The 53,435-nt window shown below is 41.1% G+C and overlaps 6 gene segments (V, D, J or C); 3 read left to right on the top strand and 3 right to left on the bottom strand.

The window, feature by feature from the left end:
• Positions 1 to 8,222: 8,222 nt before the first annotated feature.
• LOC118399412 (Ig kappa-b4 chain C region-like) lies at positions 8,223 to 10,422 on the top strand. The segment is given in 2 exon segments: positions 8,223 to 8,271; positions 9,817 to 10,422. A coding segment is annotated over 1 exon segment (252 nt).
• Positions 10,423 to 13,456: 3,034 nt separating this feature from the next.
• On the bottom strand, positions 13,457 to 14,079 carry LOC118399409 (immunoglobulin kappa variable 6D-21-like). The segment is given in 2 exon segments: positions 13,457 to 13,792; positions 13,993 to 14,079. Coding segments are annotated over 2 exon segments (372 nt in total).
• A 10,666-nt stretch (positions 14,080 to 24,745) lies between these two features.
• LOC118399413 (Ig kappa-b4 chain C region-like) lies at positions 24,746 to 43,481 on the top strand. The segment is given in 2 exon segments: positions 24,746 to 24,903; positions 42,892 to 43,481. A coding segment is annotated over 1 exon segment (252 nt).
• Positions 25,176 to 26,898, top strand: LOC127909865 (Ig kappa-b4 chain C region-like). The segment is given in 2 exon segments: positions 25,176 to 25,270; positions 26,294 to 26,898. A coding segment is annotated over 1 exon segment (255 nt).
• LOC118399410 (immunoglobulin kappa variable 1-39-like) lies at positions 36,793 to 38,027 on the bottom strand. The segment is given in 2 exon segments: positions 36,793 to 37,748; positions 37,949 to 38,027. Coding segments are annotated over 2 exon segments (372 nt in total).
• Positions 43,482 to 50,903: 7,422 nt separating the features above from the next.
• LOC118399056 (probable non-functional immunoglobulin kappa variable 6D-41) lies at positions 50,904 to 51,504 on the bottom strand. The segment is given in 2 exon segments: positions 50,904 to 51,240; positions 51,403 to 51,504. Coding segments are annotated over 2 exon segments (372 nt in total).
• Positions 51,505 to 53,435: the final 1,931 nt, after the last annotated feature.

Raw genomic sequence — 53,435 nt, 5'->3', positions numbered from 1 at the left:
GTCCGTAATAAAGAGATGCTCTGCTTTTTTGACACCACATTCCAAAAAGCAAGTCCAGCAGACACTAGTTTTGTCTTATCTTGATTAGTGTCTCGTCATGTGGTCGACTGCTGCAAGGAAAGACCTAGGTGCTGGCCCAGAACAGAGCAGCACGTCTTGATCTTAATTTCAATCAGAGGGATGATATGCAGCTCATTCGGAACGTATTCAGACCTCTTGACTTTTTCCACAATTTGTTACATTACAGCCTTATTCTAAAACTGAGTGAATTGTTTTCCTCATCAATCTACACACAATACCCCATAATGACAAAGCAAAAACCATTTAACTTCTTATGGCTGCAGGGGCAGTATTGAGTAGCTTGGATGAAAAGGTGCCCAGAGTAAACTGCCTGCTCCTCAGTCCCAGTTACTAATATATGCATAGTATTATTATTATTGGATAGAAAACACTCTGAAGTTTCTAAAACTGTTTGAATGATGTCTGAGTATATCAGAACTCATATGGCAGGCAAAAACCTGAGAGAAAAATCCAACCAGGAAGTGGGATATCTGAGCTTTGTAGGTTTTCAACTCATCGCCTATCGAATACACAGTGGGATATGGGTCCGTTTGCACTTCCTACGGCTTCCACTAGATGTCAACAGTCTTTAGAACCTTGTCTGATGCTTCTACTGTGAGGTGGGGCCGAAGCAGAAGGGAATGAGTAAGGTCTGCCATGACTTCAACATGCACTGACCATGCACGTTCATGCGAGAGTGAGCTCTGTTCCATCGTACTTCTGAAGACAATGGAATTCCCCGGTTGGAACATTATTGAAGATTTATGTTAAAAACATCCTAAAGATTGATTGAATACATAGTTTGACATGTTTCTACTAACTGTTATGGAACGTTTTAACATTCCGTCTGCTTTTAGTGAACGCGCTTCATGACTTTGGATTTGTTTACCAAATGCACGAACAAAAATAGCTATTTGGACATAAATTATGGACATTACCGAACAAAACGAACATTTCTTGTGGAAGTGGGAGTCCTGGGAGTGCATTCCGATGAAGATCAGCAAAAGTAAGTGAAGATTTATAATGCTATTTATGACTTTTGTTGATTTCACTATTTGGCGGGTAACTGTATAGCTTGCTTTTGTGGCTGAACGCTGTTCTCAGATTATTGAATATTGTGCTTTTGCCATAAAGCTTATTTGAAATCTAACACAGCGTATGTAAAAACATGTATCTTTCAGCAAAGTTTATGATGAGTTTTTATGTTATTTGATGTGGCTCTCTGCAATTTCTCTGGATATTTTGGAGGCATTTCTGAACATGGCGCCAATGTAAACTGAGGTTTTTGGATATCAATATGAACTTTATCAAACAAAACATATATGTGTTATGTAACATGAACTCCTATGAGTGTCATCTGATGAAGATCATCAAAGGTTAGTGATTAATTTTATCTCTATTTCTGCTTTTTGTGACTCATGTCTTTGTCTGGAAAAATGGCTGTGTTTTTCTGTGATTTTGCGGTGACCTAACATAATCGTTATTGGTGCTTTCGCTGTAAATCCTTTTTTAAATCGGACACTGTTGTGGGATTAACAAGAAGTGTATCTTTAAAATGGTGTGAAATACTTGTATGCTTGAGGAATTTTAATTATGAGATTTCTGTTGTTTGAATTTGGCGCCCTGCACTTTCACTGGCTGTTGTCATATTGATCCCGTTAACGGGATTGCAGTTTAAGAAAATGTTTGCAAGTGTATTAGAAAACAATTGGAAATATCACATTTATGTAAGTATTCAGACTATTTACTCAGTACTTTGTTGAAGCACCTTTGGCAGCAATTACAGTCTAGAGTCTTCTTGGGTAAGATGCTATAAGCATGTCACACCTGTATTTGGGTAGTTTCTCCCATTCCTCTCTGCAGTTCCTCTCAAGCACGGTCAGGTTGGATGGGGAGCGTTGCTGCACAGCTATTTTCAGGTCTCTCCAGGGATGTTCGATCAGGTACAAGTACGGGATCTGGCTAGGCCACTCAAGGAAATTCAGAGACTTGTCCCGAAGCCACTCCTGCGTTGTCTTGGCTGTGTGCTTAGGTTTGTTGTCCTGTTCGAAGGTGAACCTTCTTCCCAGCATGAGGTCCTGAGCACCCTGGAGCAGATTTTCATCAAGGATCTCTCTGTGCTTTGCTCCGTTCATCTTTGCGTCGATCCTGACTAGTCTCCCAGTCCTTGCAACTGAAAATCATCCACACACCATGATGCCGCCACCACCATGCTTCACCGTAGGGATGGTGCCAGGTTTCCTCCAAACGTGACGCTTGGCATTCAAGAGAAACCGTTCAATCTTGGTTTCATCAGACCAGAGAATCTTGTTTCTCATGGTCTGAGAGTCTTTAGGTGCCTTTTGGCATACTCCAAGTGGGCTGTAATGTGCCTTTTACTGTGATGCTTCCGTCACTGAACCATAACGGCCTGATTGGTGGAGTGCTGCAGAGATGGTGGTCCTTCTGGAAGGTTCTCTCACCTCCACAGCGGAACTCTAGAGCTCTGTCAGAGTGACCATTGGGTTCTTGGTCACTTCCCTGACCAAGGCCCTTCTCCCCCCGATAGCTCAGTTTAAATAGCACTAGGAATAGTCATGGTGGCTGAAAACTTTTTCAATTAAAAAATGATGGAGGCCACTGTGTTCTTGGGGACCTTGAATGTTTTGGTACCCTTCCCCAGACCACAACACAATCCTGTCTTGGTACTTCGACCTCAAGGCTTGGTTTTTGCTCTGACATGCACTGTCAACTGTGGGATATTAAATAGACAGGTGTGTGCCTTTCCAAATCATGTCCAATCAATTGAATTTACCACAGATGGACTCCAATCAAGTTGTAGAAACATCTCAAGGATGATCAATGGAAACAGGATGCACCTCAGCTCAATTTCGAGTCTCATAGCAAAGAGTGTGAATACTTATGTAAATAAGGTATTTCTGTTTTTTGTTTTAATAAATGTATACAAATTCTAAAAACCTGTTTTGATTTGTCATGGGGTAGATTGCTGAGAAAAAATTTTTTTAATCAATTTTAGAAGAAGGATGTAATGTAACAAAACATGGAAAAAGTCAAGGGGTCTGAATTCTTTCCGAAGGCACTGTAAATACTATGCATGCCAGTCTCTCTTGGCTAAGAGTTGAGGAGAGACTATCTGCATTACTTCTTCTTTGTATAAGAAACATTAATGTGTTGAAAATTCCAAATGGTTTACTTCATCAACTTACACAGAGCTCTGACACACACACATACCAAGTTGTAAACGTAGTTCTGTCTTTGAGCTGTTCTTGTCTATTAATGTTCTGTATTATGTCATGTTTCATGTGGACCCCAGGAAGAGTACCTTCGGCTTTTGCAACAGCTAATGGGCATCCTATTAAAATACAAACACCTCTGATATGAGGTATGTCTGATATAGATGTAAGTAGATGTAAGGATCGACAGTCCATGAGATCGACATGATGCTGTAGTTTTAAACATAGTTTAACTATAATAATGTTGTTGTTTTTTATGGGGGGGGGGTTATGATTGGATGGTAAAAAGCAAAACAATCTTTGTAGAGGTGCTGACTAACGGAAAGTAAACCGTATGAAAATAAACAAAAAAAAGTTGCACACACTAGATGTGCTCCCAACAATTTAATGGGTATATAGAGAGTGCGACAGTAAAACACCCACTCTACGCATACACAGACTGCCATTACACACCGTGGTCTGAGGAGGGCGACAGAGCTCCACTACTGTCCACCATGAGGAGCTTTGAAGGATATCCAGTAAAATGTTTTATTTAAGAAAACATTATTTAACCTTTATTTAACTAGGCAAGTCAGATTCTTATTTACAACGATGGCCTACCCCAGCCAAACCCGGACGACGCTTTGTGTCAGGGCAACAGCCAAGAGTGTTGGGTTGACCGGCCTCATTATTGCAGAGCACACATCATTCACTTGTGTGTGTGGTGTGACCTGCTTTTCTTATTAATAAGTGAATAAAGATCTAGTTTATGTATAACTCTGACTTGTGTGATAAGTGTGTCTCTCCTCATTTGATAATAAAGAATGAACCACAACAAGATCTTTTTATAAATCATTATGATCAAATGTGGACTTGTGTGACTTTTTCCACATTTTGTTGTGCTACAAGGTGGGATTAAGTAACGGAGACTCAACGCCCGAATTGATTATCCCTTTTATACCGTGGCTATAATTCAACACATTTGTCGCTAGAAATGTGTTCATTTGCAGGCAGAAATGTGTTTAACATCCACTGAAGCAGCTAGCTAGATAGCTACAGTAGTTGCCTTGGTAACCAAGCAAACAAGCCAACAAACCAAACCATCAGTCCTAGTTTGTTATTATGAAAATCGATTTCAACAATGCCAATAATGTTTTTAATTCAACGTTTGCTTTCAAAAGTAGCTCAATAGAAATTGTAAGAATTAACTATAACCATTGAATTCTGCTGTGCTGATACACCGTGCATTATTTAAGCAATAACGCACGAGGGGGTGTGGTATATGGACAATTTACCAAGGATAAGGACTGTTCTTATAACCACGACACAATGCGGAGTACAGCCCTTAGCTGTGGTATATTGGCCATATACCACAAACCCCTGAGGTGCCTTATTGCTATCTCATAAGCCCAGCCAGCGAATTTATAAACTTGATCACCACTATAAAAATTATCTAGACTTTATCTCACATTTACTTCAGACTAACATTTCATTTTCAAATTCGATCTCCAGCTGTCCCATAGTAATGGACGTGTCGGGACGAGACAGACAGGAAGCGTTTCTCAGCCAGTCTAAATCATGGATCAGCTGGCATCATTTTTATAGATATATACAAAGAAATGTAATTTGAAAAAATGTGGCTAGTTTGCAGTCTTTCCAGCTTCAGTGGAGGTACTGAGGTGCCGTTCCCCTCACAGCTCCGTAGGCAAGCACCATGGTCTTGTAGCGGATGTGAGCTTCAACTGGAAGCCAGTGGAGAGAGCGGAGGAGCGGGGTGACGTGAGAGAACTTGGGAAGGTTGAACACCAGACGGGCTGCGGCGTTCTGGATGAGTTGTAGGGGTTTAATGGCACAGGCAGGGAGCCCAGCCAACAGCGAGTTGCAGTAATCCAGACGGGAGATGACAAGTGCCTGGATTAGGACCTGCGCCGCTTCCTGTGTGAGGCAGGGTCGAACTCTGCAGATGTTGTAGAGCATGAACCTACAGGAACGGGCCACCGCCTTGATGTTAGTTGAGAACGACAGGGTGTTGTCCAGGATCACGCCAAGGTTCTTAGCGCTCTGGGAGGAGGACACAATGGAGTTGTCAACCGTGATGGCGAGATCATGGAACGGGCAGTCCTTCCCCGGGAGGAAGAGCAGCTCCGTCTTGCCGAGGTTCAGCTTGAGGTGGTGATCCGTCATCCACACTGATATGTCTGCCAGACATGCAGAGATGCGATTCGCCACCTGGTCATCAGAAGGGGGAAAGGAGAAGATTAATTGTGTGTCGTCTGCATAGCAATGATAGGAGAGACCATGTGAGGTTATGACAGAGCCAAGTGACTTGGTGTATAGCGAGAATAGGAGAGGGCCTAGAACAGAGCCCTGGGGGACACCAGTGGTGAGAGCGAGTGGTGAGGAGACAGATTCTCGCCACGCCACCTGGTAGGAGCGACCTGTCAGGTAGGACGCAATCCAAGCGTGGGCCGCGCCGGAGATGCCCAACTCGGAGAGGGTGGAGAGGAGGATCTGATGGTTCACAGTATCGAAGGCAGCCGATAGGTCTAGAAGGATGAGAGCAGAGGAGAGAGAGTTAGCTTTAGCGGTGCGGAGCACCTCCGTGATACAGAGAAGAGCAGTCTCAGTTGAATGACTAGTCTTGAAACCTGACTGATTTGGATCGAGAAGGTCATTCAGAGAGAGATAGCGGGAGAGCTGGCCAAGGACGGCACGTTCAAGAGTTTTGGAGAGAAAAGAAAGAAGGGATACTGGTCTGTAGTTGTTGACATCGGAGGGATCGAGTGTAGGTTTTTTCAGAAGGGGTGCAACTCTCGCTCTCTTGAAGACGGAAGGGACGTAGCCAGCGGTCAGGGATGAGTTGATGAGCGAGGTGAGGTAAGGGAGAAGGTCTCCGGAAATGGTCTGGAGAAGAGAGGAGGGGATAGGGTCAAGCGGGCAGGTTGTTGGGCGGCCGGCCGTCACAAGACGCGAGATTTCATCTGGAGAGAGAGGGAGAAAGAGGTCAGAGCACAGGGTAGGGCAGTGTGAGCAGAACCAGTGGTGCCGTTTGACTTAGCAAACGAGGATCGGATGTCGTCGACCTTCTTTTCAAAGTGGTTGACGAAGTCATCTGCAGAGAGGGAGGAGGGGGAGGAGGATTCAGGAGGGAGGAGAAGGTGGCAAAGAGCTTCCTAGGGTTAGAGGCAGATGCTTGGAATTTAGAGTGGTAGAAAATGGCTTTAGCAGCAGAGACAGAGGAGGAAAATGTAGAGAGGAGGGAGTGAAAGGATGCCAGGTCCGCAGGGAGGCGAGTTTTCCTCCATTTCCGCTCGGCTGCCCGGAGCCCCCGAACCAAATAGAACAAATGACCATCCCCTTTGGGTAGCAACCTCAGATTTGTGTCGAGACTACATCTCATGAAAGGATGAAATAGTATGAATAAATGTTGGTAACCCATTGTATAAAAGTGATAATGCCCTCAAAGTCTGTGTTTGGAGGATATATTGGCACAGTTTGTCAGCCCTCGACATCACCTAGGGCCTAACAACACCAGTGACAATATATCCTCCAAACACCGGTTTCTCAGCCATTTTCAAGTCTTGCCATAGATTTTCAATCAGATTTAAGTCAAAACTGTAACAACATGTAGGCCACTCAGAAACATTCAGTCAACTTGGCAAGAAACTCCAGTGTATACCAGTGCTCCCGCACATAGCTATCTGCATTGTGTCCCACCCTCCACCCGCCAACCCCTCTTTTACGCTACTGCTACTCTGTTCATCATATATGCATAGTCACTTTAACCATATCTACATGTACATACTACCTCAATCAGCCTGACTGGTGTCTGTATGGAGCCTCGCTACTTTTATAGCCTCACTACTGTATATAGCCTGTCTTTTTACTGTTGTTTTATTTCTTTACCTACCTATTGCTCACCTAATACCTTTTTTGCACTATTGGTTAGAGCCTGTAAGTATTCATTTCCCTGTAAGGTCTACACCTGCTGTATTCAGCGCACGTGACAAAAAAAAAATTGATTTGATATATTTGGACTTGTGTTTTGCTATTTTCCTGCTGAAAGATGAATTTGTCTCCCAGTGTCTGTTGGAAAGCAGACTGAACCAGGTTTTCTTCTAGGATTTTGTTTGTGCTAAGCTCTAATCCGTTTCATTTATCCTGAAACAATATATACCATCCAAAGTGTGGTTAATAACTTCACTATGGTCAAAGGGGGTATGCAATGTCTTCTTTTTATTTTGACCCATTACCAATAGGTGCCCTTCTTTGCGAAACCTCCCTGTTCTTTCTGGTTAAATCTGTGTTTGAAGTTCACTGCTCGACTGAGGGACCATACAGATAATTGTATGTGTCGGGTACAGAGATGAGGTAGTTGTTTAAAAATCCTGTTAAACACTATTATTGCACACTGAGTGAGTCCATGAAAGGTATTATGTGACTTGTTAAGCCCATTTGTACTCCTGAACTTACTTACTCAAGACATTCAGCTTTTCATGTTTTTATTAATTAGTAAACCAATTCTTTATTTTTATTTTATTTATCCAGGCAAGTCAGTTAAGAACAAATTCTTATTTTCAATGACGGCCTAGGAACAACTGCCTGTTCAGGGGCAGAACGACAGATTTGTACCTTGTCGGCTCGGGGGTTTGAACTTGCAACCTTCCGGTTACTAGTCCAACACTCTTAACCACTAGGCTACGCTGCCGCCCCATTCTAAAAACATACTTTGATATTATGGCGTATTGTGTGCTTGCCAGTAACACGAAATCGCAAATCTTATATTTCTTGAAAAAGTAAAGGCTGTGAAAACTTTCTGAAGTCACAGTTTTCATACTGTTGGAAGTTTAATGGGGAACGTGAATGTGTCCAGTCTACTGGAGTTCCAGAGTGTACCAGTAGGGGGCATCAGTTCCATGTCTCTCTTATCATTCCCCAGTCAATCAGACTTTAGCACTGTGGTTGACTTTCGGTGGAGGGACCAAACTAGGTGTTGGCAGTAAGTATTCAGTTCTAGATCCTTTTCAGTTCTAGATCTTGACCTTTGATATCAAATCAAATACATTTGCTTAACAGCACTGTAATGAAACAGCAGGGAGCAGGTCTCGAACCCTCGACCTTCGAGCCCGAGGTCCGGCGCGCTATCTACTGTGCCGCAAAAGCATGCTCGTGCGGCAGAGTCGATTTCCGCGCTCATAAACCCAGGGTCGTTACACTATTACAACTCCCTTAAGTAGAAATGTATATTTATTTTTGGAGAATTTTCGTTGCATTTATTTTCCATATTTGTAAATTTAGTTAAATTAAAATGCCTATTCAAGATGTAATATATCAAACAAGGTGTGTATTCATTTGAAACAGGGATACTGTTCAAATCAGAGTGGTTTAGATGAATGTAGCTTTACAAAGAACAAAAGCAGTGTCTCTATAGCGTCAGAGGTTTTTGTACGGCCGCTGAATGAAATTGTATCACTGTGGTACACTTTTGGTGGAGGCACTAGACTGGATGTTGGAAGTAAGTTTACCTACCTCTAATAAAGAAAGTGTTCTGACCTTGCATATAGATGCACTGATGATCTTGTGAGACAAGAAACTAAGATTAAAAATGTAATAAATAATATGCATGATCATGAGTCACAATTTGTGTGAATAACTGAATATACCTTTTCGTTAGACCTAAAAAATTAAGCTAACATTTTGGATTAAAAGACCCTGTCTCGTAAATCATATCAGTATTCATTTGATTCTAGAATGACTTTTAAATGTATATAATTGTTGTAAGATGGTTATATTCAACATAAATGTACTCCTTCAGCATTCTGCTGCAAAGTATTGCTTTAGTTTTGCAATAAATTTCCTATTTCCTTTTTTGACATCTTACTCGATCTCTGCTATTTTATATGTTTTTTACTTGCTATTTGCTGTCTGTTGAAAAGTCTTGTTGTCTTGCGAAGTCAGGCTGTTCTGCTATTCTGCTATTCATTTTGTGATAGATTGTCCTGTAAATTACATATAACTATAATGAATTAATTTAAATTTAAACTTTTAAATGTTTTAGTGAGTCTTTTAATTAAATGTATCATATTGTTAGATGTTTACAGTCAACTGGAATTTACTTCCTCAGCACAGGCATTTTATCAAAAGATTTTAAATAAATTCATAATTTAAGAATTTTTCATACATTCTGTTGAACGTTCTTCAAAACAATCATATTAATTAATAGTGAAATGCAGTTTGATTCATAGGATTTTATTCCATTATAATAAAGGAAGTATGCTAACATATTTCATATTTTAAATAATAACATTTTGAATATAGTTTTATGTATTTTCAGTCATCTGGTGTAGTTATAATAAGCTTCAGTAGCTAGTCAAAGGGAAGTGAAAGAGTGACAGTGAAACTAACTGTCTGTTTGTTTGATGAACAGATACTGATGGACAAGGCCTTCATTTATAGCTAAGATGTAAAACTGCTGCATCATTATTGTCGTATCAGTCTGGTGATTAATAGTTCCCCTTGCCCTAAATTCCCACCTGTCTCCTAGGTGACGTTCGTCCCACCCTGACAGTCCTGTCCCCCTCCAGTGTGGAGCTGCAGCAGGGGAAGGCCACTCTCATGTGCCTGGCCAACAAGGGCTTCCCCTCAGACTGGAAGCTGAGCTGGAAGGTGGACGGCAGCAGCAGCAACACCTGGGAGGTGACCGGGAGCCCCGGGGTCCTGGAGAAGGATAGCCACTACAGCTGGAGCAGCACCCTGACCCTCCCTGTCGACCAGTGGAAGAAGGTGGGCTCTGTGACCTGTGAGGCCACCCAGGGCTCCCAGTCTCCTCTCTCTGAGACACTGAGGAGAGACCAGTGTTCTGATTAATGAGCTCCCCCCTCTGACTCCACTGCACCTCTCCTTCTTACTCTGCACCTCTCCTTCTTATTGTTCCAGTAATACCAGCACACTGATCTAATGCTGGGCTGGATCCTGTGTGGGAATCCTTCCTCCAGCTGGAGCTTTTAACATAGTGGAACAAAGAACACATGTCTGATTCTGATGTCAAGTAGATCTGCTTGGCTTTCATATCACATGTGTTCTGAACCTTATTACTAGAATGCTGTTGGTTCTGACATGTTGAGATAATAAAGACGTTCAAAATGTTAAATTGTGTGCCTGGATATCATTCTTTACTGAGGTTTACCATTAGACATTTTTCTTTATGATTTGTTTAGTTTTCATAAGGAATGGAGAGCTCCGCCATGAAACACAATGTTACTGATACATTTCAGATAATGAACCTCTCTCAATGAACGCTTAGCTGATTGGGCCAAGTTTGGTACCAGTCAAACGGATATCTACAGTACGACTCAAACTGAATCCATGTGCTCTAAACTCACTGGTCTTCATGATGTTACTAATACTAAAGACATGTTCTAAACTCACTGGTCTTCATGATGTTACTAATACTAAAGACATGTTCTAAACTCACTGGTCTTCATGATGTTACTAATACTAAATACATATTATAAACCCACTGGTCTTTATGATGTTACTAATACTAAAGACATGTTCTAAACTCACTGGTCTTCATGATGTTACTAATACTGAAGCCATGTGCTATAAACACACTGGTCTTCGTGATGTTACTAATACTGAAGCCATGTGTTCTTAACTCACTAGTCTTCGTGATGTTACTAGTACTGAAGCCATGTGCTATAAACACACTGGTCTTCGTGATGTTACTAATACTGAAGCCATGTGTTCTAAACTCACTGGTCTTCGTGATGTTACTAGTACTGAAGCCATGTGCTATAAACACACTGGTCTTCGTGATGTTACTAATACTGAAACCATGTGCTCTAAACTCTGGAACTATCTGGGGACAGGTGAACATCTGGCTACTGTGCTGCTCTATTCTGGGAGTGTTGCAGTAACTCTGCCCATGCAAATATCTCTTTCAGCCACACCACAGAACACAATCTCCCAGCCTCAAACCCTCTGGGACTGGGGCAGGTGTGTGTGTCTGACTATGGCTGAGGAACCAGACTTCACAATAGACTTTGCATGATGTTCAAGTTGGGGATTTCACTCGTTGATGTTTTATGGCTACGTGAACTACATTTATTTGTGAAAGATATATGTTAGATGTATTCCTATCTGACAAACAGAAGTCAAAAGGTTCGTCTGGGGGACACTGTCAGACTTTCTTTACTATAACATTGGAGTCTCACAAGGGGCAATATTAGGCCCCCTTCTGTTTACCATCTGTCACGCCCTGACCGTAGATTGCTTTGTATGTTTCTATTTTTAGTTTGGTCAGGGTGTGATGTGGGTGGGTATTCTATGTTTCGTGTTCTATGTTTTCTACTTCTATGTGTTTGGCCTGGTATGGTTCCCAATCAGAGGCAGCTGACAATCGTTGTCTCTGATCGAGAACCATACTTAGGTAGCCTGTTTTCCCACTTTGAGTTGTGGGTGATTATTTTCTGGTTTGTTGCACCTGTCAGAACTGTTCGTTTGTCGTTTTGTTGTTTTTCTTCCCCTATTCATTCTTCATTATAAATATTATGGATAAGTACCACGCTGCACTTTGGTCCTCCTCTATATAAATGATCTCCCACTTACTTGCCCACAAGTTAACATGCATATGTATGAAGACGATACATTCATGTATGTACACTCCAAAAATGGTTTACAAGTTAACTGAAGCTATGTTATACGTTTCTAAGTGGATGACTGATTATTACCTGCATTTAAATATCGACAAGACTGTTTTTCTGTACTTATCTAAAAAAAAATCCATTGATTCTTCCCAACAAGCTGTTCTTGTTAATGGGGAGAATCTGAACGTTGTGTCTCTCTTCAGGTATCTCGGCGTCATTTTGGAGTCCAACTTTAAGAAGGTTGGTTAACACGGTCAAGTTTGGATTATCCAACACTAGGTTTATAAAACTTTAACTTCTTCTGGAGGCCGCCTAACTATATATATGCTTGCTATGATCTTCTCACATCTGAGATATTGCCTCACAAGCAGGAGCTTCTATTCTGAAATCAATTGAATCACTCTGCAAACAAACACTTAAGATGTTTGATACCAACCCAAACAGTTACCACCATTATCACATCATTCACTAACATGATTATTTCAGTCTGGATAGGTTGAAGCAGTATGTAGATGCAAGCCTTGTCTTTACGATCCTGCATGGTGTTGCCCCTCCACCCCTATGCTGGCATTTCATGCTCAAGGAAGGCAGCTCCAAGATAACAAGGGCAGTGACTACAGGGGATTGCATTTGTCCCTTTTTGACACAGTATATTCGCTCAATCTGCCTTTTCTGTTAGAGATACAATATACTGGAATGCAATGCCCATGGACTTGAGAAGCTGCACTGATTATTGTACTTTCAAATTTAAATTGAAAACATGGCTCAAATCTTTCCAAACCTTTACAAGAGTTATCTGCAGTTCTTTATATGTAAGACGACAGTTGATGATAGTGTTTTTATTACGAATAATTTGTTGTTGTTAGAATTATATATTATTGGATGTAATGTATTTGTACTTTGTATTGTTTAATTAAGTATTTGTATTGTGGCTGTGTGATTGCCCTTACCTGCCCTGGGACTAAAGGTGCAAATTAGCTTTTCGCTAACCTAACATTTACCTGGATGTTGCATTATTGTAAGATTGATGTTGATTTATGTGCATTGTCCCCTATGAAAATTTATTATTATATATATATTATACAAAAAATATATATATTGTATCATAATGATATCAAACTAGTACTTCTTGAATGCAAACGATATGACTGTATTCACTCTGTCAAGGTTGGAGCGGTATAGAAGTTGAGTAGGGCATGAATAGTTGGGTTCGGACAGGGTCAACATTCTTGCTATTGCGTACTGAAATTGGTGCTTCTTACAATTTGAATAGAAATCAAAGCGTTAAAAAAATAATCTAAACCTATTTTTAATTTTGCTTAACATGTCCTTCAAAACAAAGCATTTTCTACAGCTCTGTATCCTTAGTGGTCCTAGTGTTTTTAGAAAGATTTATCATTTTTGCAGAATATATTGAGAGATATGTACAGTATGTGTCATATTTAGAAGAATTGGTGTTTAAAATACTTTACAATATGGGAGACTCTGTAGCTCTGCAGCTAATGAGACAGAGCAGTTCCTCTTTAGCTGAGGGAGGTTTTTGTACGACGCTCTAACACTGTGTGAACGGAAAGCTGCCACCCTGCTGACAGTAGTAATCTCCTGCATCTTCAGCCTGGACTCCACTGATGGTCAGAGTGTAATGAGTATAAGAACTACCAGATCCACTCCCACTGAAACGACCTGGAATCCCAGACTGACGTTTTGTACCATGATAAACCAGGAGTTTAGGAGCTTCTCCAGGTTTCTGCAGGTACCACTGGAGATTATTACCAGTACTTGAACTGGCTGTACAGCTGATAGAGACAGTCTCTCCTGGACTAACAGACTGAGATTTAGGAGACTGAGTCAGAATGATATCTGCTGATGATTCTGAAAAATAAAACAAAAGTGAAGAAAGGATGATTAGTAAGGTTATCACAACAAACAGACATTTATAATCTTCCACATTCTATCATGAAACATATCAGGCAAAATCAGATTTGTTTTTATTAATATCTTCAATATTCACAAATTAAGTTTAATTCTGAAGCCAAACCCATCATGAATCAAAGTTAGTCAGTGTCTCTCACCCTGAACAAGGAGCCCCAGTGTTCCCAGCAGTAGAATCAGTGACATCATCATTGTGCTGAGTGTGAGTGGCTCTGAAAGGAGTGAACAGTCACTGATCAACACTGGGGTTTTAAAAGTATGTGGAGCAATGAGGCAGGACAGCTATGCAAATGTATTTTACGCAAATGCGTGCATTTGCACGCACACACACACAGATAAAATTAGTCACCAGTTTCCAGAAGTATGCTTACTGTATATCAAATCGGAGAATACTAACATCATAGACAAACTACACATTGTAACAAAAAAAAACAAAAAAAAGTTTTTCTCTTCTCTTGATCTCATGTCATAGATTGATAGTAAGTGAAAGGTGTGGGTTTCCTACCTCTGGTCAGATTCCTCCTGATGAGCTAACCCCCCCCCACACACACACACACTCCAAGGGCCCTCACCACACTCCAAGGGCCCTCACCCCCTCCCTGTAGGCAAATTGGAGTGGGTCTAGGGTATCTCTGATGTCTCTCTGGAAAGCAACTCGTGCCCTAATTTCATCCACCTTGTTGTCTAGAGATTGGACATTGAAATATGTTCGGAAGCGGTGAATAGTGTGCTCACCTTCTGAGTCTGACCAGTAGGCCGTTCCGTCTTCCTCTCCTGCCGCGACCGCGTTTTTTGGGTCGGCCGCTGGGATAAGATCGCATGTCCAGGGTGGAGGTCCGAACAAAGGATCCACTTCGGGAAAGTCGTATTCCTGGTCGTAATGATGGTTAAATTGACATTGCTTTTACATCCAATAGTTATTCCCAGATGTATGTAATAACACTTGAGATTTTCTGGGCTAACAATGTAAGAAATCATATATTTAAAAAAAGAATAATAACTGCATAGTTTTCTAAGGGTCTGAAGCGAGGCGACCATCTCTGTCGGCTCCATCTTGGTCCTGAACATAACAGAAAACTTATCCCAATCTTTACTACTTGTTCAGCATCTTCTTCAAAAGAGAAGCATCCTCTACAGCTCAGTATCCTCCGGGTCCCAGTGTGTTTGTGAATGAAGCTCCAGAGAGAAGAGTGTTCCAAACTAGAGTTGCAATCCAGCAGGATTCTACTGGAAGTCTTCCTTACTCATACTGACCCGAGATCAGAGGAGCCCCAGCCATGAATACAACCTTCAATAGGAGATAGAAACACACAGAAAGAGACAAAAACACACGTTACGACTCACAGTTAGGACGTGTGTTAACATTTAGAGATAAAATGGATCTCATAACTGACTTTAGTTGTGAATACAAAAACATAAAAGCCTTACTTGTTTTGTTTTCAAATTCAAATATTGATTCAATGTTTAGGACCTATCAGGGTTGCGGTCAAATTTATTTTTATGTATTAAATTCAACCCTTCTATTAATTTACATTTTATAATAAAATTAAAATAATTCAGGAGTTGTGCAGTATTCAAATTAATTTTCTAAATTATACAATTATTGAATCTATGAAAATAAATGGACCCTTAGACGGATTGAAAATGGTTTCCATTTTTTGCATGAGGGACAGTAGTGGTGCTCTGTCGTCCTCTTTTTACCACAATGCATAATGGCAGTTTGTGTGATGTGCAGAGTGGGTGTTTTACTTTAAGTTAAACTTCTCCCAGATCCTTATAAAATGGATGTCACACACTTTCATTCAATTGTCTGGAGAATAATGTAGTGTGACTTTAAAAAAATCCCAGGCACACTGTGGAACACTTTCAACAGCTTGTAGAGTCCATGGCCTGACTAATTGACACTTCTGAGGGCAAAGGGGGGTGCAAATCAATATTAAGGTGTTCTTAACGTTCTGTATACTCAGTGAATATTATGTTGAGGATTTTGCCTTTTTTGCCTTTTTGCCTTTTTGCCTTTTTCAAGCATGGTCTTGTTGGGATTATGTTGTTTGTCCTTGTACCAAATGTGTTGTTACTGTGAGGATCAACGCTGGAGACGTGAAGCAGGTACAGGGAGAACATTTACTAAACAGCGGACATGAAACAGGGCAGGAACAGCGTCTGGACAGGAGAAAAATAACGACATCAATGCTGACAATGGGAACAAACTGAGGAGCAGACAGATATAGAGGGGGAAATCAACAAGGTAATGGAGTCCAGGTGAGAGCAATATTGAGCAGCTGGTCGTAATGTTGGTGACAGTTTTGTGTAATGAAGGGCAGCCTGGCGCCATCAAGAGGGAGAACGGGAGCAGACGTGACAGTTACATGTTACAAGTTCTACCTTCATTTGTTTCATAACTATTTTGTTTGGCATTCTTGGCAAGCTGTCTCACTTCAGGTTGAGTCTTAGACTGAAACTGACATGGTTGAACCCATGTTGGGCATCAGAGTGGTGCAAGGTTTTGAATTGCATGCTTTTATTGATCTATTTAGGCAGAACTGTTGTTACATACATCTAGAGTGTTTTTCCATGGTGCTCAATGCTAAAATACCTGTCAAGATTTTGACAAAGAATGAGTCAACTTCACAAGTATGAAGAAATAGTCCAACACTTTCTGGGAGGTTGGGGCTCCTCCAAAGCAGAAGTGCATGTACTGTAAGAGAAACAACAAATCAATGTATTCATTAAAACTAAATGTATTTATTTATGCATTCGAAAGCTGACAAATACAATTTAGGATTTGGAGGTCAAGCTTGAAAGGAGACAGATCATCAGAATAACAAATATAGGCTAACCTATGGATACCTAGAAAGTACAGGCTATACAGATACAGAGCCAGCAACCAAAAATGTGGGTTTTGTTGAGAACAAAATAGCTAAATTGGCTGCTGTTTAAACCAAGCCAAAACACCTTAAAAAGTCACCTTTATTTTTGTGAGTACCCTAATTTGTTATGATTAGGGTTAAGGGTTTTGGTTATGAGTAGGGTGATGGTTGGAGTTATGGGCTGAGGTAGAGCCGGAAGGTGGCTAGCTTGCAGGTGACACGGCCCAGCAGTGCAGGAGAGTACAGATCCACACAGGTATCGTGGCCATGTACCAGATGTTGGATGACGCCAGGTTCAGCATGAGGCACATGGTAAAGTTGGGGCGTTGGGGAAGGCGGCGCAGTATGACCACCAGGACAGTTATGTTACCAGGGAAGCCCAGTGCACGGCACAGCCCCAGGACAATGCTCTAAATCTTAGAGGAGGGGTCCAAGCTGGAGATGTTGGAGGAGTTGAGGTTCTCCATGGTCAGTGAAAGAATAAGATAAGAGATGTAAGAGCTATCTGGAAATAGACTTTAGACATCTAATTCTATGTGTAACTTTTTTTGCAGGTGCTGGACATCTCAGAACAGGTTATAACGGTGTGAACACCAGAAAACAGTCTGCTTGCAATCCTCACAAGTTTGTTCTTCTCACCTGATCTCTTGTTATAGAGTGATAATAAGGAAAGTAATAGGGGTTAACTGCCTCTGATCAGCTTCTTTCTCGTGTGTGTGTGTGTGTGTGTGTGTGTGTGTGTGTGTGTGTGTGTGTGTGTGTGTGTGTGTGTGTGTGTGTGTGTGTGTGTGTGTGTGTGTGTGTGTGTGTGTGTGTGTGTGTGTGTGTGTGTGTGTGTGTGTGTGAGAGAGACAGAGAGATATTTTTGGTCATCCAGCATACACGGTGAGACGCCTCCTGAGTGTTCGTCCACGGGGCAGGCGTTTCCAGTACCTGGTGGACTGAGAGGGTTACGGCCCGGAGGAGAGGTGCTGTGTCCCCGCTAGAAACGTCCTGGACCCAGCCCTCATCGTCGACTTCCATCGCCGGCACTCCGGTCAACCAGCTACGCGCCCCTGTAAGACGCCAGGTGGCACCCCTAAAGGGGATGTACTGTCCCACCCTGATCTGTTTCACCTGTTTTTGTGATTGTCTCCACCCCCCTACAAGTGTCGCCCATCTTCCCCATTATCCCCTGTGTATTTATAACTGTGTTTTCTGTCTGTCTGTGCCAGTTCATCTTGTTTGTCAAGTCAACCAGCATTTTCTCTCAGCTCCTGCTTTTCCCCAGTCTCTCTTTTTCTTGCCCTCCTGGTTTTGACCCTTGCCTGTCCTGTCTCTGAGCCCGCCTGCCTGACCCTGCCTGATATCCTGTACCTTTCCCCCACTACTCTGGACTATTGACCCCTGCCTTCCTTGACCTGTCTATTGCCTGCCCCTGTGGGAATATTAAACAATTGTTTATTCGACGTCACATCTGGGTCTTACCTTAATATCTGATAATATTACTTTTCCAGTAGCAACTAGAGGGGAGCAGCAGCACAGACTGAATTTTACTCGTGATTAATCTAAGCATACCTTTTAACCTGTTCAATTGTCATTGTAATGAGTGATGACCATTTTTCAAACACCTTTTTCCTATAATTTAGAGCCATAATCGTTCAGCCTAATTCTATATAAAATATATATATATTTATCGGTATAGGTTATCTAAGCATACCTTTTTACCTGTTCAATTATAATTTTAATTAATGATGACAATTGACTAAGAAATGGTATGACTAAGAAATGGTATGAGTTTAGTGCAACTGCAACACTGGTATACACTGAGCGTACAAAACATTAAGGACACCTGTTAAAACTTCTTATGGCTGGGGGCAGTATTGAGTAGCTTGGATGAATAAGGTGCCCAGAGTAAACTGCCTGCTACTAAGTCCCAGTTGCTAATATATGCATATTATTAGTATATTTGGATAGAAAACACTCTGAATTGAATCATTCTGTTTGAATGATGTCTGTGTGTATAACAGAACTCATATGGCAGGCAAAAACCTGAGAAAATATCCAACCAGGAAGTGGGAAATCTGAGGTTGGTCGTTTTTCAACTCATTCCCTATTGAAGATACAGTGGGATATTGGTCCTGTTGCACTTCCTAAGGCTTCCACTAGATGTCAACAGTCTTTAGAAACGTGTTTGAGGCTTCTACTGTAAAGGAGGGGCTCTTAAGTGCTCTTTGAGTCAGTGGTCTAGCAGAGTGCCACAAGCTCGTGACGCTCGTTCACATGAGAGGTAGCTCGCGATCCATTCCATTTCTGAAGACAAAGGGATTCTCCGGTTGGAACATTATTGAAGATTTATGTTTAAAAACATCCTAAAGATTGATTCTATACGTCGTTTGACATGTTTCTACGGACTGTAACGGAATTTTTTGAAGATGGATTACTGGGCTGTACGCGCTAACAACAAGGAGGAATTTGGACATAAATGATAAACTTTATCGAACAAATCAAACATTTATTGTGGAACTGGGATTCCTGGGAGTGCATTCTGATGAAGATCATCAAAGGTAAATTAATATTTATAATGCTATTTCTGACTTATGTTGACCCCACAATATGCCGGATATCTTTTTGTCTTGTTTGGTCTCTGAGCGCCGTACTCAGATTATTGCATGGTGTGCTTTTTCCGTAACGTTTAAAAAAAATCTGACACAGTGGTTGCATTAAGGAGAAGGCTATCTTTAATTCTGTGAATAACACTTGTATCTTTTATCAATGTTTATTTTGAGGATTTCTGGAAATTCATGTGGCTCTCTGCAAAATCACCGGATGTTTTTGGAACTTCTAAACATAACGCGCCAATGTCTACTGAGATTTTTTTATATAAATATGAACTTCATCGAACAAAACATACATGTATTGTGTAACATGAAGTCCTATGAGTGTCATCTGATGAAGATCATCAAAGGTTAGTGATTAATTGTATCTCTATTTCTGATTTTTGTGACTCTTCTCTTTGGCTGGAAAAATGGCTGTGTTTTTCTGTGACTTGGCTCTGACCTAACATAATCATTTGTGGTGATTTCACTGTACAGCCTATTTGAAATTGGACACTGTGGTGGGATTAACAAGAAGTGCATCTTTAAAATGGTGTGAAATACTTCTATGTTTGAGGAATTTTAATGATGGGATTTCTGTTGTTTTGAATTTGGCGCCCTGCACTTTAGCTGGCTGTTGTCATATCGATCCCGTAAGCGGGATCACAGCCCTAAGAAATTATTAATATGTTACTGTTAGGGATAAGGGGTTTGGTTATGGGTAGGGTGAGGGTTAGAGTTATGGGTTGGCATGCCTGCCACATCCCTTTAGTCAAATCTGCAGAGACCGACTTCAGACAGACACAGCACCACTCCGGCAATGTCCACCACGCTTATGGATCACAGGGATGCAGAGGATGTAGAATGCAACCACAACACTTGTGATCTGCTGCGTCAACTTGGTTCACCAGTCCGTGGAGGCAGCAGTAGGATGTGACCAGCACAGAGAATGGGATCATGAACCCCAGCACGTGTCTTGGCAGCATTCATCACCCATTTCGCGAGTGGTCACAGTGGGGACAGTCAGGCTGCATGCAAGCCCCCACAGGGCCAGGAGCAGTGCAACCTCCGCCTTGCGTCCCAGCCGGTTCCACATCTGCAGGTAGAGCACCTGGAGTGATGGTGGCTAGCTTGCAGAGTCCAGTCGTCCAGGAGAGTAGGTATCGAGAGGTATCATGAAAAATAATGTTACTGATACATTTCAGTTAATGAACCTCTCGGAATGAACGCTTAGCTAATTGGGCCAAATATAATACCAGTCAAAAGGATATCTACAGTGATACTAATACTGAAGCCATGTACTCTAAACTCACTGGTCTTCATGATGTTACTAATACTGAAACCATGTGCTCTAAACTCACTGGTCTTCATCATGTTACTAATACTGAATACATGTACTCTAAACTCACTGGTCTTCATGATGTTACTAATACTGAAGCCAAGTGCTCTAAACTCACTGGTCTTCGTGATGTTACCAATACTGAAGCCAAGTGCTCTAAACTCACTGGTCGTCATAATGTTACTAATACTGAAGCCAAGTGCTCTAAACTCACTGGTCTTCGTGATGTTACCAATACTGAAGCCAAGTGCTCTAAACTCACTGGTCGTCATAATGTTACTAATACTGAAGCCAAGTGCTCTAAACTCACTGGTCTTCATCATGTTACTAATACTGAATACATGTACTCTAAACTCACTGGTCTTCATGATGTTACTAATACTGAAGCCAAGTGCTCTAAACTCACTGGTCTTCGTGATGTTACCAATACTGAAGCCAAGTGCTCTAAACTCACTGGTCTTCGTGATGTTACCAATACTGAAACCATGTGCTCTAAACTCACTGGTCTTCATCATGTTACTAATACTGAATACATGTACTCTAAACTCACTGGTCTTCATGATGTTACTAATACTGAAGCCAAGTGCTCTAAACTCACTGGTCTTCGTGATGTTACCAATACTGAAGCCAAGTGCTCTAAACTCACTGGTCTTCGTGATGTTACCAATACTGAAGCCAAGTGCTCTAAACTCACTGGTCTTCATCATGTTACTAATACTGAATACATGTACTCTAAACTCACTGGTCTTCATGATGTTACTAATACTGAAGCCAAGTGCTCTAAACTCACTGGTCTTCGTGATGTTACCAATACTGAAGCCAAGTGCTCTAAACTCACTGGTCTTCATCATGTTACTAATACTGAATACATGTACTCTAAACTCACTGGTCTTCATGATGTTACTAATACTGAAGCCAAGTGCTCTAAACTCACTGGTCTTCGTGATGTTACCAATACTGAAGCCAAGTGCTCTAAACTCACTGGTCTTCGTGATGTTACCAATACTGAAACCATGTGCTCTAAACTCACTGGTCTTCATCATGTTACTAATACTGAATACATGTACTCTAAACTCACTGGTCTTCATGATGTTACTAATACTGAAGCCAAGTGCTCTAAACTCACTGGTCTTCGTGATGTTACCAATACTGAAGCCAAGTGCTCTAAACTCACTGGTCTTCGTGATGTTACCAATACTGAAGCCAAGTGCTCTAAACTCACTGGTCTTCGTGATGTTACCAATACTGAAGCCAAGTGCTCTAAACTCACTGGTCTTCGTGATGTTACCAATACTGAAGCCAAGTGCTCTAAACTCACTGGTCTTCATGATGTTACTAATACTGAAGCCAAGTGCTCTAAACTCACTGGTCTTCGTGATGTTACCAATACTGAAGCCAAGTGCTCTAAACTCACTGGTCGTCATAATGTTACTAATACTGAAGCCAAGTGCTCTAAACTCACTGGTCTTCATGATGTTACTAATACTGAAACCATGTGATATACTGTATCATAATGATGTCAAAGTAGTATTTCTTGAATGCAAATGATATGACTGTATTCACTCATTCAAGTTTGGAGGCGTATAGAAGTTGAGTAGGGCATGAATAGTTTGGTTCAGACGGGGTCAACACTCATGCTGTTGTGTACTGAAATGAGTTCTTCTTACAATATGAAGAGAAATCGAAGCGTAAATGTAAACCTGTTCTTAACTTTGCTTAACATGTCCTTCAAAAGAAAGCATTTTCTACAGCTCTGTATCCTTATTGGTCCCAGTGTGTTTGCAAAGATTTAACATATTTGGAGAATATATAGAGAGATATGTACAGTATGTGTCATTTTTCAAATAATTGGTTTTTGAAATACTTTAGAATACGGGAGACGCCGTAGCTCTGCAGCTAATTAGACAGAGCAGTTCCTCTTTAGCTGAGGGAGGTTTTTGTACGACACTCTAACACTGTGTTAAAACAGTCTCTACACTAGTAAACAGAGTGCATGAAATCCTCACAAGTTTTTCTCTTCTCTTGATCTCATGTCATAGAGTGATAGTAAGTGAAAGGTGTGGGTTAACTGCCTCTGGTCAGATTCCTCCTGATGAGATGTGTGTGTGTTTTTTTTGTTGCAGATTTACCCCCTTTTCTCCCCAATTGGTAGTTACAGTCTTGTCTCATCACAGCAACTCCCCTATGGACTCAGGAGAGGCGAAGGTCGAGAGCCATGCGTCCTCCGAAACACAATCCTGGAAAGCCGCACTGCTTCTTGACACACTGCTCACTGAACTCGGAAGCCAGCCACAGCAATGTCTTGGAGGAAACACTGTCCAGCTGGCAATCGAGATCAGCTTGCAGGCGCTTTTTCCACCACAAGAAGTCGCTAGAGCTTGATGGGACAAGGAAATCCAGGCCGGCCAAACTCTTAACTAACCCGGAAGACGCTGGCCCAACTGTGCGATGCTTCATGGGTCTCCTGGTCATGGCCAGCTGTGACACAGCCTGGGATCAACCTCAGGTCTGTAATGACGCCTCAATCACTGCGATGCAGTGCCTTAGACCGCTACGCCACGTTTCCACGTCATTTCAATGAAATTATGTTGAACCAATGTTGAACAGACATTGAAATGACATCTGCCCAGTGGGATGATTGCACTTCTAATTTCCTACCTGACACAGATTCTAGCCTAAATCTACCATGACTGCTATCTTATGTTATCTTAATCTGGAAGCTATTGACAATATCTGGTCATTTGCATAAAGAGTGGGAAGCAACTATGAGTTCTCATATGTTCTCATATTCTGACTTGAGCCTACATAACAACTGCATGACCTTTACAAAAACCATGTGATCAAAGGTCATGAAGTTTTGACTGTAGTTGACTGCAAGTTTCTGCAGTTCCTCCTCACCAGTTGCAACTTGCAGCCATCACCTGCGTTGTGGGAGGCTCTATTGTCTGCCAATCATTAGGGTGTTTTTGTTTGACCCACGTGAAAGTGAACAAAGACATGATTGAAACAGATTTGCCACAAATCATGTACACATGTACACATGGAGCAGGTACCACTTACTAGGGAGAATGTTCCAGACAGTGTGACTCTTCCGCAAAATGCCGCTGGCAGATATTTTTATTCATAATGATGTAAAAAATGTGGACTTTTGTGACTTTTCCCACATTTGTTGTGTAACAAGATGGGATTCTAATGGGTTTAATTGTCATGTGTTTTGTCAACGATCTAAGTTCAAAACTGTAACTACTTAAAGGCAAGTCAGAAACATTCAATGTCGTCTTGGTAAGGAACTCCAGTGTATATTTGGTCTTGTGTTTTAAGTCGCTGTCCTGCTGAAAGATGAATTTGTCTCCCAGTTTCTGGTGGAAATCAGACTGAACCAACCTTTCCTCTAAGATTGTGCCTGTGCTTAGCTCCATTCCATTTCATTTATCCCTCCAAAAAACTCCAGAGTCCTTGCCGATGACAAGCATACCCATAATATGGAGCCTCCACTATGCTTGAAAATATGAAGAGTGGTACTCAGTAATGTGTTATATTGGATTTGTCCCAAACATAACACTTTGTATTCAGGACATAAAGTTAATTTCTCTGCCACATTTTTGCAGTTTTACTTTAGTGCCTTATTCCAAACAGGATGAATGTTTTGGAATATTTGTATTTGTATTCTGCACAGGCTTCCTTCTTTTCACTCTGTCATGTAGGTTAGAACTGTATCGAGGAGTAACTACCGTATCATGTTGTTGATCCATGCTCAGTTTTCTCCTGTCACAGCCATCAGACTCTGTAACTATCTTAAAAAGTCCCCATTCAATTCAGGCTGTTAGACAACAAAATGTGGAAAAAGTCAAAGGGTGTGAATAGTTTCTGAAGGAACTTTGTGTCAACACTGTCCACCGCCGTTTTCAGTATGTAGATAGTTCAATGGTCCTTCTGTAGCACAGTTGGTAGAGCATGGCGCTTGTAACGCCAGGGCAGTGGGTTCGATTCCCAGGACCACCCATATGTAGAATGTATGCACACATGACTGTAAGTTGCTTTGGATAAAAGCGTCTGCTAAATGGCATATATTATTATATTATATTAATGGGTAAAGTGAATGTGTCCAGTCTACTGGAGTTCCAGAGTGGACCAGTAGGGGGCATCAGTTCCATGTCTCTGTTACCATTCCCCTCTGTGTCTGTCTGGAGGTTTTTGTCCAGCGAGTCAATCAGACTCTATCACTGTGGTGGACTTTCGGTGGAGGGACCAAACTGAGTGTTGGCAGTAAGTATTCAGTTCTTGATCTTGACCTCTGATATCAAAATCCCAATTCATTTTCTTAACAATATTACAACTCCCTTAAATAGAAAGTAGAAATGTATATTTATATTTTGAGAATTTGTTTTGCATTTATTTTCCTTAGAGTAAATTTAGTTAAATCAAAATGCCTATTCAAGATGTAATATATCAAACAAGGTGTGTATTCATTTGGAACAGAGATACTGTTGAAATAAGAGTGGTTTAGATGAATGTAGCTTTACAAAGAGCAAAAGCAGTGTCTCTATAGTGTCAGAGGTTTTTGTACGGCCGCTGAATGAGATTGCATCACTGTGGTACACTTTTGGTGGAGGCACTAGACTGGAGTTTGGAAGTAAGTTTACCTACCTCTAATAAAGAAAGTGTTCTGACCTTGCATATAGATGCACAGATGATCTTGTGAGAGAAGAAACTAAGATTAAAATGGAAATAAATACTATGCATAGTTATGTTTTTGGTTGAAGCGTTATTCTCTTCATAAGAGTCTCCATTTGGGTGAAAATATATTTTGGTTAAACCTCAAATATTAAGCTATTATTTTTGGTTAACAGACCTAGTCTTGTAAATAATATCACTATTCATTTGATTTAAATGTGTATTTTAAATGTATGTAATTGTTTTAAGATGGTTATATTCAACTTAATTCACTCCTTCAGCATTCAGCTACAAGGTATTGCTTAGATTTGCTATCTATTTGCTATTTACTATTTTGTTATCTTATTTGATCCCATTTGTTGTTTTATTTGCTATCTATTGAAAAGACTTGCTATCTTGTGAAGTCCAGCTTTTCTGCTGTTCATATGAATATAGGTTTATTTTCAATTTGATACAATATCTTGTAAATTACACATAACTTTATTCATTTTCTTTCGATAAATTAAAACTTAAATGTTTTAGTGTGACTTTTAAATTAAATGTATTTCATTGTTAGATGTTTACACTCAACTGGAATTTATTTCCTCAGCACAGGCATATTATCAACCAATTGTAATTTAATTCATAATGTAAGAATTGTTCATACATTCTGTGAAATGTTCTTTAAAATAATAATCATAATAATTAATAATGAAATGCAGTTTGATTCCTATGAGTTTATTCCATTACAGTAAGGGAGGAATATTTCACATTTTAAATAGTACAATTTTGAAGATAGTTGATTGTATTTTCAGTCATCTCATGTAGTTATAATATGCTTCAGTAGCTAATCAAAGGGAAGTGTGATAAACTGACTGTCTGTATGAGGAACAGAAACCTACTGATGGAAAAAAACGTAATTTACAGCTAAGATGTAGAACTGCTGCATCATTATTGTCATATCAGTCTGATGATTGATTGATAGTTCCCACCTGTCTTTTAGGTGATGTTCGTCCCACCCTGACAGTCCTGCCCCCCTCCAGTGTGGCGCTGCAGCAGGGGAAGGCCACTCTCATGTGCCTGGCCAACAAGGGCTTCCCCTCAGACTGGAAGCTGAGCTGGAAGGTGGACGGCAGCAGCAGCAGTGGCACGTGGGAGGTGACCGGGAGCCCCGGGGTCCTGGAGAAGGATGGCCACTACAGCTGGAGCAGCACCCTGACCCTCCCTGTCGACCAGTGGAAGAAGGTGGGCTCTGTGACCTGTGAGGCCACCCAGGGCTCCCAGTCTCCTCTCTCTGAGACACTGAAGAGAGACCAGTGTTCTGATTAATGAGCTCCCCCCTCTGACTCCACTGTTTTTACTCTGCACCTCTCCTTCTTACTGTTCCAGCAATACCAGCACACTGATCTAATGCTGGGCTGGATCCTGTGTGGGAATCCTTCCTCCAGCAGGAGCTTTTATCATAGTGGAACAAAGAACAGAATAGATGTCTGATTCTGATGTCAAATAGATCTGCTTGGCTTTCATATCACATGTGTTCTGAACCTAATTACTGTAATGCTGTTGGTTCTGACATGTTGAGATAATAAAGACGTTCAAAATGTTAAATTGTGTGCCTGGATATCATTCTTTACTGAGGTTTACCATTAGACTTTTTTCTTTATGATTTGTTTAGTTTTCATAAGGAATGGAGAGCTCTGCCATGAAACACAATGTTACTGATACATTTCAGTTAATGAACCTCTCTCAATGAACGCTTAGCTGATTGGTTCAGGTTTGGTACCAGTCAAACGGAAATCTACAATACGACTCAGACTGAATCCATGTGCTCTAAACTCACTGGTCTTCGTGACGTTACTAATACCAAAGACATTATAAACCCACTGGTCTTTATGATGTTACTAATACTGAAACCATGTGCTCTAAACTCACTGGAACTATCTGGGACAGGTTAACATCTGGCTACTGTGCTGCTCTATTCTGGGAGTGTTGCAGTAACCCTGTCCATGGAAATATCACTTTCAGCCTCACCACAGAACAGAATCTCCCAGCCTCAAACCCTCTGGGACTGGGGCAGCTGTGTGTGTCTGACTATGGCTGAGGAACCAGACTTCACGTTAGACTTTGCATGACGTTCAAGTTGGGGACTTCACTCTCAGGTCTTTATATGGCTACGTGATCTACATTTATTTGTGAAAGATATATGTTAGATGTATTCCTATCTGACAAACAGAAGTCAAAAGGTTCGTCTGGGGGACACTGTCAGACTTTCTTTACTATAACATTGGAGTCTCACAAGGGGCAATATTAGGCCCCCTTCTGTTTACCATCTGTCACGCCCTGACCGTAGATTGCTTTGTATGTTTCTATTTTTAGTTTGGTCAGGGTGTGATGTGGGTGGGTATTCTATGTTTCGTGTTCTATGTTTTCTATTTCTATGTGTTTGGCCTGGTATGGTTCCCAATCAGAGGCAGCTGGCAATCGTTGTCTCTGATTGAGAACGGTACTTGGGTAGCCTGTTTTCCCACTTTGAGTTGTGGGTGATTATTTTCTGGTTTGTTGCACCTGTCAGAACTGTTCGTTTGTCGTTTTTGTTCCCGTATTCATTCTTCATTAAAAATATTATGGATAAGTACCACGCTGCACTTTGGTCCTCCTCTCCTTCTCCCGACGACAATCGTTACACCCTCTATATAAATGATCTCCCACTTGCTTGCCCACAAGTTAACATGCATATGTATGAAGACGATACATTCATGTATGTACACTCCAAAAATGGTTTACAAGTTAGCTGAAGCTATGTTATACGTTTCTAAATGGATGAATGATTATTACCTGCATTTAAATATCAACAAGACTGTTTTTCTGTACTTATCAAAAAAAAAATCCATTGATTCTTCCCAACAAGCTGTTCTTGTTAATGGGGAGAATCTGAACGTTGTGTCTCTCTTCAGGTATCTCGGCGTCATTTTGGAGTCCAACTTTAAGATACATGAAGAAGGTTGGTTAACACGGTCAAGTTTGGATTATCCAACACTAGGTTTATAAAACTTTAACTTCTTCTGGAGGCCGCCTAACTATATATGCTTGCTATGATCTTCTCACATCTGAGATATTGCCTCACAAGCAGGAGCTTCTATTCTGAAATCAATTGAATCACTCTGCAAACAAACACTTAAGATGTTTGATACCAACCCAAACAGTTACCACCATTATCACATCATTCACTAACATGATTATTTCAGTCTGGATAGGTTTAAGCAGTATGTAGATGCAAGCCTTGTCTTTAAGATCCTGCATGGTGTTGCCCCTCCACCCCTATGCTGGCATTTCATGCTCATGGAAGGCACCTCCAAGATAACAAGGGCAGTAACTAGAGGGGATTGCATTTCAAATCAAATCAAATCAAATTTATTTATATAGCCCTTCGTACATCAGCTGATATCTCAAAGTGCTGTACAGAAACCCAGCCTAAAACCCCAAACAGCAAGCAATGCAGGTGTAGAAGCACGGTGGCTAGGAAAAACTCCCTAGAAAGGCCAAAACCTAGGAAGAAACCTAGAGAGGAACCAGGCTATGTGGGGTGGCCAGTCCTCTTCTGGCTGTGCCGGGTGGAGATTATAACAGAACATGGCCAAGATGTTCAAATGTTCATAAATGACCAGCATGGTCGAATAATAATAAGGCAGAACAGTTGAAACTGGAACAGCAGCACAGTCAGGTGGACTGGGACAGCAAGGAGTCATCATGTCAGGTAGTCCTGGGGCACGGTCCTAGGGCTCAGGTCCTCCGAGAGAAAAAAAGAGATAAGGAGAGAATTAGAGAACACACACTTAGATTCACAAAGGACACCGAATAGGACAGGAGAAGTACTCCAGATATAACAAACTGACCCTAGCCCCCCGACACATAAACTACTGCAGCATAAATACTGGAGGCTGAGACAGGAGGGGTCAGGAGACACTGTGGCCCCATCCGAGGACACCCAAACAGGAAGGATATAACCCCACCCACTTTGCCAAAGCACAGCCCCCACACCACTAGAGGTATATCTTCAACCACCAACTTACCATCCTGAGACAAGGCTGAGTATAGCCCACAAAGATAGGGTTAGAGGCAGAGAATCCCAGTGGAAAGAGGAGAACCGGCCAGGCAGAGACAGCAAGGGCGGTTCGTTGCTCCAGAGCCTTTCCGTTCACCTTCCCACTCCTGGGCCAGACTACACTCAATCATATGACCCACTGAAGAGATGAGTCTTCAGTAAAGACTTAAAGGTTGAGACCGAGTTTGCGTCTCTGACATGGGTAGGCAGACCGTTCGATAAAAATGGAGCTCTATAGGAGAAAGCCCTGCCTCCAGCTGTTTGCTTAGAAATTCTAGAGACAATTAGGAGGCCTGCGTCTTGTGACCGTAGCGTATGTGTAGGTATGTACGGCAGGACCAAATCAGAGAGATAGGTAGGAGCAAGCCCATGTAATGCTTTGTAGGTTAGCAGTAAAACCTTGAAATCATCCCTTGCTTTGACAGGAAGCCAGTGTAGAGAGGCTAGCACTGGAGTAATATGATCAAATTTTTGGGTTCTAGTCAGGATTCTAGCAGCCGTATTTAGCACTAACTGAAGTTTATTCAGTGCTTTATCAGGGTAGCCGGAAAGTAGAGCATTGCAGTAGTCTAACCTAAAAGTGACAAAAGCATGGATTAATTTTTCTGCATCATTTTTGGACAGAAAGTTTCTGATTTTTGCAATGTTATGTAGATGGAAAAAAGCTGTCCTTGAAATGGTCTTGATATGTTCTTCAAAAGAGAGATCAGGGTCCAGAGTAACGCCGAGGTCCTTCACAGTTTTATTTGAGACGACTGTACAACCATTAAGATTAATTGTCAGATTCAACAGAAGATCTCTTTGTTTCTTGGGACCTAGAACAAGCATCTCTGTTTTGTCCGAGTTTAATAGTAGAAAGTTTGCAGCCATCCACTTCCTTATGTCTGAAACACATGCTTCTAGCGAGGGCAATTGTGGGGCTTCACCATGTTTCATTGAAATGTACAGCTGTGTGTCATCCGCATAGCAGTGAAAGTTAACATTATGTTTTCGAATAACATCCCCAAGAGGTAAAATATATAGTGAAAACAATAGTGGTCCTAAAACGGAACCTTGAGGAACACCGAAATTTACAGTTGATTTGTCAGAGGACAAACCATTCACAGAGACAAACTGATATCTTTCCGACAGATAAGATCTAAACCAGGCCAGAACATGTCCGTGTAGACCAATTTGGGTTTCCAATCTCTCCAAAAGAATGTGGTGATCGATGGTATCAAAAGCAGCACTAAGGTCTAGGAGCACGAGGACAGATGCAAAGCCTCGGTCCGATGCCATTAAAATGTCATTTACCATCTTCACAAGTGCCGTCTCAGTGCTATGATGGGGTCTAAAACCAGACTGAAGCATTTCGTATACATTGTTTGTCTTCAGGAAGGCAGTGAGTTGCTGCGCAACAGCCATCTCTAAAAATTTTGAGAGGAATTGAAGATTCGATATAGGCCGATAGTTTTTTATATTTTCTGGGTCAAGGTTTGGCTTTTTCAAGAGAGGCTTTATTACTGCCACTTTTAGTGAATTTGGTACACATCCGGTGGATAGAGAGCCGTTTATTATGTTCAACATAGGAGGGCCAAGCACAGGAAGCAGCTCTTTCAGTAGTTTAGTTGGAATAGGGTCCAGTATGGAGCTTGAAGGTTTAGAGGCCATGATTATTTTCATCATTGTGTCAAGAGATATAGTACTAAAACACTTGAGCGTCTCTCTTGATCCTAGGTCCTGGCAGGGTTGTGCAGACTCAGGACAACTGAGGTTTGGAGGAATACGCAGGTTTAAAGAGGAGTGTGTAATTTGCTTTCTAATAATCATAATCTTTTCCTCAAAGAAGTTCATGAATTTTTCACTGCTAAAGTGAAAGTCATCCTCTCTTGGGGAATGCTGCTTTTTAGTTAGCTTTGTGACAGTATCAAAAAGGAATTTCGGATTGTTCTTATTTTCCTCAATTAAGTTAGAAAAATAGGATGATCGAGCAGCAGTAAGGGCTCTTCGGTACTGCAGGGTACCGTCTTTCCAAGCTAGTCGGAAGACTTGCAGTTTGGCGTGGCGCCATTTCCGTTTGTCCCTTTTTGACACAGTATATTCGCTCAATCTGCCTTTTCTGGTAGAGATACAATATACTGGAATGCAATGCCCAGGGACTTGAGAAGCTGCACTGATTATTGTACTTTTAAATTTAAATTGAAAACATGGCTCAAATCTTTCCAAACCTTTACAAGAGTTATCTGCAGTTCTTTATATGTATAAGCGTTTTTATAAGTGTTTTTATTACGAATAATCTGTTGTTGTTAGAATTATATATTATTGGATGTAATGTATTTGTACTTTGTATTGTTTCATTAAGTATTTGTATTGTGGCTGTGTGATTGCCCTTACCTGCCCTGGGAGTACAGTTGCAAAATAGCTTTTGGCTAACCCCGGCACATTTACCTGGATGTTGCATTATTGTAAGATTGATGTTGATTTATGTGCATTGTCCCCTATGAAAATATATATATATTATACAAAAAATATATATACTGTATCATAATGATATCAAACTAGTACTTCTTGAATGCAAACGATATGACTGTATTCACTCTGTCAAGGTTGGAGCGGTATAGAAGTTGAGTAGGGCATGAATAGTTGGGTTCGGACAGGGTCAACATTCTTGCTATTGCGTACTGAAATTGGTGCTTCTTACAATTTGAATAGAAATCAAAGCGTTGAAAAAATAATCTAAACCTATTTTTCATTTTGCTTAACATGTCCTTCAAAACAAAGCATTTTCTACAGCTCTGTATCCTTAGAGGTCCTAGTGTGTTTACAAAGACTTAACATTTTTGCAGAATATATTGAGAGATATGTGCAGTATGTGTCATATTTAGAAGAATTGGTGTTTAAAATACTTTAGAATACGGGAGACTCTGTAGCTCTGCAGCTAATGAGACAGAGCAGTTCCTCTTTAGCTGAGGGAGGTTTTTGTACGACGCTCTAACACTGTGTGAACGGCGTGCTGGCACCCTGCTGACAGTAGTAATCTCCTGCATCTTCAGCCTGGACTCCACTGATGGTCAGAGTGTAATGAGTATAAGGACTAACAGATCCACTCCCACTGAAACGACCTGGAATCCCAGACTGACGTTTTGTACCATGATAAACCAGGAGTTTAGGAGCTTCTCCAGGTTTATGCAGGTACCAGCTAAGCACATTGCTGGTACTTGAACTGGCTGTACAGCTGATAGAGACAGTCTCTCCTGGGCGAACAGACTGAGATTTAGGAGATTGAGTCAGAATGATATCTGCTGCTGATTCTGAAAAATAAAACAAAATTAAAGAATGATTGATTAGTACGTAAGGTAATCACAACAAATAGACATTGCTAATCATCCAAACGCCTATCAACTTCAGGCAAGACCAGATGATTTGTTATTATCCTTATCTTCAATATTCACAAATTAAGTTTAAGTCTGAAGCCAAACACATCATGAATCAAAGTTAGTCAAAGTGTCTCTCACCCTGAACAAGGAGTCCCAGTGTTCCCAGCAGTAGAATCAGTGACATCATCATTGTGCTGTGTGTCAGTGGCTCTGAAAGGAGTGAACTGTCACTGATCAACACTGGGGTTTTAAAAGTATGTGGAGCAATGAGGCAGGACAGATATGCAAAGCTTTCCTCTTTTATGCAAATACACACACCGTGCACGTGCACACACACAGATAAATGAAGTCAGCAGTTTCCAAAGGTATGCCTACTATTTATCAAATTTGAGAATACAAAAAACGACAGATTTGAACAACTATGCCTTAAATGAGGTCTAGTTTGACCCGCTGACACAGTGGTTTATGACCCCCAACAGTGGTTGTCAGTCTCAGAAGACGGTAAATAACATTTAAAACGGCAATCACAAAGTATTTTCAACGCCCCTGTTTCAGTAAAAAAGCTGTGGGATGTGGCTGGAGAAATGTAACCACTCTCAAATTCATCGACAGGGTTAGATGTAAGGACCGCCTTCCATGATACCAAAAATATAATACAATTGGATTTTTTAGGTTATGTGGTGTTTGTTGACATTTAATTTCCAACAAGCTTATATCTTCCATTTTGATGGGGTACGACAGTTAAACTAAGCTCATGAGGCATTTATAAGTTACAGTATGTTCTTAAAGAGTCAATGGGAACATTTCATTAGTTTATGAGTACAAAATAGATGTAGCAACTGCTGATTGCCCTTTTAAAAGTAGAATAGCTGCTTCTGTATCCTTCAAACCTTCTAATGGTGGACAGTACTGGTGTTCTGTCGCCCTGCTCTGACCACAGTGTGTAATGGCAGTCTGTATGATGAGTAGAGTGGTGTTTTACTTAAAGGGGAAATTCACTCAAACTATATTTTGGTATTTATTTCATTAGTCCACTGTTGACACAGTCCCAAAATGTTTTGTATGTCAGTAGTCAAATTGTCAAAATCATGGACTTCAAGAAGAAACGTGTCTCCAGCATCATCATCATGATGCTTGGCAGTGTTGGTAACTTCTTGTTGTGGCTTAGACTGAAACTGACATGGTTGAACACATGTTGGGCATCAGACTGGTCCAAGGTCTGAAATGCATTATTTTATTGATCTATTTAGGCACAAATGATGTTGTATAGATCTTGAGTGTGTTTTTTCATTGTGCACACTGCTCAAATGGCTGTCAAGATTTTGACATAGAGTGAGGCAACTTCACAAGGTGAAGTGATGAAATAGAGATGAAGTGATGAAATAGAGATGAAGTGATGAAATAGAGATGAAGTGATGAAATAGAGATGAAGTGATGAAATAGTCCAACACCTTATGGGATGTTGGGGCTCCTCTGAACCAATGCAGAAGTAGATGTACTATAAGAGAAACAACAAATCAATGTATTCATGAAAACAAAATCTATTTATTTATGCATTTGAAAGCTGACAGACGTAATAGAATTTAGGATTTGACCAATGGAGGCCATACTTGAAGGGAGGTAGACCACCAAAGGAACTAATCTCGGCTATCCTATGATTATAGGCTATACAGACCCAGAGACAGCAACCCAAAAAGTGGGGTTTGTTGAGGACAAAATATCAAAATTGGCTGCTCAAACCAAAACACCTTAAGTTGTTTTATTTATTTTGTGAGTACCTTAAAACTTCTTATGGCTGGGGGCAGTATTGAGTAGCTTGGATGAATAAGGTGCCCAGAGGTGCCAAGATTAAACTGCCTGCTACTCAGTCCCAGTTGCTAATATATGCATATTATTAGTATATGTGGATAGAAAACACTCCGAAGTTTCTAAAACTGTTTGAATGATGTCTGTGAGTATAACAGAACTCATATGGCAGGCAAAAGCCTGAGACAATATCCACCAGGAAGTGGGAAATCTGAGGTTGGCCGTTTTTCAACTCATTCCCTATTGAAGATACAGTGGGATATTGGTCATGTTGCACTTCATAAGTCTTCCACTAGATGTCAACCGTCTTTAGAAACTTGTTTGAGGCTTCTACTGTAAAGGAGGGCCTCATAAGGGCTCTTTGAGTCAGTGGTCTGGCAGAGTGCCACAAGCTCGTGACGCTCGTTCACATGAGAGGTAGCTCGCGATCCATTCCATTTCTGAAGATAAAGGAATTCTCCGGTTGGAACATTATTGAAGATTTATGTTAAAAACATCCTAAAGATTGATTCTATACATCGTTTGACATGTTTCTACGGACTGTAACGGAACTTTTTGACATTTCGTCTGGACCTACTGTTCGCGCCTCATGAAGATGGATTACTGGGCTGAACGCGCTAACAACAAGGAGGAATTTGGACATAAATGATTAACTTTATCGAACAAATCAAACATGTATTGTGGAACTGGGATTCCTGGGAGTGCATTCTGATGAATATCATCAAAGGTAAGTGAATAATTATAATGATATTTCTGACTTCTGTTGAATCCACAATATGGCAGATATCTTTTTGGCCTGTTTGGTCTCTGAGCGCTGTACTCAGATTATTGCATGGTGTGCTTTTTTCGTAAAGTTTTTAAAAAATCTTACACAGCGGTTGCATTAAGGAGAAGTCTATCTTTAATTCTGTGAATAACACTTGTATCTTTTATCCATGTTTATTATGAGTATTTCTGCAAATTCATGTGGCTCTCTGCAAAATCACTGGATGTTTTTGGAACTACTGAACATAACGCGCCAATGTATAGTGTCACGTTCTGACCTTTTTCCTTTGTTTTGTATTTATTTAGTATGGTCAGGGCGTGAGTTGGGTGGGCAGTCTAGGTTTTGGGAATTTCTATGTTTCGGCCAAGTATGGTTCTCAATCAGAGGCAGGTGTCATTAGTTGTCTCTGATTGAGAATCATACTTAGGTAGCCTGGGTTTCACTGTGTGTTTGTGGGTGATTGTTCTGTCTTTGTGTTTGCACCAGATGGGACTGTTTTAGGTTTTCTCACGTTTGTTGTTTTTGTTAGTTATCTCATGTGTAGTTTCTTTATAAATTAAAGAACATGAATAACCACCATGCTGCATTTTGGTCCGCCTCTCTTTCACCAGAAAACCCTTACATATACTGAGATTTTTTTATATAAATATGAACTTTATCAAACAAAACATACATGTAGTGTGCAACATGAAGTCCTATGAGTGTCATCTGATGAAGATCATCAAAGGTTAGTGATTAATTGTATCTCTATTTCTGATTTTTGTGACTCCTCTCTTTGGCTGGAAAAATGGCTGTGTTTTTCTGTGACTTGGCTCTGACCTAACATAATCGTTTGTGGTGCTCTCGCTGTAAAGCCTATTTGAAATCGGACACTGTGGTGGGATTAACAAGAAGTGCATCTTTAAAATGGTGTGAAATACTTCTATGTTTGATGGGATTTCTGTTGTTTTGAATTTGGCGCCATGCACTTTCACTGGCTGCTGTCATACAGATTTCATTAGCCGGATCCTAACCCTAAGAAGTTCATTTGTTACGGTTAGGGATAAGGGGTTTGGTTATGGGTAGGGTGAGGGTTAGAGTTATGGGTTGGCATGCCCGCCACATCCTTTTAGTCAAACCTGCAGAGACCGACTTCAGACAGACACAACACCACTCCGGCAATGTCCACCACGCTTATGGATCACAGGGATGCAGAGGATGTAGAATGCAACCACAACACTTGTGATCTGCTGCGTCAACTTGGTTCACCAGTCCGTGGAGGCAGCAGTAGGATGTGACCAGCACAGAGAATGGAATCATGAACCCCAGCCCGTGTCTTGGTGGCACTCATCGCCCACTTCGCGAGTGGTCACAGCGGGGGCAGTCAGGCCGCATGCAAGCCCCCACAGGGCCAGGTGCAGCCCCCTTGCGCACCAGCCGGTTCCACATCTGCGGGGAGAGCCCCTGGAGTGACAAATAGCATGTTAGCGTACAGGCTGAGGTAGAGCAGCATGGTGGCTAGCTTGCAGAGTCAAGTCGTCCAGGAGAGTATAGATCCACACAGGTATCGTGAAAAATAATGCTACTGGTACATTTCAGTTAATGAACCTCTCTGAATGAATGCTTAGCTGATTGGGCCAAGTTTGGTGCCAGTCAAAAGAATATCTACAGTGATACTAATGCTGAAACCATGTGATATACTGTATCAAATTGATGTCAAAGTAGTATTTATTGAATGCAAATTATATGACTGTATTCACTCTTTCAAGGTTGGAGGGGTATGGAAGTTGAGTAGGGCATGAATAGTTCGGTTCAGACAGGGTCAACATCATGCTGCTGTGTACTGAAATGGGTTCTTCTTACAAGCGTAAATGTAAACCAATTCTGAACTTTGCTTAACATGTCCTTCAAAAGAAAGCATTTTCTACAGCTCTGTATCCTTATTGGTCCCAGTGTGTTTACAAAGATTAGATATTTTTGGAGAATATAATGAGAGATATGTACCAGTATGTGTCATATTTCAAAGAATTGGTGTTTAGAATACTTTAGAATACGGGAGACTCTGTAGCTCTGCAGCTGTTGAGTCAGAGCAGTTCCTCTTTAGCTGAGGGAGGTTTTTGTAAGACGCTCTAACACTGTGTGAACGGAGTGCTGCCACCCTGCTGACAGTAGTAATCTCCTGCATCTTCAGCCTGGACTCCACTGATGGTCAGAGTGTAATGAGTATAAGGACTAACAGATCCACTCCCACTGAAACGACCTGGAATCCCAGACTGACGTTTTGTACCATGATAAACCAGGAGTTTAGGAGCTTCTCCAGGTTTCTGCAGGTACCAGCTAAGCACATTACCAGTACTTGAACTGGCTGTACAGCTGAGAGAGACAAACTCTCCTAGACTAACAGACTGAGATTTAGGAGACTGAGTCAGAATGATATCTGCTGATGATTCTGAAAAAGAAAAGAAAAGTGAAGAAAGGATGATTAGTAAGGTTATCACAACAAACAGACATTTATAATCTTCCACATTCTATCATGAAACATATCAGGCAAAATCAGATTTGTTTTTATTAATATCTTCAATATTCACAAATTAAGTTTAATTCTGAAGCCAAACCCATCATGAATCAAAGTTAGTCAGTGTCTCTCACCCTGAACAAGGAGTCCCAGTGTTCCCAGCAGTAGAATCAGTGACATCATCATTGTGCTGCGTGTCAGTGGCTCTGAAAGGAGTGAACTGTCACTGATCAACACTGGGGTTTTAAAAGTATGTGGAGCAATGAGGCAGGACAGATATGCAAAACCCCAATATTTTACGCATTTCCGTATGAAATGAAAGTTACACACTCTATATACCCATTCAGTTGTTAGGAGCATATGTAGTGTACAACTTTATTTATTTTTATCCAGTTTACTTTCCATTAGTCAGCACCTATTGAAACATTTTGGGGGTGTGCGTCAGATCATGCTTTTCACCATCCTATCATAACCCCAAAAAACGGTTTATTGTTTCAAAATATGTTTTAAACTACAGTATCATGTCAATCTCATGGTGTGTCAATCCTTGCATCCACACTGGGGACTAAAGATAGGAGGGAGGACTGACAGTCATAGCAGCCATACTAAAGACACTGGGGACTAAAGATAGGAGGGAGGACTGACAGTCATAGCAGCCATACTAAAGACACTGGGGACTAAAGATAGGAGGGAGGACTGACAGTCATAGCAGTCATACCTCATGTAAGAGGTGTTGAGGGTTTCTCTTTCATATAGAAATATAGCCTATGCTGTTGAATACATGGTTTACAGCATCAATTTATGTTGATGATTCAGCCTTTTCTCTCATTTTGAACCAAAAGACATGGTGCTTAGGGTGAGGATAACACTGTCTGTCTGTGCACCGAATGTGTTACATCTGACATACCACAAGTTCTACCTTCATTTGGTCCAGAAACATTTTGTTTGGCCGTGTTGACAAGTTGTCTCACTTCTTGTTGTGGTTTAGAATGAAACGGACAGGGTTCAACCCATGTTGGGCATCAGAGTGGTGCAAGGTTTGAAATGTTGCATACATCTGTGTTTTTCCATTGTGCTCAATAGTAAAATACCTGTCAAGATTTTAAGGCAACTTAACAAGTGTGATGAAGTAATTGAACAAGTTGGAGGTCCTCTGAACAAAAGCAGAAGTAGCCTCTATGTAGCCTACTGTAAGAGAAATAAAACATCTATTTCTTAATTAAAACTAAATAAATTTATTCATGCATGGGACAGATGGATTTTACCAATGGAGGTCAAGCTTGAATGGGGGTTAGATCACGAAAGGAACAAATCTAGGCTACCCTGTAGATCCACGGAAAGTACAGGCTATACAGACAGCTTGCAGGCGGCCCAGAATCCAGCCAGGCAGGAGAGTATAGATACACACATGTATCGTGGCCATGTACAAGATGTCAGAGGACGCCAGGTTCAGCATGAGACACACGGTAAATTTGGGGTGTTGGGACGAGCTGCGCAGTTTGACCACCAGAACAGCTATGTTACCAGGGAGGCCCAGCACACAGCACAGCCCCAGGACGATGTTTGAAGTCAGGCGACCTAAATCCAGGGAGGTGGGGTCCATGCTGGAGGTGCTGGAGGAGTGCAGGTGCTCCATGGTCGATGAAAGATAAGAGATCTAAGAGATATCTGGAAGACGGTAGATTTTAGACATTTAATTGTTTGTTTCTAAAAAAATGAATACTGTTTAAACAGTCTCTACACTAGTAAACAGAGTGCATGAAATCCTCACAAGTTTTTATCTTCTCTTGATCTCATGTCATAGAGTGATAATATGTGAAAGGTGTGGGTTAACTGCCACTGGTCAGATTCCTCCTGATGAGCTGTGTGTGTGTTTTTTTGTTGCAGATTTACCACCTTTTCTCCCCAATTGGTAGTTACAGTCTTGTCTCATCACAGCAACTCCCCTATGGACTCAGGAGAGGCGAAGGTCGAGAGCCATGCGTCCTCCGAAACACAATCCTGGAAAGCCGCACTGCTTCTTGACACACTGCTCGCTAAACTCTGAAGCCAGCCACAGCAATGTGTTGGAGGAAACACTGTCCAGCTGGCAACCGAGATCAGCTTGCAGGCGCTTTTTCCACCACAAGAAGTCGCTAGAGCTTGATGGGACAAGGAAATCCAGGCCGGCCAAACTCTTACCTAACCCGGAAGACGCTGGCCCAATTGTGCGATGCTTCATGGGTCTCCCGGTCATGGCCAGCTGTGACACAGCCTGGGATCAACCTCAGGTCTGTAATGACGCCTCAATCACTGCGATGCAGTGCCTTAGACCGCTACGCCACGTTTCCACGTCATTTCAATGAAATTATGTTGAACCAATGTTGAACAGACATTGAAATGACATCTGCCCAGTGGGATGATTGCACTTCTAATTTCCTACCTGACACAGATTCTAGCCTACATCTACCATGACTGCTATCTTATGTTATCTTAATCTGGAAGCTATTGACAATATCTGGTCATTTGCATAAAGTGTGGGAAGCAACTATGAGTTCTCATATGTTCTCATATTCTGACTTGAGCCTACATAACAACTGCATGACCTTTACAAAAACCATGTGATCAAAGGTCATGAAGTTTTGACTGTAGTTGACTGCAAGTTTCTGCAGTTCCTCCTCACCAGTTGCAACTTGCAGCCATCACCTGCGTTGTGGGAGGCTCTATTGTCTGCCAATCATTAGGGTGTTTTTGTTTGACCCACGTGAAAGTGACCAAAGACATGATTGAAACAGATTTGCCACAAATCATGTACACATGTACACATGGAGCAGGTACCACTTACTAGGGAGAATGTTCCAGACAGTGTGACTCTTCCGCAAAATGCCGCTGGCAGATATTTTTATTCATAATGAAGTAAAAAATGTGGACTTTTGTGACTTTTCCCACATTTGTTGTGTAACAAGATGGGATTCTAATGGGTTTAATTGTCATATTATTTTAAGTTCAAAACTGTAACTACTTAAAGGCAACTCCGAAACATTAATTTACATTTACATTTACACTTAAGTCATTTAGCAGACGCACTTATCCAGAGCGACTTACAAATTGGTGCATTCACCTTATGACATCCAGTGGAACAGCCACTTTACAATAGTGCATCTAAATCTTTTAAGGGGGGTGAGAAGGATTACTTTATCCTATCCTAGGTATTCCTTAAAGAGGTGGGGACATTCAATGTCGTCTTGGTGAGGAACTCCAGTGTATATTTGGTCTTGTGTTTTAAGTTGCTGTCCTGCTGAAAGATGAATTTGTCTCCCAGTTTCTGGTGGAAAGCAGACTGAACCAACTTTTCCTCTAAGATTGTGCCTGTACTACCGTATCATGTTGTTGATCCATGCTCAGTTTTCTCCTGTCACAGCCATCAGACTCTGTAACTATCTTAAAAAGTCCCCATTCAATTCAGGCTGTTAAGACAACAAAATGTGGAAAAAGTCAAATGGTGTGAATAGTTTCTGAAGGAACTTTGTGTCAACACTGTCCACCGCCGTTTTCAGTATGTAGATAGTTCAATGGGTAAAGTGAATGTGTCCAGTCTACTGGAGTTCCAGAGTGGACCAGTAGGGGGCATCAGTTCCATGTCTCTGTTATCATTCCCCTCTGTGTCTGTCTGGAGGTTTTTGTCCAGCCAGTCAATCAGACTCTATCACTGTGGTGGACTTTCGGTGGAGGGACCAAACTGAGTGTTGGCAGTAAGTATTCAATTCTTGATCTTGACCTCTGATATCAAAATCCCAATTCATTTTCTTAACAATATTACAACTCCCTTAAATAGAAAGTAGAAATGTATATTTATATTTTGAGAATTTGTTTTGCATTTATTTTCCTTAGAGTAAATTTAGTTAAATCAAAATGCCTATTCAAGATGTAATATATCAAACAAGGTGTGTATTCATTTGGAACAGAGATACTGTTGAAATAAGAGTGGTTTAGATGAATGTAGCTTTACAAAGAGCAAAAGCAGTGTCTCTATAGTGTCAGAGGTTTTTGTACGGCCGCTGAATGAGATTGCATCACTGTGGTACACTTTTGGTGGAGGCACTAGACTGGATGTTGGAAGTAAGTTTACCTACCTCTAATAAAGAAAGTGTTCTGACCTTGCATATAGATGCACTGATGATCTTGTGAGAGAAGAAACTAAGATTAAAATGGAAATAAATATTATGCATAGTTATGTTTTTGGTTGAAGAGTTATTCTCTTCATAAGAGTCCCCATTTGGGTGAAAATATCTTTTGGTTAAACCTCAAATATTAAGCTATTATTTTTGGTTAACAGACCTAGTCTCGTAAATAATATCACTATTCATTTTATTTAAATGTGTCTTTTAAATGTATATAATTGTTGTAAGATGGTTATATTCAACTTAATTCACTCCTTCAGCATTCAGCTGCAAGGTATTGCTTAGATTTGCTATCTATTGAAAAGACTTGCTATCTTGTGAAGTCCAGCTTTTCTGCTGTTCATATGAATATAGGTTTATTTTCAATTTGATACAATATCTTGTAAATTACACATAACTTTATTCATTTTCTTTCGATAAATTAAAACTTAAATGTTTTAGTGTGACTTTTAAATTAAATGTATTTCATTGTTAGATGTTTACACTCAACTGGAATTTATTTCTTCAGCACAGGCATATTATCAACCAATTGTAATTTAATTAATAATTTAAGAATTGTTCATACATTCTGTGAAATGTTCTTTAAAAGAATAATCATAATAATTAATAATGAAATGCAGTTTGATTCCTATGAGTTTATTCCATTACAGAAAGGGAGGAATATTTCACATTTTAAATAGTACAATTTTGAAGATAGTTGATTGTATTTTCAGTCATCTCATGTAGTTATAATATCCTTCAGTAGCTACTCAAAGGGAAGTGTGATAAACTGACTGTCTGTATGAGGAACAGAAACCTACTGATGGAAAAAAATGTAATTTACAGCTAAGATGTAAAACTGCTGCATCATTATTGTCATATCAGTCTGATGATTGAGTGATAGTTCCCCTCTCCATAACTTCCCACCTGTCTTTTAGGTGATGTTCGTCCCACCCTGACAGTCCTGCCCCCCTCCAGTGTGGAGCTGCAGCAGGGGAAGGCCACTCTCATGTGCCTGGCCAACAAGGGCTTCCCCTCAGACTGGAAGCTGAGCTGGAAGGTGGACTGCAGCAGCAGCAACACCTGGGAGGTGACCGGGAGCCCCGGGGTCCTGGAGAAGGATGGCCACTACAGCTGGAGCAGCACCCTGACCCTCCCTGTCGACCAGTGGAAGAAGGTGGGCTCTGTGACCTGTGAGGCCACCCAGGGCTCCCAGTCTCCTCTCTCTGAGACACTGAAGAGAGACCAGTGTTCTGATTAATGAGCTCCCCCCTCTGACTCCACTGTTTTTACTCTGCACCTCTCCTTCTTACTGTTCCAGCAATACCAGCACACTGATCTAATGCTGGGCTGGATCCTGTGTGGGAATCCTTCCTCCAGTAGGAGGTTTTAGCATATTATAACAAACAACAAAACACATGTCTGAATAGATCTGCTTGGCTTTCATATCACATGTGTTCTGAACCTAATTACTGTAATGCTGTTGGTTCTGACATGTTGAGATAATAAAGACGTTCAAAATGTTAAATTGTGTGCCTGGATATCATTCTTTACCATTTACCAGGTTTACCATTAGACATTTTTCTTTATGATGTGTTTAGTTTTCATAAGGAATGGAGAGCTCCGCCATGAAACACAATGTTACTGATACATTTCAGATAATGAACCACTCTCAATTAACGCTTAGCTGATTGGGCCAAGTTTGGTACCAGTCAAACGGATATCTACAGTACGACTCAAACTGAATCCATGTGCTCTAAACTCACTGGTCTTCATGATGTTACTAATACTAAAGACATGTTCTAAACTCACTGGTCTTCATGATGTTACTAATACTGAAGACATATTATAAACCCACTGGTCTTTATGATGTTACTAATACTGAAACCATGTGCTCTAAACACACTGGTCTTCAAGATGTTACTAATACTGAAACCACGTGCTCTAAACATACTGGTCTTCATGATGTTACTAATACTGAAGACATTATAAACCCATGGATCTTCATGATGTTTCTAATACTGAATTAATGTGTTCTAAACTCACTGGAACTATCTGGGACAGGTGAACATCTGGCTACTGTGCTGCTCTATTCTGGGAGTGTTGCAGTAACCCTGCCCATGCAAATAACACATTCAGCCACACCACAGAACAGAATCTCCCAGCCTCAAACCCTATGGGACTGGGGCAGCTGTGTGTGTCTGACTAGAGCTGACTAGGGCTGGAGAACCAGAATTCACTCTGGACTTTGCATAACGTTCAAGTTGGGGACTTCACTCTCAGGTCTTTATATGGCTACGTGATCTACATTTATTTGTGACAGGTATACTGTATCACGATGAAATCAAAGTCGTTCTTCTTGAATTGAAACGATATGACTGTATTCGCTCTGTAAAGATTGGAGAGGTATAGAAGTTGAGTAGGGCATAAATGGTTGGGTTTGGACAGGGTCAACATTCATGCTATTGCATACTGAAATGGGTGCTTCTTACAATATGAAGAGAAGTCAAAGCATAAATATAAACCTATTCTGAATTTTGCTTAACATGTCCTAAAAAAGAAAGCATTTTCTACAGCTTTGTATCCTTAGTGGTCCCAGTGTGTTTACAAAGATTTACATTTTTTTTGAGAATATATTGAGAGAAATGTACAGTATGAGTCATATTTCGAAGAATTGGAGTTTAGAATACTTTAGAATACGGGAGACTCTCTGAATGATTCCCGCCCTGTAGCACTCAGGTCGGTAGCCATGAAGTGCTTTGAAAGGCTGGTCATGGCTCACATCAACACGATCATGCCAGAAACCCTAGACCCATTCCAGATGACACAATCTCAATCGCACTCCACACTGCCCTTTCCCACCTGGACAAAGGGAACACCTATGTGAGAATGCTGTTCATTGACTACAGCACAGCATTCAACACCACAAAGTTCCCACAAATCTCATCACCCCGGGAGTAAGCACCTCCTTCTGCTACTGGATCCTGGACTTCCTGACTGGCCGCCAACAGGTGGTAAGAGTAGGCAACAACACATCTTCCACGCTGATCCTCAACACTGGGGCACCTCGGGGGTGCATGCTTAGTCCCCTTCTATACTCCCTGTTCACCCACGACTACATGGCCGGGCATGACTTCAACACTATCAAAGGTTTGATGACGACACAACAGTGGTAGGCCTGATCACCGACAACGATGAAGGGAGGATGTCAGAGACTTGGCAGTGTGGTGCCAGGACAACAACCTCTCTCTCAATGTGAGCAAGACACAGGAGCTGATCGTGGACAATAGGAAATGGAGAGCTCTGCCATGGAAAATAATGTTACTGATACATTTCAGTTAATGAACCTCTCTCCATGAAAGCTTGGCTGATTGGGCCAAATATAATACCAGTCAAAATGATATCTACAGTGATACCAATACTGAAACCATGTTCTCTAGATTCCCCAGTCTTTATGATGTTACTAATACTGAAACCATGTTCTCTAGACTCCCCAGTCTTTATGATGTTACTAATACTGAAACAGTGTTCTCTAGACTCCCCAGTCTTTATGATGTTACTAATACTGAAGTCATGTTCTCTAGACTCCCCAGTCTTTATCATGTTACTAATACTGAAACCATGTTCTCTAGACTCCCCAGTCTTTATCATGTTACTAATACTGAAGTCATGTTCTCTAGACTCCCCAGTCTTTATGATGTTACTAATACTGAAGCCATGTTCTCGAGACTCCCCAGTCTTTATGATGTTACTAATACTGAAGTCATGTTCTCTAGACTCCCCAGTCTTTATGATGTTACTAATACTGAAGTAATGTTCTCTAGACTCCCCAGTCTTTATGATGTTACTAATACTGAAGTCATGTTCTCTAGACTCCCCAGTCTTTATGATGTTACTAATACTGAAACCATGTTCTCTAGACTCCCCAGTCTTTATGATGTTACTAATACTGAAACCATGTTCTCTAGACTCCCCAGTCTTTATGATGTTACTAATACTGAAGTCATGTTCTCTAGACTCCCAGTCTTTATGATGTTACTAATACTGAAACCATGTTCTCTAGACTCCCCAGTCTTTATGTTGTTACTAATACTGAAACCATGTTCTCTAGACTCCCCAGTCTTTATGATGTTACTAATACTGAAGTCATGTTCTCTAGACTCCCAGTCTTTATGATGTTACTAATACTGAAACCATGTTCTCTAAACTCCCCAGTCTTTATGATGTTACTAATACTGAAGTCATGTTCTCTAGACTCCCCAGTCTTTATGATGTTACTGATACTGAAACCATGTTCTCTAGACTCCCCAGTCTTTATGATGTTACTAATACTGAAGCCATGTTCTCTAGACTCCCCAGTCTTTATGATGTTACTAATACTGAAGCCATGTTCTCTAGACTCCCCAGTCTTTATGATGTTACTAATACTGAAACCATGTTCTCTAGACTCCCCAGTCTTTATGATGTTATTAATACTGAAACCATGTTATCTAGACTCCCCAGTCTTTATGATGTTACTAATACTGAAGTCATGTTCTCTAGACTCCCCAGTCTTTATGATGTTACTAATACTGAAACCATGTTCTCTAGACTCCCCAGTCTTTATGATGTTACTAATACTGAAACCATGTTCTCTAGATTCCCCAGTCTTTATGATGTTACTAATACTGAAACCATGTTCTCTAGACTCCCAGTCTTTATGATGTTACTAATACTGAAACAGTGTTCTCTAGACTCCCCAGTCTTTATGATGTTACTAATACTGAAGTCATGTTCTCTAGACTCCCCAGTCTTTATCATGTTACTAATACTGAAACCATGTTCTCTAGACTCCCCAGTCTTTATCATGTTACTAATACTGAAGTCATGTTCTCTAGACTCCCAGTCTTTATGATGTTACTAATACTGAAGCCATGTTCTCGAGACTCCCCAGTCTTTATGATGTTACTAATACTGAAGTCATGTTCTCTAGACTCCCCAGTCTTTATGATGTTACTAATACTGAAGTAATGTTCTCTAGACTCCCCAGTCTTTATGATGTTACTAATACTGAAGTCATGTTCTCTAGACTCCCCAGTCTTTATGATGTTACTAATACTGAAACCATGTTCTCTAGACTCCCCAGTCTTTATGATGTTACTAATACTGAAACCATGTTCTCTAGACTCCCCAGTCTTTATGATGTTACTAATACTGAAGTCATGTTCTCTAGACTCCCCAGTCTTTATGATGTTACTAATACTGAAACCATGTTCTCTAGACTCCCCAGTCTTTATGATGTTACTAATACTGAAACCATGTTCTCTAGACTCCCCAGTCTTTATGATGTTACTAATACTGAAGTCATGTTCTCTAGACTCCCCAGTCTTTATGATGTTACTAATACTGAAACCATGTTCTCTAAACTCCCCAGTCTTTATGATGTTACTAATACTGAAGTCATGTTCTCTAGACTCCCCAGTCTTTATGATGTTACTGATACTGAAACCATGTTCTCTAGACTCCCCAGTCTTTATGATGTTACTAATACTGAAGCCATGTTCTCTAGACTCCCCAGTCTTTATGATGTTACTAATACTGAAGCCATGTTCTCTAGACTCCCCAGTCTTTATGATGTTACTAATACTGAAACCATGTTCTCTAGACTCCCCAGTCTTTATGATGTTATTAATACTGAAACCATGTTATCTAGACTCCCCAGTCTTTATGATGTTACTAATACTGAAGTCATGTTCTCTAGACTCCCCAGTCTTTATGATGTTACTAATACTGAAACCATGTTCTCTAGACTCCCCAGTCTTTATGATGTTACTAATACTGAAACCATGTTCTCTAGACTCCCCAGTCTTTATGATGTTACTAATACTGAAGTCATGTTCTCTAGACTCCCCAGTCTTTATGATGTTACTAATACTGAAACCATGTTCTCTAAACTCCCCAGTCTTTATGATGTTACTAATACTGAAGTCATGTTCTCTAGACTCCCCAGTCTTTATGATGTTACTGATACTGAAACCATGTTCTCTAGACTCCCCAGTCTTTATGATGTTACTAATACTGAAGCCATGTTCTCTAGACTCCCCAGTCTTTATGATGTTACTAATACTGAAGCCATGTTCTCTAGACTCCCCAGTCTTTATGATGTTACTAATACTGAAGTCATGTTCTCTAGACTCCCCAGTCTTTATGATGTTACTAATACTGAAGCCATGTTCTCTAGACTCCCCAGTCTTTATGATGTTACTAATACTGAAGCCATGTTCTCTAGACTCCCCAGTCTTTATGATGTTACTAATACTGAAGCCATGTTCTCTAGACTCCCCAGTCTTTATGATGTTACTAATACTGAAACCATGTTCTCTAGACTCCCCAGTCTTTATGATGTTACTAATACTGAAGCCATGTTCTCTAGACTCCCCAGTCTTTATGATGTTACTAATACTGAAGCCATGTTCTCTAGACTCCCCAGTCTTTATGATGTTACTAATACTGAAACCATGTTCTCTAGACTCCCCAGTCTTTATGATGTTACTAATACTGAAGTCATGTTCTCTAGACTCCCCAGTCTTTATGATGTTACTAATACTGAAGCCATGTTCTCTAGACTGCCCAGTCTTTATGATGTTACTAATCCTGAAACCATGTTCTCTAGACTCCCCAGTCTTTATGATGTTACTAATACTGAAACCATGTTCTCTAGACTCCCCAGTCTTTATGATGTTACTAATACTGAAGTCATGTTCTCTAGACTCCCCAGTCTTTATGATGTTACTAATACTGAAGCCATGTTCTCTAGACTCCCCAGTCTTTATGATGTTACTAATACTGAAACATGTTCTCTAGACTCCCCAGTCTTTATGATGTTACTAATACTGAAACCATGTTCTCTAGACTCCCCAGTCTTTATGATGTTACTAATACTGAAGTCATGTTCTCTAGACTCCCCAGTCTTTATGATGTTACTAATACTGAAGTCATGTTCTCTAGACTCCCAGTCTTTATGATGTTACTAATACTGAAGCCATGTTCTCTAGACTCCCCAGTCTTTATGATGTTACTAATACTGAAGCCATGTTCTCTAGACTCCCCAGTCTTTATGATGTTACTAATACTGAAACCATGTTCTCTAGACTCCCAGTCTTTATGATGTTACTAATACTGAAGTCATGTTCTCTAGACTCCCAGTCTTTATGATGTTACTAATACTGAAGCCATGTTCTCTAGACTCCCCAGTCTTTATGATGTTACTAATACTGAAACATGTTCTCTAGACTCCCCAGTCTTTATGATGTTACTAATACTGAAACCATGTTCTCTAGACTCCCAGTCTTTATGATGTTACTAATACTGAAGTCATGTTCTCTAGACTCCCAGTCTTTATGATGTTACTAATACTGAAGTCATGTTCTCTAGACTCCCAGTCTTTATGATGTTACTAATACTGAAGCCATGTTCTCTAGACTCCCAGTCTTTATGATGTTACTAATACTGAAACATGTTCTCTAGACTCCCCAGTCTTTATGATGTTACTAATACTGAAACCATGTTCTCTAGACTCCCCAGTCTTTATGATGTTACTAATACTGAAGTCATGTTCTCTAGACTCCCCAGTCTTTATGATGTTACTAATACTGAAGTCATGTTCTCTAGACTCCCCAGTCTTTATGATGTTACTAATACTGAAGCCATGTTCTCTAGACTCCCCAGTCTTTATGATGTTACTAATACTGAAGCCATGTTCTCTAGACTCCCCAGTCTTTATGATGTTACTAATACTGAAACCATGTTCTCTAGACTCCCCAGTCTTTATGATGTTACTAATACTGAAGTCATGTTCTCTAGACTCCCCAGTCTTTATGATGTTACTAATACTGAAGTCATGTTCTCTAGACTCCCCAGTCTTTATGATGTTACCAGAGCCATGTATTAGAGAGGACATTGAGGTTTCTGCATTATGATGTATTTACATGACACTTCAACATTCTGTGGCAGGCATAGTAGCTCCCCATTAACATTACATGGGGGATATTTAAACAATGCTATGTAACTGAATATTACAGTTACACAGCATTGTTATCTCAACTTCATCTCGGCCCTAACAACACTAGTGCCAAAATATCCTCCAAACACCGGCTTCCCAAGCATTATCTCTTAATTAGAACAATATTACAAATTCTAAAAGTTGGCCTAAGTCTCTAAATATATGACTCTGGATGTTACCAATACTGAAGCCATGTGCTCCAAGCTCAACGGAACTCTCTGGGAACAGGTGAACATCTGGCCATGTTACTGCTCTATTCTGGGAGTGTCACCCTTCACATCCAAATCTGAGTTTCAACCCCACCACAGCTCACAATCTCCCAGCCTCAAACCCTCTGGGACTAGGGCAGCTGTGTGTGTCTGACTAGGGCTGGGGGAACCAGACTTCACGCTGGACTTTGCATAACATGCAAATTGTGGACTTCACTCTCAGGTCTTTATATGGCTGCGTGAACTAGATTTACTTGTGACAGATATACACTCTCATAATGTCAAAATAGTACTTCTTGAATGCAATCAATATTCACTCTCAGAGTTGGAGGGGTATAGAAGTTGAGTAGGCCATGAATAGTTGGGAAGTTGGGTTTGGGCAGGTTCAACTTTCATGCTATTGTGTACTGAAATGGGCACAAAATCTAAACCTAATTCAGAATTGTGTTCAACATGTCCTAAAATAAATAGTATTTACAGCTCTGTATCCTTAATGGTCCTGGTGTGTAAACAAAGATTGAAAATGTTTGCTTAATATATTGAGAGATACGTGCAGTATCATAATCCGTAGTCTAACTAATTACATTATTGTATCGTAGTTTCATATTTTGATTATTTGGAGTTTAGAGTACTGTAGAATACAGGAGACTCTGTAGCTCTGCAGCTGTTGAGTCAGAGCAGTTCCTCTTTAGCTGAGGGAGGTTTTTGTACGACGCTCTAACACTGTGTGAACGGAAAGCTGGCACCCTGCTGACAGTAGTAATCTCCTGCATCTTCAGCCTGGACTCCACTGATGGTCAGAGTGTAATGAGTATAAGAACTACCAGATCCACTCCCACTGAAACGACCTGGAATCCCAGACTGACGGGTTGTAGCATAATAAACCAGGAGTTTATGAGCTTCTCCAGGTTTCTGCAGGTACCAGTGGAGATAATTACGAGTACTTGAACTGGCTGTACAGCTGATAGAGACAGTCTCTCCTGGACTAACAGACTGAGATTTAGGAGACTGAGTCAGAATTATATCTGCTGATGATTCTGAAAGATAAACAAAGGTGAAGGAAGGTTGATTAGTAAGGTTATCACAACAACAAACATATCATAAAAGCAAAGCCTTTTAAACAAAACTGTCAAATTAACGAATGTGTATCTCTGAAGCCAAACCCATAATAAATCAAAGTTAGTCAAAGTGTCTCTCACCCTGAACAAGGAGTCCCAGTGTTCCCAGCAGTAGAATCAGTGACATCATCATTGTGCTGCGTGGCAGTGGCTCTGAAAGGAGTGAACAGTCACTGATCAACACTGGGGTTTTAAAAGTATGTGGAGCAATGAGGCAGGACAGCTGTGCAAATATCTCATATTTTATGCAAATGTGTGTGTGTGCGCGCACGCGCACATTACAGGGAGAGAGAGAGAGAGATGAAATAAGTCAAGTTTCCAATAGTAGGCCTAAATCAAATCTTTTTTTTTGGTCACATACACGTGATGAGTGCTCCTACACCTGCATTGCTTGCTGTTTGGGGTTTTAGGCTGGGTGTCTGTACAGCACTTTGAGATATCAGCTGATGTACGAAGGGCTATATAAATAAATTGGATTTGGGGATCGGGCTTGGGCTTGGGCTCGGGTTGATCTCCTTGATGATCTTTTTGGCCTTCCTGTGACATCGGGTGCTGTAGGTATCCTGGAGGGCGGGTAGTTTGCCCCCGGTAATGCGTTCTGCAGACCATACCACCCTCTGGAGAGCCTTGTGGTTGCGGGCGGTGCAGTTTCCGTACCAGGCAGTGATACAGCCTGACAGGATGCTTTCAATTGTGCATCTGTAAAGGTTTGTGAGGGTTTTAAGTGACAAGCCAAATGTCTTTAGCCTCCTGAGGTTGCAGAGGCTCTGTTGCGCTTTCTTCACCACACTGTCTGTGTGGGTGGTCCATTTCAGTTTGTCACTGATGTGTACGCCAAGGAACTTGAAGCTTTCCACCTTCTCCACTGTGGTCCCATTGATGTAGATAGGGGGGTGTGCCCTCTGCTGTTTCCTGAAGTCCACAATCATCTCCTTTGTTTTGTTGACGTTGAATGAGAGGTTGTTTTCCGGGCACCGCACTCCCAGAGCCCTCACCTCCTCACTGTAGGCTGTCTTGTCATCGTTGGTTATCAAGCCTACTACTGTTGTGTCGTCTGCAAACTTGAGGTTTGAGTTGGAGGCGTGCTTGGCCACGCAGTCATGTGTGAACAGGGAGTTCAGGAGGGGGCTCAGCTCACACCCTTGTGGGATCAGCAGAGTAGAGGGGATGTTTCCTACCTTCATCACCTGGGGGTGGCCCATCAGAAAGTCTAGGACCCAGTTGCACAGCGCGGGGTTCAGACCCAGGGCCTCTAGTTTAATGATGAGCTTGGAGGGTACTATGGTGTTGAATGCTGAGCTATAGTCAATAAACAGCATTCTTACATTGGTGTTCCTCTTGTCCAGATGGGTTAGGGCAGAGTACAGTGATGGCGATTGCATCGTCTGTGGATCTATTGGGGCGGTAAGCAAATTGAAGTGGGTCTAGGATGTCAGGTAAGGTAGAGGTGATATGATCCTTGACTAGTCTCTCAAAGCACTTCATGATGACAGAGGTGAGTGCTACGGGGCGATAGCCATTGAGTTCAGTTACCTTTGCCTTCTTGGGTACAGGAACAATGGTGGCCATCTTGAAGCATGTGGGGACAGCAGACTGGGATAAGTAGAGATTGAACATGCCTGTAAACACACCAGCCAGCTGGTCTGCACATTCTCTGAGGATGCGGCTAGGGATGCCGTCTGGGCTGGCAGCCTTGCGAGCGTTAACACATTTAAATGTTTTACTCAAATCGTCCACGGATAAGGAGAGCCCACAGTCCTTGATAGCAGGCCGCGTCGGTGGCACTATGTTATCCTCAAAGCGTGCAAAGAATGTGTTTAGCCTGTCCGGAAGCAAGACGTCGGTCTCGGTGACGCGGCTGGTTTTCCTTTTGTAGTCCGTGATTGTCTGTAGTCCCTGCCACATACGTCTCATGTCTGAGCCATTGAATTGCGACTCCACTTTAACTCTATACTAGAGGTCAACCGATTATGATTTTTCAACGCCGATACCGATACCGGTTATACATTTACATTTACATTTAAGTCATTTAGCAGACGCTCTTATCCAGAACGACTTACAAATTGGTTATTGGAGAGAAAACAAAGCCGATACCGATTAATCGTCCGATGTAA

The sequence above is a fragment of the Oncorhynchus keta genome, chromosome 20, assembly GCF_023373465.1.
Source record: "Oncorhynchus keta strain PuntledgeMale-10-30-2019 chromosome 20, Oket_V2, whole genome shotgun sequence".
Classification (NCBI taxonomy): domain Eukaryota; kingdom Metazoa; phylum Chordata; class Actinopteri; order Salmoniformes; family Salmonidae; genus Oncorhynchus; species Oncorhynchus keta.
The sequence above is the reverse complement of the archived record's forward strand: the minus strand, read 5'-3'. Positions and strand labels throughout refer to the sequence as shown.